The sequence below is a fragment of the Callorhinus ursinus genome, unplaced genomic scaffold (genome assembly GCF_003265705.2).
Source record: "Callorhinus ursinus isolate GAN/ISIS: 27379988/994484 unplaced genomic scaffold, GSC_fseal_2.0 scaffold1, whole genome shotgun sequence".
In the NCBI taxonomy this organism is placed as follows: domain Eukaryota; kingdom Metazoa; phylum Chordata; class Mammalia; order Carnivora; family Otariidae; genus Callorhinus; species Callorhinus ursinus.
Genome location: NW_027397063.1, coordinates 135644411 through 135716499, shown reverse-complemented (window position 1 = coordinate 135716499; position 72089 = coordinate 135644411). Strand labels below are relative to the sequence as shown.

The 72089-nt window shown below is 43.9% G+C and overlaps 1 long non-coding RNA gene across 1 annotated transcript; it reads right to left on the bottom strand.

The window, feature by feature from the left end:
* Window positions 1-25929: 25929 nt before the first annotated feature.
* LOC141371305 (uncharacterized) lies at window positions 25930-66258 on the bottom strand. Its single transcript, XR_012376153.1, has 4 exons — window positions 66034-66258; window positions 64429-64525; window positions 26459-26547; window positions 25930-26378 (listed from the first exon to the last, which is right to left on the bottom strand). It is a non-coding gene; the product is annotated as an uncharacterized lncRNA (long non-coding RNA).
* Between the last annotated feature and the right edge of the window lie 5831 nt (window positions 66259-72089).

The following is a 72089-nucleotide window of genomic DNA, read 5'->3' as shown; positions in this document are numbered from 1 at the left end:
TAACACCATCTCTTTGGTATAAGGACTCCAACATACGAATTTGGTGGCGGGGTGGGGAGGGGGGGAAGAGGGGTTGGCGAGGAAGAGGAAGGGTGGAGCAAACATTCAGACCATAGCATGAAAATACAGGAATTAATGCAAGACCTTTTCCTTACATAAAAATGGAAGGCAGTGAGGAAATGAAGGTCTGGAAGTGAGGAGTCAGAGCGTCAGACAGAGAGTAACTCACCACGTTTGCCAGAAGCACGGACGTGAGTAAACACTTGGAGCTTGCAGGGGAATCTGAGACGCTATGTATGTCTGGCCGCTGACATGTGACTCCAAAGGAGCTACCCATGGAGAGCGGTGTAGAAATTGCTACCTCTGTGAAAGCTGTTGTTCTTGAGGAATCTGTCATTTTGACAGGATGTGGCCAATTGCCTTGTGGTCAACTTGGGGCCACTGTTGGTCAACAGGACTGGCAGTTGGCAATATGGGGTGGGTGCAGATAGGAGGAGAGGAAGGACACCCTGGGGCCCTCTGGGCATATCTCTGTTTGCTTCTCTTCATATTTGACCATCACAACCTCCTAAAGTCATGGCCTCCGCTTTTCTCTTGCTTTCCAAATCTCATATGAGTTCCTTCTAGTCAACTTTAACCTAGAGTCGTAAGGAAAGGTGATCCGAGGGGATGTGGTTCCCATCCACAGATAAGAGTGAACGGTCGTGTTGAGTTGCCAACATGCACTCCAGGCACATATAACATTAGGACATTTAACGTATTGCTTCATTGTTGGACTTTGCTGCCTTGAGTTTCCGTCTGGATCAAGAGTTATACCAACTACAGACTGTAAGCTAAATCTTTCCTACTGCTTGTTTTTGTAAATAAAGTTTTATTGGAACATGTACACCTCCATTCATTGCTTATCGCTGCTTTCTCTCTACCATGGCAGAGTTGAGTAGTAGTGACAAAGATGGTATGGCCACCAAGTCTAAAGAAAATGCCCTTTACAGACAATGTTTGCCAACCCCTGCTCTGGACTGTGAGATCTGTGAAGGCAGGAGCTGTCCTCTTATTTTTGTCCCCACTGTCGGTGTCTCACACACTGCATGGGAGAGTTGAGTAAATATTTACGGAGTGATTGAATGAATTTTGGAGCTAGAACATAAATCCATACATTATTAACATAGGACTTGATACATTAAGCAATACAAGTAGGTATAGCTGTTGGAGAAACCAAAAATTGTTCTTTGGGGCAGAATATGTGAGTTATTATCAGATTGTGTAGGTGGTCTCAGGAAATTCTGGGTTGATTTGATGAAGGCACTAAGTTCCAGAAGAGTCAGGAAAGAAATTAGAAATTAGAAACCTTGGGTTTTAGACCTGGCTCTGTCATTTTCTAGCCTTGTGATCTAGAACAAGTTACTAAGGGCTTTCTGATCCCCCTTCTCAGCTATGGGGTGAGTATAAGAATACAGGTTTGGCCAGACTCAGAGGGTTTTTGTGGCAAGCTAATGATATGATGGTGTGGAATGCTCTGGAAACTGTAAAGCAATACCCAAATAAAAGGGATTCCTTTGCAGTCAGAGATAATTTTCAAAATTAACATGGAACACCACATTTGTGAAGCCCATGTTCTATTTGTGTTTTCCCAGGGGTCTTAAACCTTGAAGGCTTGGTTGAGTCAACAGGACCTAGGACTGTGCCCCTGTGTGGGCGACAATGCCTCAGATGTCAGAATACAGGGTGGGGATGTTGGTGGAAATGGCCTCTTCCTTCTAAAAATTCTTCAGGTCTTCAATTTCTCCCTAGCAATGGGGTTCATCTTTTTCTAGAACAGCATCTGATTTGTCAGCAACCTCTAGGTAGTTTATTGATTTAACAGTTCTTCAGAGATGCTAAGAAATATGTGGTCTGCTGACAGCAACGGGGAGCTGTGCCTTAAAAGGGGAATCTGATGGCTTGCTCCCAGCTGTCCTGGCTCAGAGCCTCTGTAATCACTGATTTTCAGAAAATTGTTTTAAATAGAGTTTATGTTCCATTTTGAGCAGCCTCTTTTTTGCTTCCTCATTTCCCGACAATCAATGGGGATGGTGGTGACTTTGCGTGGCATCTCACACACTGTTGCTGAATGGAGTCATTTCATGGTGAAATAACCTAAATGGAAGAGAAATCTGCTCTGGTCAAATGCTGGGGTTCACAGTGTCAAAACAATCAGATTCCATAAATGATTTGCAAAAATCCATTTCTTTATTGTTTTGGAGCACAGAGACAATGGGATCTGTGGAACATGGGTCCTTGAACAAGTGTCTGAAAGGCAGGGCAGGCAGAGCTCTTAGAAAGTAAAAGGAAGGAACTCACCTTAGAATGAACTACCCTGGGGGGGGGAGGGCCACCCAACACTCTCCTGCCTCCCTCCTTATTCCTCTCATAGCTCCCCACTTCCGAGGGAGGGCACTTTACAGATCTGATTGGGCTGGATTTAATTTGTGGATGGGTCACTGGGCCTTAAAGGTCAAAGGCTTTGGATTTCTTTCTTTCCTTTGATCTTGTGTCTCCAACAGCATGGGTGTAGTCAAGGTGGTCATTCTCCCAAATCCCCCATTTCCCCCCTCTTGTCTTATCATAAATATTTAGGTTTGGGGGAGAAGCAGGGCGCTAGGATGACCAACTGGTTTGCCCTGCCATCCTGGTTTTAGCACCCCAAGTCTAACACCTCGAGAACCCCCTCAGCCTCTAGCAAACAGACAGTGTTCACCCTCGGTCCCATTTTATCCTCCAAACTAAGCTGCATATTCCAACTCAACTGTTAATGGAGTGCCTTGTGTTGGGGATTTTGGAGGCTGCCTCAAGTATTAATAGCTAATTAAATAAAAAAATTTTTTTGAAATTCTCATTTGGCTTTTTTTCTTTGTACCTGTTCTCTTTTTCTGGAATCTGCTGAAGAGAAGAGGTGAAGGGTAGGATGGGTCCCCTGGTCTAATGGCTCTAAATGTGACTCTCAACATCTACAATGGCAGTGTTTTGTAGACACAGACACGCAAGGAGCCTGTGGTAAGTGGCCTGGGGAGCAGGAAAAACAAAGAGGTTTGTGGAGACCAAAGAAGAGGGAAAAGGAAATAAAGATCTTTATGAAAATATGTCAGTTCTTCAAAGGGGTCTCATCTTGAAGGCCGTATATTTAGGTCAACACTATTGAGCTCCCACATTGGGTGAGGTCCCAAGATACTTGGGTGAGTGACACAGTCATGTCCCCAAGAGCCCTTCATCCTGCTTTCCTGGCCTCTTGGCCACTTTTTGGTGGTGTGAGCTCCACCCCCTCCTTGGGCAACAGGGAGGGAAGCCTTGGGGTAGCTCCAACTGGAAATCCACACTCAGGCCTCTTTCCCCAATTGTGACTGTGTCCGGAGAGACCCACTTGGCTTCTAGAGTTGTAGTGAAGTGAAAATGCCACACAGCTTCTTGGCCTGGGATAAACAATGTTTGTCATCCAGCACAAATGGGCATTGATCTCTTTAGAAGCCAGATTTCAGGGAGGTTCAATGTCTTTGGCAGGCTACTAAATTTGAGATGATCTGCTTGTCTTCTGGGCAGAGGGGCTGATGTTCCGATCCTTTCGGAAATATAAGTCATGGTTACACAGGAGAATTCTGGAAAATTGCTTAATCCTGGTCTCTTCCAGGGTCACCTCAGGTAGGGAATGGAGTGCTTTCTTTTTCATTGTGAGTTTGGTTATCATTACCTCATAGACACACCTTATGAAAATCTAAACATTTTGTTTTTTTAAAGAGGCTCCTCCTGGGTCTCCTAAATCAAAAACTCTGGCGATGAGACCCAGTTGTCTGTGTCTTCTAGGCAATTCTGTCACCCATAAGTCTCAGAATCACTGGTCTACACTTGGAGGCACCCATTTGCTGAAAATAAAATCTGAGCCTGTGGAAGGCAATTTACTTCTCTGGCTCTCATTTGAGCATAATGTAAAAACCCCTCGTTGTTTTCTCTCCATATGCAGTCTGTGGAAGTGAAAGAAATGTCTGTTAGCAGTTCCGAAATCGCCATTTTGTGAGGTGTCTGAAGGCCTCTTAGCTGCAGTGTTGTTCACTTCCAGTTTTATGAGGAGTTTATTGTTGTCCAGGACACTCCTTTCCCTGTCCCTGGCAAAAGGAAAGAAAGAGGTAGCAACCCTCCCCTCATGGTCTATTAGCCTGGATCAGGTACTGTTTATTCTGCTTCTTCCTTGTTCCTTAGGCATAAACCTTGTCTTACCAAACAGACGGTAAGTTCCTCGTAGGCCCGGCTGACTGATTTGAAGGAAACAACTTCATTTGTTCCCTTTTCCAGAGCTGGTGTCAGGAGCTGGGAACCTTGCTTCTCAATTCAGCTAAATATGGCTCTGTGAGCAAAAGCTGCAAGGTAGCTCCTAATCCTGTTGTTTTGGGTGCAGGGACCTCTATCAAGTGGCCCGAGAGCCCTCCAGACTGAGGGTCCTCCTCATGGAGGGCTCTGTAGATGTTCCTCTGAGAACAAAGCAGAGGAATCAATTTCTCCCCAGCGGGCTGCCCATGCACCAGGAAGAAGTAGGAATCTGATTCTGGGATAGCTGGGAAGAGGCAGTGGGTCATGGGTGATGGCAAGACCTTGACTGGACTTGATTGATATGATTGGACTGTGCCATCGATTAAATACCTGGGTGGAGTTAGCTGAACTGCATCAATTCGTTCATACTCCCTTCTTATATGCTGGAAATTGAGGCCCAGAGAAGGTAAGGGTTGTGTCATACAGCCACTAGGGGGACCGTTCATTCATTCATTCATTCACTGACTGCATCATTTCATATACCCTATTAAGCAACATCTGTGTGCCCGGCAATGAATGGGGTGTGTGTGTGTGTGTGTGTGTGTGTGTGTGTGTGTGTGTAGATGGGTGTGTGTTATGAGTTTCTTTTCTGTCATGCTCCAAATAATAGCTTTGATACTTCTGCAATTGATTTCATTAATTAAGTTAATTTTATTCATAATGTTGGAGACATAAGAAATGGATGCAAATGAATGCTAATTTCTGAATTAATATTTTGAGCTAAGGTCCTTGCCATTTTTTAAGGGAGGATTGCTGCAGTGGTTTTGGAATTCAGAAATAGAAGCTTCTGTTTTTCTCTTTTCTCCTTTAAGTTGGGTAGGCTCCCATCCTGAGAATGAAGTTTCTGAAGTCCTGATAATCTCTGTCCTAGTTTTATTCTAGCTCTAGAGAAGTAGTCATTAGATGCTGGGAATTTTGCCTTTTGCTTTCTTCCCTCATGACTCTCTCTGGTTCTGGAGCCAAGAATTGATGATAATGGATTCTCCTCCCTCTCTTCCAATTCAGCTTTTCATTTTTTGCTCTTTTGCTCTGTGCATATACCTGGTAACAGGCTGGCACTCAGAGAGGAAAAAGTGCCTGGGGGGAAGGAGTGTGTTTCAGACCTCTCCTGCTGACTTCATCCATCACACATGTTTCTCTGTTAGCTTCAGGCCCAAGGGGAGGAATTCTTATGGAGAATGGCGAAGTGGAAAATGTTACCGACCTACAGACAGCAATGACCTCACAGAATGTGCTCTTTGGGGATTTGGCAATGAGGTGTTTGTTTCAATGGAAGAATTTCACTCCGGACCAAATTCCACCTGCTCCTTCTGAATGTCTCTACATGACAATAGCCCTCTGCCTTCAGTTGGGTGAGTGGGGGTGGGGTGGGGAGGTGTTCTGATTTCTGCTGGGGAGTAGAAGCTTCTGATTCCGTGTCTTTGATGATTTCAGAACTTCCTTGTGAATGGGAGGGATGGTGAAACAGGCTGCTTGTGGCTATATCCAAGAACTTATATTCTGGACCAGACTCCTTGGCTCAACACATAAGGACATTTGAGGATCTAGCCCTTGCAGCCCTGTCAGCCCTGTCTCTGACAGTGCCTGTCTCTCCTTCATACGTCCCCATGACCCAGCCATATGGAAGCTCCTTTCCATTCCCCAGACACTCCACACTGGTTAGTACCTTTGGGCCTTTGCACACTTGCTCTCTGGGTCAGTTCGCATGGGGGAACACATGATCGTCTTTCAATGCCCCGGTCAAGTATCACCCCCTCTATTGAGCCCAACAGAGCCTCGTCTGTCCCACCTCACCTCACCCCTAGGTAGAGTTGCTATTGTTTCCTTAAGTTCTATTTGTACCTATGCTCGGTCGTTTATGATACCATTTTGCAACTGTTTTCCTATAATAAGATACTATCAGTGTTTAAGCACAGAGATTCCGAAGCAAGACTGCCTGGGCTCAGTCCCAGTTCTGCCACTGACTAGCTCTGTAGTCTTGGGCAAGTTACTTGGTCTCTATACGTTAGTTTCCCCATCTGTGAAATGAAGGTAATAATAATCATACTTATTTCAGAAGTTTGCTTTAAGGATTAAATAGATTGTTGTTATTCCTCTTTCTCCTCCTCCCTTCATGCACCTCATTTCTTATGCCTAGTACTTTTCCCTGAATACAAATTGCCCTCAGGAATGGTGGATGCAGTCTAAGATAACTGAATTTTTAGTTTTAAATTTGTTAAATAAGCTTCTGCAAATTTGTAGCAGAAGTAATAGCGTTGAATGTTGACGTCTCGGAATAGCACCCAAGTTAACCTGTTGATAAAGCAAGTCTGAGTTTATTGCTTACTACAATAAGGGAGATTATTTTTGTTGACAGATTCTTAATACCATCTCAGAAAGGGAAGGGCAAAGTTGGAATATTTATGATTCTATTAGAAGTGGGCAGGGGCGCCTGGGTGTCTCAGTCCATTGAGCGTCCGACTCTTGGTTTTGGCTCAGGATCGTGAGATCAAGTCCCTTGTCGGGCTCCATGTTCAGTGCAGAGTCTGCATGGGATTCTTTCTCCCTCTCCCTCTGCTCCTCCCCCTGCTGCTGCATGTGCTCTCTCGCTCTCTCTCTCTAAAATAAGTAAATAAATAAAATCTTTAAAAAAAAAAGAAGTGGGCAAAGTTCATGACGAAATAGCTTGTTGACATAGCAAAGGGAGAATTTCAAGACAAGGTGTTCAAAGCAGGTCTTGATTGCTGATAAGCAACTTATCTATTGCTGTTTGTTGAGAACTTTCAGGAAATCTCTGAAACGAACCATAAAATGTATTCAGAATTTCATCTTCCTGGGCAAGAGTGTCGTGGAACAGTCATGTTTATGTGGACAGTAAGTTGGGTGGGCATAGATTGTTCTGGTTCTCAATACTTTGAAAGATAAGATAGTTTTTATTTTCAACAGACAGGCTTTGTTGGGGTAGGGTTTGTCATGAAATCCCACATGGCTGAGATGCGACCATAAACCATAATGTTTGGAGGATTTTGAGAATAGAGTACATACATAACAGAGAGAGGAAAATGCAGGATGACATAGGAGTCTTGGAATGCCATGCAAGGGGAGAAACCATCTAGCAGGAGGAAGAAATTAAGAAGGAATGATACTGGAGCTTAAACGCTGTTGCCTCTCAGAGAAGTGCTTGATGCATCTTCTTTAGGAAGTGGGAATGAAGGAGACCCTCAGATATCTGGGAATCTGAGGGTCGAAGGGACTGGAATTCCATTTCTCATCTGGAATTAGTCAGTCAGCCTTGTGTGTCATGCCAACAAGAGGCAACCCAAGTAGGCTAGGCAGAGGCTGCAGGCCTTGGGTCTGGAGAAGGGTTAGAGGTAACACCCCTGCCTCCCATGTTGGATTGGGACCAGAAAGTTGGAGAAGAGCTGAGAGCTGGCAGGATTGCCAGGGCATCATGGTGGCACTAGGTGAGGGGACTTCCTAGGGGAAGTTGTAGATTGCTAATCCCAGGCCAGACGCATAGCCGAGTGTCAGAGCATCATCCATGGAGAGAAGACATGGGGATCCCAGATCAATTACTGAGCATTGCTTCTTCTGGGAGAGTAGGTGGTGAGGTGCAACAGTAAATGATGTATTTCAGTTATCTGTTACCACAAAATAATCTGCCTCAAAATGCTGGCTCAACTGCAAACCCATAACAACCATTAGTTTTGCTCACAGATCTGTGCGAGGGGGTGACTGGGCTCAGCTCACCGATTCTTGCTCAGCATCTCTGACTTGGCTGCAGATGTCAACTGGAGCTGGGGTTGCCATAAATATTTATTGGCTTGTTTTCTTCCTGGGCTGTGAAGACAGATCTGCCCAAGTTTCTCTCTCTCTCTCCCTCTCCAGGCCGTCTTTCCATGGAGCAGCCCCCAGTCCCAGACTTGTTACGTGGTGGCAGCGCCTCAGAGAAAAGAAGGTGCTAGAAAACACCTTCACAGATTCAAGTGAAAAGGTAGTAGGAACACAAGAGGAGATTTGACCACAGCACAAAGAAAATTCTCTGGAATAAAAACGATAATCTTTGAATCTCAAAGTGTTATAGATGAATGGAAGAGGCTGGTGACTACTGAGACACGCACTGAAAGCTCAAGAGCGAGAATTTGGCACAAAATTGCAAAGAGAAGGAAATCCTGGAGCGAGAAGTCAAGCAAGTTTGTACACAGATCTATGAGGCCTACTATGTGAACAACAACAGTTCTGGAAGACACGAGGAACAGATGAAGGAGAGCTTATTTATAAACAAATATAAAAAGAAATTTATCTGAGCTGATGAGAGAATTGAAGTGAAAGAAACCATTAGTCTGCGGAGTAAAACATCCTGAGGACAAGCGATATTAAGGAGAAAAGCCATATAATTCAGTATATCCTGGCACAATTTCATTTTTTTAAGATTTTATTTATTTATTTGAGAGAGAGTGCAAGTGGGGAGGAGGAGTAGAAAGAGAGGCAGATGCCCCGTTGAGCAGGGAGCCCGATGCGGGGCTCGATCCCAGGACCCTGAGATCATGACCTGAGCCGAAGGCAGACGCTTAACTGACTGAGCCACCCAGGCGCCCCTATCCTGGTATAATTTCTGAACTTAAAGGTAAAGAGAAAAATCCTATATGCTGCAAGATAGATAAAAAAGTTGTGCGGAAAAAAGAATCACTGTCATTTGACCGTATTTTGGCAACACCGCATCTTAGAAGAAGTGGCAACATGTCTATATACATTTCTAAGAGGAAAGCTCTGTGCTTGTGGAATCTCATATGCAGCCGGGATATTTTTCACCTGCCAAGGTGAAAGATGGAAATCTCCAGATTCGCAATGTCAGAGAAAGTACCTGTGAGTAAAATAACTGAGAAAGAACTCTAAACAGACCCGAGAGTGATAAGCAATGGACAGTGATAGAACGAACGGGAATATGTGATGTGAGTGCCACATGAAGACTCTGAGGTAGGGGCGGCTTCCTCGCTGGGTGATAATCCGTAAGTAAAATTATCAAAATGTCCTCATAAACCCGGGAAGAGGGAAAGTAGATACATTTGAAAGGTCTTATCTTAGGGGGCATAAGGAGGAAGAGAGAAGGGTCAGGGCTTGTGATCTGTACGGGGTCCCCTGCTTGGAGGGGCTTCGTGCTTGACTTAACACTCTGCCATTGCTGTCTTGAAATTATTAAATAACTTGGAACAAGGGACCCCACATTATCATTTTGCAGTGGGGCCTTAAAATGACAAAGCTGGTCCTGAAGAGAGATCGTTAGCAGACTAAGTTTAAATCCTGAATTGACCAAGTTGAAATCCAAGAGATGTTGAGTTACTTTGAGGGGAAAGAAGATGTTTTTCCTGGTCAGCAGTGGTGGCTTGGAAACTTGGTTAAATTGAGAAATAGAGAAAAAAAAAATGTTAGATGTTCATCCACCAGCCCCTGTGGCGTTTACAGCAGATCGCATGCAAGCCCTTTGAGGGCAGAGATTCTAATGTCCACATCTGTGTGTCCTCACGGGCCTTCTCACCGAGAAGCCGAATGAGGGTGGTCTGAAGGAGCCTCGAGCAAGAGATCAAGTTTGAGAAACGGAAGACTTCTTAAATTAAAGCATTCTCTGTATGGAGGGCCAATAGTTTCTGATGTTTTATTTGCAATGAAAAGATTTCGGAAACTGTCAGGCACCCTGCTGAAGGTTGCCAGGAGACACAGGAGAGATAAACCGGGGCTACTATTCACAATTGAGTAAGAACTAGTCACCTCTCTCAAGGCATCTCTTCCCATCTCTTGGGCAGACTTGCTCCTGTGTGTCCTCCCTCTCTAGATTTTTATGTTTTGCCTCGCTATAAATGCTCCTTACCCAACTTAAGGAATCCACTCATCACACCCGCCAAAGTGGGCCCTTCTGGGTTTTACTAGCCAGCTTCCACGTTCTTCTCTGGTACCGAACTTGATTTTGTTCTGGGAATTCTTCTCTACCCAGGACCAGGGCAGACATAGCGCAGGTGAATCTGCTCTCTGCTTCCCTAGCTTGGTGACTGGGTGGCCCCATGCTCTGTCATCCAAGTTGGAATGCTTTTGAGAGTGAAAGGGGGGTACCGTTGATGACTACGTTGGGACACCAGGGATACAGGGACTCTTCCAGACAGACCTGGATGTGCAGTCACCCTAGTTCAGAGGGGCCACCTGACCCAAGGCCCACCTGATTCCGAGCGGAATGCACATCTGGGAATGCCAGGAAAAGGAGCAGCTCTCTCCCTGGAGACCATTAGGAAAGATGAACTCTTTCTCTGCCTGATTCCATGGGAGGGTGTCAGGCTGGGAATTGCTAGTCTGCGTTGTCCTGCTGCTCCCTGAGGGGGACAAAGCCAACACACAGAGCGAGGCGGCAGGGGTGGGGTGGGATGGGGTGGAATCCCAGGGCACCGGAGCTGGAGCCGCCATGGGTCCCTGATTTCCTCCACACCCTGTCCTCAGGAGAGTGCATTTCTGTCCTATCTTCACCTCCGCACAGAAGCCTTCCCGTCAGCCCTGCTGACTCCTGAGCCGAGCTCTTAGGTGACATAGCCATTTTCCTACGGAATATTTCCTTTGGGAAGTCCCAGCATGATCTTAAAATAGACCACAAAGCTGTCCAGACACCAGCTCTGTGTCCTAAAATTCCGCTTTTATCATTTGACCATTTGTTGAGTGCTCATTTGTCCCATTCATTCCAGTGTCAAATCTTGGCATCCTCATTCTCTTAGATGTTTTATTGCGTGAGTTGCATGGATACATTATCTTCTCTAGATCCAGCTAAAATTTTCCCCAAACTTCTCTGAGATATGTCTTCCCTCCCATGCTTCCTCTTGACTGACTCCAAGCTTCAGATTATGTTGGCTCGTGTCAGACCCTCCTCACTAGCCTTCTGGCTTCCAGACTCTCTTCCTCCTCTAATGCAAGGAATGCCTACTAATTTTTGTGGTATTTCCTTTTTGGTGCCCCACCGGCACAACTTAAAGGCTTTGCCAAATAATGATTTTTCAGATGCACAAAGTAAAATACGTAAGATTACAAAGTAAACCAATTGTATTAAATTGCGGTTATTGAAAGAGAGCCCCTATTACATATAATCTCTATATAGTAGATATATAGAACCCCTATATGTATATCTATACATAGTAGATATAGTATATCTACTATAGTAATATATGTGCTTCTCTATTAATGCCCCAGACAATAGGATCCAGTGGCAGGTTCAGTAACAACTAGAATTTTAAAGCTGTAAGGAGTGTAAATGATATTTTTATATACCTGCAACAACTGTACTGGGATAGGAAGATATCCATAACTTTTATGCTGACACATATACAGGTACTATTGGTACAACTGCAACCTAGTGCCTACCTTCAAGGTAGAAGAACATGTCGCATTGCCATCACAGATTAGTGTAAGTGAAAGGTTTAATTTTTTTTTCTACCTAGGTACGTGGATCCCAGGTTAAGAGCCCCCACCTTAATCAGTCCTGCATGTAACTGCCAGGTCAATTTCCTCCACCCAGTCTTTTCACTTTGTCACTTCTTTCTTCAACCCACTCTGGCTGTCAATTGCTCATGAGCCCAAAATCCAATTACGGGGCTTGGCATTCCGGGGCCATCGTTGATACTTGCTCCCCTACCTGTCCAGACTTTTCTGACACCATCATTCACCTCGGATTCTGCTCCCTAGCCAGGTGATTTCTTTGTTATCTTGAGAACACAAGAAGTACGCACCTCTGTGTTTTACCCAGGCTTCTATCTTTTTATCATTTGCTTAAGCAAAAAAGGATCCGAGCATGAATGGATCCAGGTGTACAAATAACGCTTCCTGGTATCTTTCTCTCTAAATCTCTTGATTCTTTTTTCATCACTGGCTTTCATTTCAAGTAAAATCCCTCGTATTATGGAAAGACAGGACTGGAAATCCAGGTGTCCGTACATTTTTTTTTTTTCAGCTTACCAATCCTAACCAAAAGAGAATCTCATTCTAAATGGTACCAAGAAAAGCCCTTGGAGTTCTAGTTGGGATGAAGCTGGGGTCCCTTCACTTTCCTTGAGTTGATTACTATGATCACAGAGCTAGAATACTCTGAACAGACCTAGGGAATGTGCCAGTCCCGGGACTGACGATGTCAGCATACTCAAACCGCATGGACAGAACAAGGAAGGGGTGCACCCCAAAGAAAAATCAGGCTGCTGTTACCAACAGAATGGTTCCTAAGATGGGCAGGCAAAAGCAGTAGATAATCTGCTACTTTCTTGGGGCCTGGGTTCCAATTTTTTCCATAAAAAATGTTCTTCCCCTTCATTTTTTTTTTTTCCCTAGGCGAAGCCCTTCCTTCATTCACAGAAGGGTAGGTGGGACGGATAATTAATATCACTGAACATCTGCTGTGTGCCAGGCGCTTTCTACCCATGTCCCAGGCTTAAAATTCAGAGTCCCAGCTCATAAGAACAGCGGTGGAATTCAATTAATTTCTCCATAATCAAACACAACTTGTTCTTGGTGGTGGGGGGGAGGGGGTTTGTCACATCAAGAGAACTCAGAGTCTCCTGGCTTCAAATTTAATTTCTTTTTGAGGCGGTCCTCAATCAATTCAGGCTTTCAACTTAGTTAATTCAGAGTCGAAATTCCCTTTCAAGGTTGATCTCCCTTCTTAGGGGTTCTCCCTTGCCCCTTTGTCTCCAGGATGCTGCCTGAGTGCAAGGGAAAGCAGGCTCGGCGATATCACAGCTGCAAGGCAAGGGTGTAACCCAATGGCTGCCCCCACGGGCCTCAGCTGAGCTCACTCATGCTCGCTCACAGGAAGTGGGCCTTCATTCCCGCTCCAGGCTTGCTGGTTGACTGCTGTCCGTGGGCCAAGCCATGGGCTGGCAGTCATGATGTCTGTGTATGTCTTGACACCCTCTTTCTCCTGACCCCGGGCCCCTCTCAGTGTGTGGATCCTTCAGCCTTCTGCTGGGTCCCTCTGCTGGGACACGAGGAATTATGGATCTCTGTGGGAACCCCAAATAGTATCTCAGGTGCTCTTGCTGCCTCCATTTTCCTTCCTACTCTACCGTGGGGTGCATTCTGAGGGGCTCCCAGTTCCCTCAGAACTACTGAAGTGACATTCAGCATGTCCTGAATTCATCTTACCTGGTTTTTCTAGCATCTCACAAACCTCTCTAAACCACCTTCTCTATCAGACAGGAGGACCACACCTTCCCTGTAATCTTGTCTTCTTCCACACACCCCTAAGCTTTCTTTATCTCTTCCCTGAGTGGAGCTGAGCTTCTCTCAGGACCCATCTTCTTCCTCCATCCTCAGATCCTCTGAGTTTACAAGCTCTTAACCTCCAGAAGCAGCAATCTTTTTTTCTTTTTTCTTTCACTCTCAAAAAGTCACAGATTCTACAAAAGGAAAGTCCTAGCTTTCACAGCTAGTATTTCCAAATATGCTTTGGGAGTCTGATTTGAATGTCCCAAGCTGACCATCTAGTGTTCTGCTCCTATCTGAGTTCTGTTGTCCTGCTGAAGGGATGGATGCTCACCCGCCCAGCTGGAGAGCAACAGCTCAGATAGAAACGACCCGTATTAGTCTCTTGTCACTGCTGTCACAGACTGCCACGAGCTTAGTGACTTAAAATAATGCATCTTCAGACCTGTAAGACAAGGAAGCCAAAATGGCTTTTATCAGACTGGAACCTACGTGTCTGCAGGGCTGCGTTCCTTCTAGAGGCTGTCGGGGAGACTCTGTTTCCCTGCCTTCATCGGCTTCTAGAGGCTGTCTGTACTCCTTGGCTTGCGGTCCTGCATCCCTCGCATTTCCGTTTCTGTCTTCACATCTCCTTCTTGGACTCTGTCCTCTTGCTTCCCCCTTGTAGGGACCTCTGTGATTACACTGGGCTCACCTGGGACGCCCGGGGTAATTTCCCCATTTTAAGACCCTTGATTACATCTTCAAAGCCCTTTTTACCATATAAGGTAACACTGTTACAAATTCCAGGGATTATGATGTGGGCACCTGTAGGGACCATTATTCAGCCTTCCACACTACTGAAAACGAGAAAAAGTTTATATTAAAAAAAAAAACTGCAAGGTATTACCTTGCTCTGTGCTTTAGTTCCTTGTATCCTCCTAACAACCCTATTCATCGAATGCTACTATTCTCATTTGGCAGAAGAGGAAATTAAAGTGAAGTTTGGGCCAGTAATTGTCTGACTCCAAAGCCAGTATTCTCTCCACAACCTCACTCAGGGTCCTTCTTCCTTCACAAGGGCCCCAGCCCACATCAAATTTTCTTTTAACCCCAATCGCCGGACCATATCTTCATGTGGCAACTTTCCATTTGATTGTATACTGTTTGGAGTATATTCAGAGTATAATGTGTGCATGCAGCGTGTGTGTGTGTGTGTGTGTAAGCCTTTCTTATCAGACAGAATCATAAATGCCTAAGCTGGGATGAGATCTATTGCCTCTTTTGAACTGCTACTCCAATAGAGTCACCGTGAGTTGGCCACACAGTAAAAATGTCATAAAAACTTGCTGATTTGATAGTTGGCACTAGAATCTGCATCATCCAGTCAGCCAGCTAAAATGTATTGAGCTTCTGTGGTATGGTAGGCCCTGGGCCTACTTGAGAGACAGAAGTAAAAGACACACTCGCTGTGCGGACGATATCCACAGTCTGATGTACCTATTGTTCCTCTCCCATGGAACGCCAGGCCATGAACCATGCCCTGTTGGATGCTATATGTCAGTTACTAAATCTTCACCGATTTCTGAAATTTAGAGGTGAGCTTTTTGACCCTTTGGTCCCTTTGCTTCTTTTCCTGTGACTCTCTCCTTATTTCTCAGACCATTCCCCTGGACAGCTGCATCCTAATTTTGGATTAACCAAATAAAAGAGCCATTTGGTGGTTCCATTCACAATAAGATAGACACATGAAGCCTGCCACCATACCAGGAGAGGAAACTGTCCAACCTGGTCATTAGGGACCTTAAGGACCTTGGAGTTTTAGGTAATTCAGTATTTAGGTTTCCCAGGTCCCCAAAAAAATCTTATCAAGGGACTATTGGTCATGACACCAGGGTTTTGTAATCAGTATGGTTAAAGGTAGTGGAGGAACTAGAGATGACTTTGGGGCCAATGGGATGGCTACTTACGAAGCCCAAGTGCATGGCTGCCTGACGAGTCCTGCCAGTGAATCCCAGAAGCCTCCACACTGTGTTCATCCTTGGTCACATTAATATTTTCTCTACTTCCTGGCCACCATCCTGTCTTTGTTGAAATGAGGTGGATGTGTGTAGGAAAAGAGAAGTTGAAAAGAAAATAGAAACACTATTAACTATTGTTGGAGCCCACTGAGGGTGAGGCATTCAGTGGGGGGCTTTATGTACAATATTTCATTCATTCTTTCTAAGTATCTCTAAAAATGTAAGTATAATTGTCCCCATGTCCCACAGATTGGGAAATGGATCTCATAGAGGTTAAGTAACTTGACTGAGGTAAAACAGCCAGGCTATGGTGAAGGACATTTTCATATCCTAGTCTCTTCATTTCTCCAAAGCCTACATTGCTCTGATTCAGGAATATACCACGGGGTCTGGCTGGGGGCACTGAAGGATGGCCCTACTGGCGTTTCCTTTGTTTCCCTAAACTACATTCCTTGGACCGATAGTCTGTGACATATAAGTAACATCCATACCCCTTTCACTCTCCCCAAATAGCAGCATCTGTAGTCAAATAACTTTTGGATATGCCACTTTCCCTGGTCTTAGAGAATTATCATAAATTAGCATACCGAAGACCTAAAAAGCCCATCAGTGGAGACAACTTAGGTCAAGCCTACTTTTCCCACATGTATTTCACAATTGTAATGCTGTATTTACAAGAAACATTGCTTCAACTTCTGCGGGAACATATGTGTTCGGGGAACATCCACTTAGCACGTAGGCAGTGCCCAGCTTTGAAGGGAATTCAAGAAAAGTAGAAAGAGACAAAGCCAAAGGAAAGAACCATTTGCTGTTTCCTCCTTTGAAAACAGGCAGATGTCACCAAGGATGGCCAAAGGTGGTGAAAACTTCCCACTCTCTCCTGCGCAATCCTTAGGGAGGGAGCATGTGGGTCACAGACTGCTTCCGGAATCATTATTACAATTATAAGCATTAAGGAGTGCCCTCTCAGTCGATTAGCTGATGCTGCAGAGAATACACTGCAATAATATCACTAGCCTGATTTTCTGGGTCGGGGAGAGCCAAGGAATGGGAAAGAGCCTCTCTCTCCACTTCCCGGAACCTTGTGTGTTTGCCTTCAGCGAATACACCTCAAGATACAATTTTAAATTAAAAAACAAGAAAGTGTATTGGATTAATTCATCATGGCTGGTTTTCTACCTGGAGCAAAACCGACTTTCTAAGCTACCCATCTAAGCTTGCACGGGAAAATGGTACAAAACCCGGGCTGGAGTTTTCACAACACAGTAGCTCCCGGGCAAGTCCAAAATCAAGGGCTGAGGAGTCTGAGGAAGAGCAAGGCAAGAGCCTGGGCTTCTCAGAGGCACCTGTCCCCCATCTCCTAGGTTAACAGGGCTGCCCTGTTCTTGTTGCGCTGTTTTAGCTGCTGATTTTATTGTGCGTTGCTGGCAGATTTTAAGTGGAAAATGCTATGTGGTTAATTATACAGCTAATGAGCTCTGGGGAGTGTGCTTTCAGATTCCCTCGTTCTAGGTGACAAGTGAAGAAAGTGCCACGTAACATCTTCTGCCCTTAGGGAGTGAGTTAAACAGAGTGAAAGTCAGATTTTGAAATGCAGCATATTCATAAGAGGAGCATCTGGATTTCTTAGATTTCTTGCATCAGGTATATCAGTAATGCCTTTCTCTCTTTCTGCAAAGGCCTTTTGTGGAGAGTGGGTTTCCCTGCCTTGGTTATATTCTTTTACACATTTCTTCACGGTGGCACAGCTGTACCTGAAGGGGAGAAAAGAGGTTTACCTTTTACTAGCATCATTTCTTCCCGGTCTTCTGATGGGTCCTACAAGCCTGCAGAAATTCCAGAGCTATCCATGGTGGGTCTGTGTCCCACCAGACAGATGTTAAATGTAATCGACTTTTAAGCACCCTTTCTTAGGAAGCTACCAGAAGCAATTTTCCACGATAAATGAGAAACCAAAAAAGTGGAAGGTGGGGCAGTAAGGCAAACTGACAATCCCACATAGGAGTGCAGTGCAGGAAAACCCCAGAATGAAAATGAGGGGAGGCTCTGGGGATGACAGCTGTGTGGTGGGCCTAGAGGACAAGACAAAAAGCTCTAGCAGGGAGAGTTTAAAAAGGACCGATAGATCACTGGATATGTTTCCTTGTGGAAAAATGAACTAGGAGACTATAGGATGGTCTAGAACAGCTAGCAATAGCTATAGAGAAAATGAAGTAAGTGAAAAAAGTAAGGCAACTATGAAATCCGGATAAAATGAAAAGTTATGCAAGAAAGGAAACATTGATGGTATACTTCTTTAACTACTTATAAGAGAAGTATAATGAGATGAAGAACCTGTAAGTGGAGGGGTAGAGGTTATAAGAAAACTAAATACCTGCTATTATAAGTCATCAGTAGATAATTTCTAAAACTGGCAAATGAAGAAATAGCAATAAAATATATGCTTTGGTTAGCTGTGAAAAAGAGAAAGATGAACTAACAATGAATTAAACCAGACAAAAGTTTTTATTTCTCTCTCACTCGATATAGCTAGACAGTCCAGGGTGGTGGTGATAGTTTTACTCCATAAAATCCTCAGTATAGCCCAGTCTCTTATACTGTTGTTCTGATGGGATAGGCTTCCATTCTCAAGTTAACCTCATGGTTCAGTGTGGCTGCTTAGGTTCCAGCCATTATGTCTGAATCCCAGCCATCCAGAAGGAAGAAAGAATGAAGAAGAGAGCAGTCAAAGGATATGTTTCAGCTGTCTTTTAAGGAAGTCTCCTGAAAGTTACATATATTACTTTTACATACCTTTGACCTGGATTTAGTTGCATAACTATATATAATTAAAAGGAGGACTTGAAAAAATATTTTTTATTCTGGAAATCATGAACTCTGCTAAAAATTGGGGTATGTATCACTATGGGAGAATGGGAAAACAAATATAGAAGAAATGGCCATTTTTTTCTACACATGTTATTTAGAAATATGGGAGTAAATTCCAGAAATATCTAAATTTATTGGAATTAGTTACAGATTGGAAAATGAGGCTTTTGGATGGGGAAGCGTGGTGCATATTATTGCTGTATTTTGTTACAAAATTTTGGTACCTTTATCTCTTAACTTTTTAAGAAATTATATGCACTGTATTATATTGATAAATAAGTTAAAAGAAACAATAGGGGTCCCTGGCATGTGGGTGTGATAGCAGGCCCTGCAGGTTGGGAGGATGTTTCTCTCCATTTTTTCCTCGCCTTTATCCCCTGTTCATTTCTAAACATAAGGTGAATCTGGTATTCTTAAGTTTCATTGCAAATTGAAAAATTATGATTACAAATTACAGAGATAATAATTGGGCTTAGATGGTCTTTCCTCTACTCTACTTTTCTTGTTTTCCTATGAATACAAAGAAAATCTTCCCGGGGAGCCTGGGTGGCTCAGTCAGTGAAGCATCTGCCTTCGGCTCAGGTCATGATCCCAGGGTCCTGGGATCAAGTCTGGCATTGGACTCCTTGCTTGGCGGGGAGCCCGCTTCTCCCTCTGCCTGCCACTCCCCCTGCTTATGCTCTCTCTCTCTCTCTCTCTCTGTTAAATAAATAAAACAAAATCTTAAAAAAAAGAAGATCTTCCCAATAGACATCAGAAGCAATTATGATGGCAATAAACAAGTGACACATCTCAGAGGCTTAAAGAAGATCTGTTTGCTTCCAAGGTGTTAGACACCTCCTTTTGGAAAGCTAAGCATCTTCCTACTGTGGCTTTCCTCTTAATTCATAGCCTTTTAAACTGTAAAAAACAATGAAGTTTTAATCTGGAGATTCTGATTTCACCAGTCCAGATAATAGCTCATGCCAGACTTATCTTCCCAGCTTCTTTGCTGGTAAATGTTTCCCTGTTTCCAAATTCATATCTACCCCTGACTTAGAGAATGTCCCATTGATTCTAGCTTTCTTATCTCAGTGAATGGAAGTGCATGTCATGAATCCTCAGTTCATCTGCTATGTGAAAATGATCCACAGCCACAGAGAAGAAAACAGAATGTTAGATGAGAGAAACACAGTGCAAGTCCCAAGTAAGTGCCTGGGGGAGAGTGATCGAAATAATATCAATAAAATTATTATTGACTGTGTAATCATTATTTAATTGAAGTTCAATTTACTGTAGTTGTATTTACTAAATAGTAGGCTGGATTTTTTACAGGTCATCTCTGATGTTGGACAACTCTGCAAGGCAGGTATTACCATCATCCTGGCTTTAGAGATAATGAAGTAACTCGGACATGTGTCATATCCACACCAAGGTGTAACAGTGAATCAGTGGGGTTTAACTCGGGACTGTCTGACTTCAAAATCCTTGCTCTTTGTTTTTTTTTTGTTTGTTTGTTTTTAAGCTTTATTTATTTATTCGGGGAGGGGAAGAGGGGCAGAGGGAGAGGGAGAGAAAAACTCTAAGCAGACTCCCCGCTGAGCTCCATCTCACAACCCTGAGATCACACCCGAGCAGAAACCCGAGTCCCAGAGCAGAAACCGAGTCCCATGCTAAATGGACTGGGCCACCTAGGCACCCCAAAGTCCTTGCTGTTTGGATGGCATGACTTTGAATTTCTGGTGGCTACCCCATCCTAGGTCCAGGTGTCCAGTATGTTCTGAACATGTCTTAGGTGCTATGCTAGCTTCAATGAAGAACATATAACTGGACCACACAGAATTCATAGTGCTCACTTTCCCTGTTAGAAGTGCTCTGGTTCTGTTGGCCAACTATTCCATTATTATAGGGGATGCTGGCAGTGCCCCATGCATATCCTCTCACCTTTACCATCTCAGTGTGCACCATCTGATTTCAAACGTCCAGCACCTGCATTTCTTTCATCTGGAGCTGTCTGTTGTCACTGGCTTTGCTAACAGGCCAGAAAAACTGGAGAGTTAATCCCACCTGGGAGCTGCTCGCTAGCAATGACTGCTGACACCTGGTGTATCAATAAGCCAACTCCCTCGCCCGTTTTGTGGGATAACTGAGGTGTGCGTCCTATCCCGGCTCCTCCACTCCCCACAGGATTAAGCTATAGTTGTCCACAGCGGTAACTGACTGGATAATGAACCTTTTATTGGCTGCTTCTCTTCCCCTGTCCCTGTTTTCACACCCCTATGGTGTTTCCCATAGCTTCCAAATAATGTATTTGCATTCAGATTCTTGTCTCAGCACTTCCTTGTGACATTAATTCAAACTGAAACAGCCTTCTTGTCTATAGAAGAGTTGAGGACTGGGTGGTTTGGCTTAAAGTACAAACTTCATGGGCGAAGTGAGACTTGAACTTGACCTTGACACGTGGCTGGGATTTGGGTAACAGGTGGGGAGGAGAGAACAGCACAGGTGAAGGTGGCCAGACGTGCAGGGGGGCAGGTGAGGAAATGGGGTGCAGATTGAGGGTGGACTTCGGTTCTGGATGATGAGGTCAGACTGTAATGCAGGAAAAGGGGCACAGTCAGTGGGGGACGGCACTACCACAGGTGTTTGAGCACCAATAGTTGGACCCACTGTTTTTGGAGGCTGTGTCTGGCCGGGAGCAGGCAGATAGGAAGAGGGAGGAGAGTGCTGAGTCAGAGAAGCCAGTGGGAAAATGTCCACGTGATGGAAATAGGAAGAAGCCTGCACCTGAAGTGGAGGCAAAAATACAGTGAGGCAGGGTGGTTGGGAGTCATTTCAAAGGGGAATCCATTGTATTTAGTGGCTGACTAGCTACAAAGGATGCGCGAGATGAGTCAGTGGTGACTGCTCTCCTCAGCCCACAAACCCTATGCCTCAAGCTGTGAGCAACACTAATGACAGGCGGGTGCCGCTGACAGAAACCAATTCCCTCCCATGTTAAAGTGCACTCGGTGTCTAGCTCTCTCTACTTCTCCTTCCAAAGGCCACGCTGAGCTCCTGTTGAATGGTGGCTACTATCTAGAGTACACCTTTCTTTAATTAACTGAAACGACGCTGAAGAGCTTAGGCTGGGGTCAGACTGAGCAGAGCTCATATCTCACTACTGTTTCCCAGGTGTGTGGCCCTGAGCAAGCTTAGTAATGTCCTGAGCCTCGGTTTCCTTAGCTTTTCAATGTGGATAATAGTTAGGAGTTCTTCCTTTATGGTGGTGCTTTGAGGATTTAATGAGATAATATATAGAAATGGTCATCACAGTGTGTGGTACCCCAGTAAGTGCTCAGGAAATGCTGTCGATTATTCCTATCAAGGTAGGCTGAACTGTCTTGCCCTTGCAATGGCCATAAGAAAGAGGACTATTAAAGTAAAAAAAAAAAAATCTTCCTTTTATCTACACCAATATCTGTATCTAAATAGCTATCTCTGTTGTGAAAAATAATTTTCCCTCTACTCTTCTAGGTTCTTGACTGAGAAACCCATGCAATAAAAGGCAGATTAACAGGAGAAAAACAGAATTTTAATAACATGTATACTTCCTGTATACATGGGAGAGACCCAGGAAAACTCAGTAGCTCCCAGACATGGCCCAAGCCACCACCTTAAATACCATCTCCAGCTAAAGGCAGAAGAACATGCTGAAGGGTTGAGGAGGCCAGCTATGGGAGGTGACCGGGAAAAACACAGAAAACAAGGTTAAGTTTGCTATGCAGATTTAAGTCCTTGCTTCTCTGTTGATAAGAGTTTCTAGAGATTTAGAGCCATACTCCTCTTCCTGGTACAGAGAGGGAAACACTCTTACACATGAAGATTTCCCCTATAAGTGTGAATATCCCTCACAAAAGAATAATTTCTATTCAGTTTTCAGAGCTTCACCTGTGTCTGCTGATTCTTAAAAATAATCAGCCTAAAATAATTCTTATACCAAAGGGGCATATTTAGGGATGGTATATTCTGCTCTCCTTAACTATCTATCCATCTGAGACCTAGAAACAGATAATACTGTTCAGGATTCTGCAGGAAGCTTGGCATTAGGATTGTGGATGAAGAAACAATCTTCTCAGCTCTGGACAATTTTTTCATCTCTAGATAACTACAATATTGGGGGAGTTTCTATTCTATTCTTTGTGCCAGAGATCATATCCCATTTCATGGATGGCTTTAAGTCAATAAGTAGGTCTATTTTTTGCTCTGCAAAAGACTTCCAAACACAGTTCATTTCAAACAAAAGTCACCACCCACCTCGCCTCCCTTTCATGCTCCTGACCATGGAAATGGTCCGGCACACATAGAATTCCAGCCCTGCTCAGGTGCTCTGGCGGGGCGGGGGGGGGGGTGGCGGTTGGTGATGTGAATTCTTAAACACAGACCTGTGCTAAATAGGCACAGTTGTCTTGTAGGGCAAGGATGACAAAGGGAATGCACCCTCTTTCATTCTGTTCTCAAGTCCCTGCTGGCTGATTCTTCAGCTGGCCAATTCATAATGCAGCATTTCGAGAGTGGTTATTTAGTCTGAAAAAAGCCTCTGAATTGACCAGGATGTCTTCTTGTGGCATTTTTCTTGGGCTTTCTTGGTGTGCCTGAGGCTTTCTGTTAATCCGGGACTGATTCTTAGGTAAGCCGTTACCTGGGCCTTCTCTCTCCCCCGGCCTCACACCTGCCTGGCTCCGGTTCCCATTGTTGCCCCGTGCACACGCTGCAGGGCACTAGTGAGGCTGGACATGAGCTTGCGCACAGATCAGAGGGGGCCACATGCTGCAGCTTGCAAGCTGACCTCCTGTGACTAACGTCTCCCATTGGATCAAACTGCGTGATTTCAGGTACTTAACAGAAATCCCCGAGTGCTGGAAAGGCCTCTCCTAAACTTCCTCAGTATCAAAATGGCAAAACCCTGAACGGACTGCTCATCTCTGTTTTCAGGGGCTTAGGCCTTCGGCTGAACCGGGGAAGAGAAGATTTCATTAATCCATCCCATCTGGCTTCTTCAGGGCAGGACTCTGTGCACTGAGAGCAACAGCCTGCACGTGTGTAGCTGCCTGGGCGAGGCTTCAGGGGGGAGATGGGGAGTTTGGAGAGAAGGAGATACACATCTTTTAATAAAGGCTGAAATGTTAAATTGCAAAAGAGGAGAAAAAAATCATTTTGTTTCAGTCGGGTGCCAGTATTGGGTCATTATAGAATGGAATGATTTGAGGATTTGGTTTCCTTCTCTAGAAAAGAGCTGGAAAGCTCCTGAATGTGGGGGCACACTTTAGTCTGGTGATGGGTATTAAGGAGGGCACGTTCTGCATGGAGCACTGGGTGTTATATGCAAACAATGAATCATGGAACACTACATCAAAAACTAATGATGTAATGTATGGTGATTAACATAACATAATTTAAAAAAAAAAATTCCAGCCCCTTGCTTCTAGGCAGGACAAGCGTGGTGCGATTTACTTCCCAGAGCTCACTGTGGGATTGGTTGAGACTACTCTTCATCTAAAAGCACACTTTTGCTTAGACTTTTCATCTGCCTTATCCTGCATCCCGAGTTTCACCTGAGAGTGCTCCCTCACTAAATCACGGGCCTAAGAATCCCTGTCTCAGGCTCTGCATCTGCAGAACCCAACCCAAGACACCTGGCTTATACTGATGGCAGGTCGAGAGCTGATTGGCTTCTTCGTCAGAGGTAGTGTGAAGTAGTGCTCTCCCTTCTCTCTCCCACGGTGCCCTCTGAGTAGATTCCAACTTAATTGCGGCACGCAAAGGTTTCTCGTAGGATATAGCTTCCCTGACTATGATCCTCTTTAAATTAAAAACATATTTTTTAAAAGACTTAGTTATTTCAGAGAGAGAGAGAGAGAGAGAGCATGCATGAGTGGGAGAGGCAGAGGGAGAGGAGAATCCCAAGCAGTCTCCAAGTTGAGCATGGAGCCGGACACCGGGATCGACCTCATAGCCCTGAGATCATGACCTGAGCCAAAACCAAGAGTAGGAGGCTTAACTGACTGAGCCACCCAGGCACCCCTTAACTAAAAAATGAAAAGGAAAAAAATCTTCACTGCCTATGAGCTAGATTTCAGCTGGACTTTGTCAGTATGGCATGGGATTCTTAGAAGTTTTCTACTAATAAGAAAGTGACTCTCCTCCCCCAACATACTTCCACAATTACCCAAGTACTCCAGAAAATTACACTTTTGATGTTCATTCCATGTATATCACTTCCTTCTGCCAAAATCATGACTTTGAAACTCTTGTGTTTCCTCTTAGAACTAATTATCATAGTTCCTCTAAGTGTATTGGAGCGCCCTTTCCTTTCCAAAAATTCTATCCATATAAATGTTCCAAAAAAATGAATACTTTTTATTTCATTTTTGTAGGGCTTTTATTCTGAATGGTTTAATTTAACACTAGTGAGAGGGAACTTGAGCACATGAATGGAAGATCCTGGTAGAAAGTGTAAGAATTCCAGGGCAATGGCTTTCTCTAGCATTATCCCCTCTGTATTATTCTGTCTCTTGGTCCAAAGGAAATGTCTTAGATTGGGCTCCTTTTGTAGAAGCACACCCTGAGAAAAGAATTTATGTGCAAATGACTTATTAAGGAAGTCCTATGATGAGGAGTAGGAAGGCAGTGGGAGCATAAACAGGGGTGGGGTGGAAACCGACATTTCTGCTTTTTTTCTATGTGGGCAAGACAGCTCCAGCAGCCTGAGGAGGTGTCCGAAATCAGTCACAGGTGCAGCATGTTCAAAGTCAACTGAATCAGAACCTGGGAGAGGAATACACAGAAACAGTAAAAGGACCCCCCCACAAGGGGATCTGGGTGGAGCACTGAGAGACTCCACTTCAGGGAAGAAACTACACAGAGGAGTAGAACATTTGGTCCAAACAGATCTGAATTTGAGGCATTGAGGCCAAAGAATATGCTCTGTGCTACATTCCAGCCACCATGTTGCTGTACACCAACTGTCAGATGTCCCAGCCCACCCTGCTTGCTCTATGGTGACAATGGTCAAACTCCTTTGGGGCCTATTGTCAGACAGTTCTGAGTTAATCACGTTTTTATACAGTCAGCTGGGGTTGGGTAAATCAAACCTATTGTGGGCGTATATTCTGATAACTGTGGATGTCAATGTCGGTGTGAGCGGCTGAAGGTTCATGAAGCTGTGAACTAAAGGGAATCAGGTCATGCCATCCCCAAATCTGCTTTGGCATGGTGATTATTTTGAGCTGAAGGCACTTGAGAAATAGCAGATACAGAGAAAGGGCTCTCTGCCCTCACCCTTTCTACCTAAAAGCAGACATAGAATTTCCTGTGAGAAAGGTGCCCCACCTGTACCAGGGAGATAAGAACACTCTTATCTCCAGAGACTGGGAATTAATGCCCAAATGGACATGTACAAACAAACCTACCAAACTAATCCTTCCCTTCCGTTAGTTTCCCCCGTGTACTTCCTAGTGACCGCTCCACAATTTCCTCCATCCAGCCCAAGCCCCTCTGTCTTGTGACATCCCTTCAATTTATTGTTCTTTACGTAAAAAGGGCTATAAGCTTTTGAGCCTAATAGCTTCTTCAGGTCTTCGTTTTCCTTCTGAAAGCTCTCATGTACACCTAAACATTTTAAATCAATGTGTATGCTGTATGCTTTCCTCCTGCCACTCTGTCTTATGTCATTTTAATTCTTAGGCCAACCACAGAACCCAAGAGGGTAGAAGGAAGTTGTTCTTCCCCTACAGAACTCAAGGAGCAAAACCAGCAGATCATCGTTTCCTAGAAGTGCTTTGAGGGGTTGGTTTACAAATCTCCATGGATATAGCAAGCAGAGCAGGTGCATGATTCCTGAAGAGTATGGCAGTCTTGTGGCTGCCCCCTGGAGTGCATGGAAGATTCTCAAGCAGTCTTTCTGGGACTTGAAGCAGGTGAGCACAGATAAGAGAGGACAGAGTGGCCCTGTTGCTGTGAAGACGGAAAACCGGAAATAAGTCCACGTGTGATAGGTTGCTGATAGGGAAATTTCCTTTGTCCCAGAATGTTACCTGTGCAGCAAATCTGAAAACAATGGTACCCCACATTCTGAAGAGCTGCAAGAGAATAACATAGGGGACCCAGGTAGGTTTGCCAGAATCTGCAAATAAAAATATAGAAGAGCCATTTAAGTTTGAATTCCAGATAAACAATAAATTACTTTTAGTATTACTAAATGTTGTAGCACAATAAAAAATTATTAAGTATGTCCCATGCCATACTTAGGACATAATCTTACAGAAACAATTTGTTTTCTTATCTGAAATGTAAATTTAACTGGCAGTCCTGTAGTTTATCTGGCAACCTCAGGTCCAACACTTGCAAGCCAGGGCTTATCAAAATGTGGCAGGAGCATCTCCTCTCTCACCTGTTGGCAGCCCAGCCCCACGGCCCCGCCTGTTTACATACTGAGAAGACTGGAGGAAGAGAGGCTCAGTGTGTAGAGAGAGCCTTCTGGGGAGTGAGGTTGTCCTCTTCTTGCCCCACAGAGGAGGGAGCGAGAGTTGTGTTTTTCTGTCTTAAAGCAAGAAAGATGCAAAATCCTTGAGGGCACTTATAAAGATTAGAGGTACATGCCCCGCAAGGAGAGGAGATCTTCTGATTGGATAGATTCTCTGGTTGGTTAGATTCTCTGATTGGATAGAATCTCACTGATTAGCCCCTGTGCCCATGGAGCAGGGGAGACAGAGAGGAGGCAGAGGGTGGGGAGGCAGGGGAGGGTGCTCCCACCATTTGGCTTGGCAAAGATGAGCCCAAGCATCCAGAGGATGTTGCACAAGGTAGCTGGGCTTGAGCTGTTCTGATAAACCCCCTGGAGGGATGCTTGCTGGGCAGGGGAGAGCCTACCAGCAGAGGCCAATGGGAATGCCACTGGGCAGAGGCTGGGGGGTGATAGAGCTGGACTCCCCACTTCAATGAACGGTGGGATAGGGAGAAATCTCAAGGCTCTGTGATAACTCACCCCCTGTGCTTACCAGCACTTGGAGGCCTAACCCAGGGTCTCGAGGTCCTGAGGCTAGAAGGTGAAGGCCAGAGAAGCAGCCACATCCAGGGAGAAGAGGCAGGTCTCCATGGCCAAGGAAGTAATGATGGTTCTGCTCTCCCTGCCTCCTCTGGCTCCATCTGTTCCTCAATCTCGGAAGAGGTGGAGCCTAGGACGGAGGGAGAGTGGTGTGTGTAAGCCCCCCCACCCAACACACACACTGTGTCTTCAGCCTCAAGTCTAATTGGGGGGAGGGGGCGGAGAGCTTTGAGGCGCCCATAAGATCAACATTTAAAACTGGGCCAAACCTATTTTAATAATGAAAGTTGACGAAATACTTTGGAATCTACCCAAGATGTTGTAAAGAGAAAATGTGGATTTGATAAAGTGGGGATAAAAGCAGAGATCGGAAGGAAAAGGACTCTTTTTATGTCTAACTCCTAGGGGCATAAAAACGCTCGTAAACCAATACCATCTAGCAAAGCGGAATCCAAGAAGGGCAGATTCCCCTGGTTGATGTGATAGCTGGGGCTCTGGGACGGGCTACCCACGGAGGGGATGTGGTCTGGTCGCCCTTGCCTGCGGCACTGCCCGATGAGCGGGGAAGGGAGAGGCACCCCTGCCAGGCTGGAGACACTGGGAGAAGTCTCCTTCCAAAATACAGCCCCACGCAGGGAGGGGAGGAGCCGCCTGAGACCACGCCCCCAGATGACCTTGGGCGGGGGAGGGGGGTCTCGATTTGAATGTGTGTGTAAATAACTGAACTATCGCGGGTGCCTTTTAAATGAGGATTATAGCCAACAAAAGTTTAAGTTGGTAAACTGTGCCAGTTATTTAAATCATCTCTCGTTGATATTGGGATAATTTCTGCTTATATGCAACATCACTCAGTATATGCATATGAAAATACATTCATGTAAAAACGCCTTTGGTATGATGGATTCTTCGATTCTCCTCCCATTCTGATTGCATTCTTATGAATAAAAGTTCCTCGGTGAAAACCCAGCCGACAGCTGTGCTGATGATGTACGAGGCAAGGATGGACCCCGTTCTCATTTCCACGCTTGCGACTGCCCCGCAGGGCTTAGCGAGGTAAGAACTTGCATATGTCGGTGAAATGGGAAGCCCTGACGCAGGGGTTGCTGCTTGGAAGCGGATCTGATTAAGAAGGCAGGCCCCATTTTTCCATAGTCAATTCCAGCTGACAATCTTTGCTCTAAGCTCTACTTTCTTTGGTCCCTTTCACCAAGTCAGACACAATGCCTTGCGGGTTTTTTTGTTTTTGTTTTTGTTTTTGTTTTGCTGCAGAAGCATTTTTCCAGCTTGCTAATCCACGACTTTTAAAATGATGGGTAAATAATATTCATATTGGGGCGCCTGGGTGGCTCAGATGGTTAAGCGTCTGCCTTCGGCTCAGGTCATGATCCCAGGGTTCTGAAATCGAGTCCCGCATTGGGCTCCCTGCTCCTTGGGAGCCTGCTTCTCCCTCTGCTTCTCTCTTTCTCTCTCTCCTCCTCTGTCTCTCATGAATAAATAAATAAATAAAAAATCTTTAAAAAATAATATTCATATTGATCTTGCAAATCGGACTTTGCAAATAACTAGCCTTTTCCCATATACCATAATCGCTCAAGTCAAAATGGGCCATCACAAGTTCGCAAAGCTGGACGGAAAAGAGGCAGTATTTAAAAATCATAGTTGTATTGAATAATGAGGTTGAGAGGTTAGCAAAATTCTCTTATTTTTTGTTTCCTGGCTGGCTCATTAGGTCGGGTGATTTTTTGGAGAGGATTATCATGAAATAACGTCTATTGTCTATAGCGTGGTGCCCTTGAGAAAATTATTTAACCTCTTTGCACCTCAGTTGTGTCCTGCTTAAAGAGGATAATAATATTTACCTCTTAGAGTTGTTAAGGTTAAATAGCCTTTTATAAATTTCTGTCTGTATAAATCTGTCTGAGTATAGGTCTAGAAATAGATACACAGCTATAGACAGAATCTTTGATCTGTTCCCAGCACATAGAAAACCCGTAATAGATATTATTTTGGGTAGTACTGCTACTACTGTCATTATTATCAGTTTTCAAGGTAGTAAGAGAGCAGTGCCACACAGTAGAAAGAGCACATATACGTTTTAGGGAAAGCGAATCCTCAAGATATGGTTTTGCCACTTACTGTGAGATCTTGGGTGAAGTTAATGCACCAAGGAGCTGCATCACCATATTCCATAAGGAATTTAGCTTTTCTCCTGTTAATCTGTCTTATGTCAATTTAATTCTCATGTCCAGCTGAAAAACCCTAAGATGGTAACGGTAACAATTTACCTCCTTTACAATGCCGATGTAACCACGACCACCATCAAGACATAGGACATTTCCAGAAAGTTCCCTTGTGCCCCTTTGGAGTCAACCCCCCCTGCTCCTCCAACCCCCTGTCTCAGGAAACCAGTGATTTGTTTCCTGTCATCATAGATGAGTTTGGGGATTATACTCTGTGCACTCCTCTGTGTCTGGCTTCTTTTGCACAGAATAATGTTGTATGTATCAATAGTTCATTCTTTTTATTGCTAAGCAGTAATCCTGTCTCTGAATTTTTACTACTTTTTTGTCCATTCACCTCTAGTTGGACACTTAACACCTAATTCTGGTACCATTTTTTTTTTTTGGTACTTCCCTCTATATTTTTTCTCTTACAGCTAGTTTATAATGAAAACAGGGAAGATGATATATCACCAGAGCCCCAATTTTTCTATGAATTCCAGGGTTGGTTTCAAGTAACATACTCAGTAGTAATTGGGCACCTGGTCAAATTGTTCTCTGTGATATAAAATGGAATCGCCCTGCCATACCATCTGTTTTCTTAAGCCATTGGTTTATGTGAACTCATAGCCACTGCTCAGCCAAGGCAATTTCATTGATTCCTGGTTGCTACTTACTCCATTAGAGTCAAGCTCAGTTATTCACTAAAAGCTTAAGTGACTCATTTAATAATATTTCTTTGGCTACCTACACTTAACTTTTGTGTTTTATGATATCATAACAGAATGGATACTTTCAGCTATGTAGCTGATTCATAAAGCCCTTAAAATATCTCTAAGCTGCTAATTATTACCCGGAGCTAGTTTGCAAAGCAAACTTGTGACACACACACACACACACACACACACACACACACACACACACTACAGATATACATAGAGGAAATATATCTTATATGTATCCATGTATATATGAATCCTTTTCACTTTATATTAGAAAATAAAGATTATGCTATGCCAATAAAGCCTCTTGTAAACACTTTTTACTGGCTGCATATTAATCTTTTGTGTGGATGTGCCATAATTAACTTAATTATTTCCCTATAATGAAAATTTTAGGTGGTTTCACTTTCCTCTCTAATATAGAAATACTCCAAAGACCATATGTGGGCACATACAATTCTCTGTATCACTTTGTCTTCTTAACTACTGGTTTTTGATTAAAAAAAAAAAAAAGCACTTCATGCTGTGACCTTGAATTTTCTTCTTTTCCCTCTACAGTGAATAGATATCTGTGCTAAGTCACTGATACAAATATTAATTTCTAGGAAGGTTTCTGGTGTCTAGGAACTCTGAAGAAAGTCCAGTGGCCTTTTAGTGCTCTTGGATTTAATGTTACAAAGACCATTATTTTTCAAATTTCTTAGAAAGCCTTCTGCTGTTAACCTGAAGCTCATCAGTATTAAGGGTAACATCCCATATCACAAATATCAATGTTGTCTAAGGGAGTTCTAGCTCAGGTCACAGTACAATAAGACGTGGAATTGGGTGCTGGGAAAAAAAAAACATTCTAGAAAGATCCACAATGATATTCAATAAAAAGTTATCTTCATTCTATAAATTTTCAAATATCTGGCCATTTGGTTTATAGTGGGTGAATTTATTTTAGCCATATTATTTACAAATTTAGAAGTGCAATATTTGTTTTATCATATTAAACAAAGAGGAGATTGAAAACAACGTATAGGATATTTATGCATCTGGTTTTAGCTGGTCATGAGCAGACTTCTCCAATGATAATTCAAATTTAATCACAAATCTTGTGCAATTACCTCTAGCAGAATGTTTCTGAGGGCCTCAGGCAGGTGGAGACAATCACTGTGTCACAAATGAATTTGCTTACAACATTTATGGTTTGGAAACAATCTCTGGCATTGGTCAAGGTAAAATAGCATTTTTTTCTAGTCTGAAAATTATTATCATTTATCCTTATATCCTCCCCTTTTTGTCACATTCTGTCAGGATGGTCAGTATTGTGGAGATGAGGAGAAATGTGGGGTTAGGGGCCAGGAAACCACTAGAAATATTTACTCTTTTGGTATGTAATTATTTATACATTACAAAATGTAGGCAGATTAAACATGTTTCCCAGGCCCAAAGGATGACCCTTGGAGATAAAGAGTATGGGAAATTCCTGGCAGGAGGCTGCTAGAGAAGGCAATACCTTAATTCTCTGTGTAAACTGACGTTAAGTCCTAGGTTCTGCCTCAAGAAGTAAGTATGTGGGCCGAACGGACCCAAAGAAACAAAGCAAAGGCTCTGAGACCTGAACAGGTCAATCCCTGAGTGATAACATGAGCGAGTCCAAACCAAACAATACAATGAAGGCTTTGAAAACTCAACTGACATTGAAACCATCATGCACAGAAGGTGAGGAAGAACCCGTAGTCTGAATGTGAGTTGACTGCTTGCTATAACATCAGCAATATAACCCTTTCACTGTCTCCTGAAAAATGTGCATATTACCCATAGTCTTAAACATAACACTCAAAATGTCCAGATACAATCCAATCCAAAATTACTCAACAAAAATGAGCCAGAAAGATTTGCCAAATTTTAAAGAAAAAAGACAATCAGGTGTCAAACATATAATTACCTAGAAATTAGAATTATCAGTTAGACTTTAAACTTGTTATTATAACCATACTTAATGAGGTAAGGCCAAACATTCTTGAAATGAATGGAAAGAAAAAGATCTCAGCACAAAATAAGAAACTATCAAAAGGAGCAAACATAAAGTTGAGAAAGTGAAAAATACAGTATATGAAATGAAAAAACTCACTGGATGAAATCCATAGTAGAGTGGAGATGAGAGATGAAAGAGTCAGTGAGCTTAAAGGTATATCAATAGAAATTATCACATTTGGATAAGAGAGAAAAGATTTTAAGAGATCAACAGAGCCTCAGGCTCCTATGGGGCAACATCAAATGGTCTACCATTCATATTACTGAAGTACCAGAAAAATATAAGAATGAAACATGCAGAAAAAAAATATTTGAAGAAATATTGTCTGAGAATTCCCAAATTAGATGAAAGACATGAACTTACTGTATCAAGAAGGTCTGTTAACCCCAAGCAGGAAAAAACCCAAAGAAAACTATCCATAGTATTTGAATAGCTATGGATCAATAGCATATCAAGAACCATAGCATTACATTAACCATAAATGGTCTAGCACATTAATAGACAATAATTGTCAGATTGGACAAGCAAAATGCCAACAAAAAAATGAAGATCCAGCTTTTAGCTATCCATTACTATCCTACTTTAAATATAATAATAAACCATGAGAGACTCTGGACTCTGGGAAACAAACTGAAGGTTTCAGAGGGGAGGGGGGAAAGGGGATGGGGTAGCCTGGTGATGGGTATTGAAGAGGGCAGGTGTTCTGATGAGCACAGGGTGTTTTACGCAACTAATGAATCATTGAACATTACATCAAAAACTAATGATGTACTATACAGTGGCTAACTCAACAAAGTAAAAAAATAAAAATAAATATAATCACATAAGTAGGTTAGGAGTAAATCATGGAAAAAATATACTATGCAAACATTAATGAAAAGAAAGCTGGAGTGACTATATTAATATCAAACATCGTAGACTTCACAACCAGAAAAATTACTAGGGATAAAGAAGGACATTACATGATGATAAAATGGTAAGTTCACTAAAAAGAAGCAATCCTAAATATCTACTTACTTAAAATGAGAGCTTTAAAATACAAATCCATTAAAAAACTGACGGAACTGAGATGAAAAGTAGACAAATCCACACAAACCACTGAGAGGTTACATGGAAGGACTTCAACTTGACTGTTCCCTCAATTATATGTGAGACCACAGCACCCTTGAAAAAACCTTAACATCACTAGTAATTAAAAAAATGAAAATTAAAATCACGAGATACCAACTATACACTTAACCAAATTTCTAAAGTTAAAAAAAAAACAGAAGACTGACAATATGATCAAGTGTCAAGTGCTGGTAAGGATGTGGAACAGCTGAAATTCTTACGCATTGCTGGTAGGAATGAAAAGTACTGCAGCCCCTTTAGAGAGTAGTTTGGTTGGCAGTTTTTTTTTTTTAAGATTTTATTTATTTATTCATGAGAGACAGAGGGAGAGAGAGGGAAAGAGAGAAGCAGAGGGAGAAGCAGGCTCCCAAGGAGCAGGGAGCCCGATGCGGGACTCAATCCCAGGACCCTGGGATCATGACCTGAGCCGAAGGCAGACGCTCAACCATCTGAGCCACCTAGGCGCCCTGGTTGGCAGTTTCTTGTCAGCCAAGCTTATACTTTGCATTTGACCTAGTATCCCCTCCCCCCCAAAATCTGTAAATGAATGATCACAGCAGTTGTATTTCATAATTTACAGAAACTGGAAAAGATGAGCTTCAGCTGATGCCTGGGTAGAATCGTGCAACAGAGTACTACCCAGCAGTAAAAAGGAGTAAAATACTGAAACAAGCACCCATGTGGATGAATCTCGGATGTATTACGCTAAGCATAAGAAGCCTGACAAAAGGCTACATACCATCTCGTTTATATGATATTCTAGGATAAAACCATAGGACCAGAGAGCGAATCAGTAGTTGCCAGGACTTAAGGGAGGGGAGGCTGTGCATATAGAGGGGAAGCATGGAGGAATTATTTGGAGGTGATGAAGCTGTCTTGTACTTTAGTGTCATGATGGTTATGCAACTCTAGGTATTTGTCAAAACTCATAGAATTTCATGCTCCCCCCCAAAATTGAATTTAACTGTATGCGAATTATTAAAAGGCACCTGAAATTGTTCTGCTGCCCCCAACCATATCCCCAGACATTCTCTCCACCCCTGTTTTCTTGCGAATTCTATACAAGCAGGAAACTGGGACTGGGAGAGGGAGAGAGAGCTGTTGAAGTCATGAGTCACTGGCCTCATCACACAACTGCTGTTGTGTGTTCTCATGCCCGCAGGGCACTTTAGGAGGATGATGTGCATTTGGAAGTCTGTCTGTAGCACATTTGCTGATTTTGCTGTCCCGAGCCTTTTTGAGGAGGTGGCAAAGAGAATTAGAGGTTGCAGGGTGAAAAGAGAGCCACAGAATGCAGCAGCTCCACTTTTGATGTGACAAGGAGAAATGAATTGGCCATGAGCATGGCTGAATTGTTCTTCAGCAACTCATGCACAAGGCATATCGGCCGGGCAAGAGTACCCCAGTAGTAAAAAGCTATGTGTACTGGCTGTAGGAAAGGGATTTTGAACAAGTCGGAAGAAGAAAATAACAATCCAGTGCCTTCTAGCTCCTATGACCTGGCGATGCAATGGCAGGGTGACAAAAATGGATTGATCAGAATGAGGTGTGTAGATAAAAGAAAGCCAAGGGGTTTATTCTGCTATCTGTCTAGGTACTTAGAAAACACCCAAGTAGAGAGGCTCTGGAGGAGATTACAACTGAGATTTTGGATTTTGAGGAGAGGCTTGGGCAAGAGCAGAGTTGAAGGATGGCTTAGCTTCCAGCACCATGCCATTATGGCAGCCTTCAGGCAGAAGTGAGCCTCCCTTATCTCAGCCAGACTGATCCTAATCTCTTCCTTGTCCCCCTCCTCCACCTGGGTCCCCCTTAGTGCCAGACAAGAGAACTCAGAAGGCTTGTAAGAGGCCTGGGATGCCAGACAGTTCTATCGCAACTGGCCTTCCCCTACGGTTCAATCGACTCCCACTTTTTTTTCCCCCTAGAGTGAACACATGCTTGGAGTTCTAAAGTAGATTGGCATTTTTAAGTTGCCAAACAATGGAAAAGTATAGAATCTGCCCAGGATAGGCAACAGGAAGATTCAACAGAGAACGGCCAAAGAGAATGGCTGAAAAAAAAAAAAATCAAACAGTTTCACACTTGTATCCAGCCAAGTTCAGACTGTTCAACAGATTTGCTTTATACAGATAGTTTCACATCAAGTGCCTTTAGAATATGCTAGTTGTGGTGGATGAGAAAGCAGCCCCCTTTTCAACTGCTCCCTGGCTTCAGGAAACCTTGTACTCCAGGATCCAGTCCCAGATTTAGGAAGTGTTTCTTAGGGCAAAGGTAGTTTCAGGATTGATTCCACCTTGGGAGCATTTTGGAGGCAATACATCAGGTATCTAAACCAGTTTTGCTTTGACTTTTAGGAAACAAGACAACACATTGATGGTGTTAGTTTATCCAGCAAATCCCAATTTTGAAAGCAAAAATTGAAATGTATCATGTGCCCACAATGTGCCAGAACTATGTTAGCTTTGGATACACTCTGGCTCATAGAATTCACACAAGGGTAAAAGGAAAGGATTATGAAGGTGAAAACTTAAAGAAGTTTTAATAAACTTAAAATAAGAAGGTAGAGTAACAGTCAAATGTTATATAGCTAGTAATATTAATTCTAGGATTCTTTCTTTAAAAACTATGCTCATTCTGCTGCTTTACAGATTAACACAGTTGAAGGCTTACATCTCCTTTATCAGTCTGTTTAAAACGATTTCCTTTCATCTACTAACCACCTCCTACCTGGCTCTCTTCTTCCTTTCACCAGATTTCTTGGCAGAAGAAAGTTGAGGCTGCCAAGACTTTCTTTTTCTTTTCTTTTTCTTTTTTTTTTAAGATTTATTTATTTATTTGAGAGAGAGAGCACGCACACACGTGCGGAGGGAGAGAATCTCAAGCAGACTCCCTGTCGAGCACAGAGCCTATCACAGGGCTAGATCCCATGACCCATAAGATCATAACCTGATCCAGAATCATGAGTTGGATGCTCAACTGACTGAGCCACTCAGGTGATCATGCTGCTGAGGCTTTCTTAAAGGTTTGGGTCTGAAAGTTCTCACCAAATGCCAAGACAGTTTGTGTTTGTTCAGTTGAGTAGTAGATAAAGTAGATGTCTTGCATTTATGGAGAATATGTACCTTAAACATATGTAAATGACTTTCCCCAAGAAGGGAGGCTGAGAAAATAGTTAATTCTCATCTCCCATCTCTCACTAACTTTGGGGCAGCCACTGTCTGTGTACTCACAAGTCACAAGTCCAGCATTCGCAATTTCTGTGCCCGAGGATCACTTTTTCTGCTGACACCTGGGACTCCCCGCCCAAGGGCTTTCTCTGGTGGCAGGAGCAAGCTCAGTCTGTGCTGGAGGAGGCTGGAAATTCTGATGATTTCATGCTCTCCTAGCAAACCCCTATCAGTTATGGACCAAAGTTGGAGGATAAATATCCCAACTGCTTCTTCCCTTGGATGAGACACTCTGAAATGTCTGTACCCAGTCTCCCAGAGGAACCCCAGGGGATTGAGTCCCATTAGCTCACAGAAATGTTCTGCTGAGTAATGTATCTTATATTAGTTTCCTTTTCTTGCCTTTCTTACTTCCCCACTCCACAAACAAAACTTCCTGGGATCACCTCCTAAATAAATTACATGTATCCAATCCTTGTCTCAGGGTCTGCTTATGGGAATCCATCCAAAGACCCATTTCAAAGGAAGGTGGCATTTCTCACACTTTTATGTTCCCTGTTTACATTTGAAATCATGTATGTTAAATATGCATCCAATCAGACTACTATCTCAACAGAATCTTGTTCTATTAGTTGCAAGTCATGTTTCTCTCCTGAAAATGTCATCTTCCTTACTTTCTATACACACCAAGTCATGTACATGGCCCACCACATATTGCACAATTTCCCCTCTGCTTTTGCTCTTTAATGCTTTTCAGGTTAATAACCTCTTTTGGTTCACCTGATTCCAGGGAACTATTTCAAATTGTTTGAAATGGTTCAAATGGGGGAACTGTGTGCTCTCTTCTTCCTCTCATTATGCTATCGCTAAATGGAGATAACAGAGCGACAGACTCCAGCTGATTGTCCCTGACCATTCATAATTGGAACAGATGGGCAGTGGCGGCTATCAGCTAGAAGTGAGGTGACATATCTCTCTAGGGAAACAAAATGACCTGATGTAGTTGAGTCTACCTTTTTTTGTGGGAGTGGCAGGAGAGAACTGTGTCTCCTAGAATAAAAAGGGAAGCAGGGTGCCTCCTCAGAAGCACTGTGTACATATGTTGTCCAGGTGTGTGATCACGTGTATACACACATTTACAACAGCTACTCTACCAGAGAGAAAAATAAACTCTGTTTTCTTTTGAGCAAAATATCTCAACACCAGCTATGGTTACTCATAGTTCAGAACTTGTGTGTTTGTTTATTGAGAGCTCTGTGGTTTTTCTTCTCCCGCATTTCCTACTTCCTCTTTCTCCTCCTCAATAACTGAGAGGTGTGTGAAATCCTGTGAAGTTTGGGAAGAGGAAGTCTACAGTTACTCACCATTCTTATACATTTATGGAGTGGGTTTATTATTACTCCAGCTTGTGTGTGAAGTGAGCTTTAACAATGCCCTCCCTCCCCCAACCAAGATGTCCACACCCTAATCCCCAGAACCTTTGAATGAACCCTTCTATGAGAAAGGGCGCTTTGCTGATGTGATTAAGTGAAAGATCTTGAAATGAGAGATTATCCTGGATTATCCACGTGAGCCCAAAAGGTAATCAGAATGTCCCTATAAGAGTGCCTGGCTGGCTCAGTTGGAAGAGTGAGCAACTCTTGACCTCCGGGTCGTGGGTTCCAGCCCAATGTTGGGGGAAGACATGACTAAATTAAAGAAAATAATTAATTTAAAAACATGTACCTATAAGAAGGAGGCAGAGGGAAATGTCAGCACAAAAGAGGAAAAGGCAATATGGCAGCAGAAGTAGAGATTCGAGTGATGGGGCCACATGCCGGAGAATGTCCCCAGCCACGAGAAACTGCAAGAGGCAAGGATTGGATTCTCCTCCAGACCCTCTGGAAGGAAACCAGTCTTCTTAACACCTTGATTTTAGCCTTGTAAGACTCATTTTGCACCTCTGAACTCAAGAATGGTAAGAGAATAAATTTGTGTCATCTAAAGCCATTAAACGTGTGGTAATTTGTTATAGCGCAACAAGAAATGAATACAAGGCACCAAAACTGCTGAAACTGCTTGAAAATTTGTACCAGATGGTTGATGAACTGTCATGTGAATTGTTCAGGGAAGTTTTTTGCTCTTGCTCCTAGTTTCAATCTATACATTCCTGTCACTGGTGAAGGCTTATGGTGGATATTCCCAGATTCAGCGAACACAACAAAGTCTGGAGTGATGGTTTGACTAAGGAAGAGGAGGTGGTGAGGCTCATGCCTGAAAGTGAAAGAGGTCCCACTTCTGGTCCATGCAAAATAGTGATGGACCACGGAGTGGCTCACCTGGTCATGGCCAAGGGATCCCAGTGATGATGTGGGAGATCAGACGATCCAACTCCGAGGCATTAGTTTTAGGAACCTGGCCGAAGGTGTTTGGTATGATGCAAAGTTCCTCTGCAGCCAGCCTTTTCTGGCAACTTTTAGAATACCGTATGTGAATGAGTTCTATTTGAAAGCTAGATTTTACCGGGCGGGCATGGGGGATAGGAGGGTGGGTACAGTTTGGCTGACTCTCTCCCACCTATTTTAGACTCCATTATTTCTCTGAACTCCTCTTTGAAGCAAGAGTGGTGGCCACTGCATTGCCAGAGAGTTTACTGTGTGCCAGGAACCTTATATATTATCTAAATTAATGCAATAACTCAGTGAGGGGACTATTATAGAGCCCTGTTTATAGATAAATAAGGCTCAAATAGGTTAAGCACAGTGTCTGGGTTACACAGCTAGAACGTAGTTGAGCTGAGATTCAAACCTGGGTCTAGGGGACACACAAGTCTGACCTTGACTGATAGGCCACACTGCCTCTCCTCGCTCAAGTACCCTGAAATGGCCCATGTGCTCTTCCTCCTCCTCTAGTTCTTTTTCTTCTGCCCCAAATCCTACTCGTCTACCAGCACTAGAGGCCACCTAAGGTGGAGGGATCAGAGGGCACAGTGCGCTTACCCAAATCATCTCATTTCTTCGTCCTTCTTCATGCACAAACCATCTATGTGCTATCGAGAGAGTTCCATGCAAGGAGAACGATGAGATATCTTATTTCAAATTATCCTCAGTCACAACTGTGAACAATAACAACAGCTAACACTACTACAGTCACTACCAAACAACCAATAATGAGCGTGAATCGTGGTGTATACATTTTTACAAAACTCATTCGTACTTTGTCTTTTTGTTGTCACAGCGGCTCTTAAGGCAGGTAATGTTATCCCACTTTATAAAGAAGTACCCCAGGGCTCAAAGAGGTCAAACAAATAGAAAGTCTCCTGTTCATTTCATTCCAAATCCACTTCCCAGCTCATCAGTGAGAATCTATTGAGCATCGCAAAGAATCCCAGGCATCTTTGAAGCCTTGGTCACCACCGCCTTTGATGGTGTTAGGGCTGTTTTGTACACATTCAGTTGGCTCCTTTTAGCAAGAAATTGTCACTTTTATGTAGCGACTGTTCACAGTCACCTCTGTCTTCACAGGAAATCAATGTCCTTTCAAAATTCTTCTTCCATCTGAAGAATAGAACGGCCTCTCCTATAGCTTTATCACCCCTGTTTGCATTAGGGCACGAGGCTGCATTGAATACAGGCTGTCTATTTTATCCATTCATTCATTAAATATTTATCAAGGATTTACAGTGTGCTGGGCACTTTATTAGGTTATGGGAATGTGAAGGTGAGCAAAACAAACATGGAACTAACAGCGTAGTGGAAGAGAAAGACAAGTAAATCATCAAAATTATGAAGCTGATTGGGCCTGTTTTCTAGCAACCCAGCTGAACATGGCTGTTTTAAAATTACCTGGGATTTAATTTGTAGGTATGACTGAGCGGCAACATGGAGCGGTCCATGCCATTAAAAGAAGACTTTATTGGGGTGCCAGGCTGGCTTAGTTGATCGAGCATAGAACTCTTGATCTCAGGGTTGTGAGTTTGAGCCCCATGTTGGGAGTAGAGTTTATTTAGGAGAAGGAAGGGAAGAATGAAGGGGGGGGGAATTGGGGGGGGGGAGAAACCATGGGAGACTATGGACTCTGAGAAACAAACTAAGGGTTCTAGAGGGGAGGGGAGTGGGGGATGGGTTAGCCTGGTGATGGGTATTAAAGAGGGCACGTTCTGCATGGAGCACTGGGTGTTATACGCAAACAATGAATCATGGAACACTACACCAAAAACTAATGATGTATTGTATGGTGACTAACATAACATAATAAAATAAAATTAAAAAAAAAGAAAAATAAATAAATAAATAAAAACTAAAAAAAGAAAAGAAGAAGAAGAAGAGCATATCACTTACAGTTTCTAAGAGAAGGGGTTATGCCATGTCATGCGGGGCCACACAAGAAAGCACCAGGCTCAGTCAGCAGGCAGAGGGAGGGAGCAGAGGTGAGAGCTTTTATTACTATGGTTGTAAGAAGTTGTTACTTCTTACCAACAGGTGAGGTGAGGTGAGGTCAGGACACCGCGTAATTGGGCAGGAGCAAAGCACCAGATATTGGGGTTTGTGGCCAGCGTGTTTGCGACAACATATCTATGCAAGCTGCGATAACATAAGGGTCATGCAGATGTAAACAACTTTAACCATTTGTTTGGCCCTTGCTTTGAAGATGTCAAAACATCAAGTTACAGAAAATCAAGAATTATTCCTCCAGCAGCCTTGATCAGCAGGCCCCCTGAGCATAGTTGAGAAATGGGTGCCATTGTTGTACGCCATTGAGAGTTTTGGTGAGAGGGTGAGAGGCAGCAGGCTGTCTTGGGGGAAGGCGCTGGTGTGACAGGAACGCAGAGAACAACAGGGAAACTAGTCAGTAAGGAAGACGAGGTTTTCTTGTGCCTCCTTATGGGCCATATGATTTATCTTAAAAGGGTTTTCAGCAAGGATAATGGGTGACATCATTGTATCTATGTTTTTTTAAAAAAGACACCCTGGTTGCTGGACGGATGACAGGAAGTAAGGGAGCAAATACGAGGAGAGGAGGCCAGCTAGGAGGCCATTCGAGTGTACATCTTTCAGTACTGAGCTGTAGCTGCCGAATCAGTCAAGCAACCGCATCAGCTACCTGTGGCATGAACGGATTGCGAGTGCCAGTGAGGGGCTGTGGACAAAGCCAGGACATGGCTGAACAGAACATTCTCCGATGGCAGGGCGGAAATCCATTGGCCCCTGCGGCCGAGAGGAGGAAACATTCTTCTCCAGCTGGAGAGACCTGAGTCAAGGTCTTTCCACGTCAAATAGTGTCACGGAAACTCACCAAGTAACCAGGAGGAATGTTCCGCTTCTGAGGAATGCACCTGTCCCCAGGGATGAGTCGGCTTTCTTCCTGGGCTTGCTGGAAGGATGCTTTACATTTGCTCTTTCTCTTTGGCTCCCCAGGAGGAACCAGAGCACAGGGAAGTTTCCTGGAGCCTCAAGTTACATCGGGCAGGACACATTACTTCACTTCACCCCCGTCCCCGGTTGCAGTTGCTGTCTCATTGCTCCCTGGTGGGATGTCAGTGGGGAAAACCCTGCCGTTGCCCATGGGACCTCCATGTCGTCAGCTTAGCAGTCGCTCCCTGGGCCCTCTGGGAATTGACCTCAGGGAGGGAGAGCAGCCGTGGAGAAACCTGCTTGCACCAGCCTCTTTGCGTCCTCACACCCCTCTCCTGGCTCCTTTTCTGCACTTGGCTGACTCTCTCTCCTCTTTTTTCCCTGCTCTGTTTGCCTCCAAAGTAATAACCCCTTTCTCCCCAATTTCCTGACTGCGATAATCATTTCTGTCAGGCCCAAGAGACAACCAAACTAATGAAATTCCTTGTCAATAAAGAAAGGACATTTATTAAATGGAAATTGTGCTTAAAGACGACAGAGAGCTTCGCTCAAGGCTAAGGGTTCAGAAGAATAAAGGAATTATTTTGAGCACTGTTTAGTTTGGGGGGATTTGTATTAAGCATCAATATGTTCTGACTATAGAGACTCCCTGCTTCATGAAGCAGATGGAAGAGGTAGCAGAATTTGGAGGCGAAGCACCTGGAATCTGGAGCCAAATGGACCTCCTGCGCCGGGGACTAACTCTGTGACCTTGGGAAGGTTCCTTAATCTCTCTGCCTCCATTTCCTCATCCACAAAATGGGCAAATTTATAAAATCCTGCTTATGTCACTTTGTCATAGCAAGTGAATGAATGTATATCGTATGTTCAAAGTAATGCTAGGCATGTAGCAAGCATTTATGAGGGTTTGGTGCTATGTTAGCTTCAAATGAGGTCAGTAACATATATTTGTGCGCAGCCAAGTATTAATCTCATTTTATGAATTATAAAACTAAGGAGGTTCGTTTCAGAAATAAAATGGTCCTAAGACATAGGGAAATACATCTTGTGAATTCCATTGTTTTTTTAGATCATACGCTCAAAAGAAAAATTTACACTTGGGGTAAGACAGAAACCACAGATAAGAATGGAAATCCTGTCACTGTTCCATGTGAGAGTCGAAAGGCTTAAAATGAAATAGAAATAATGATGACAAAAATGTTAATTTAGCCGAACAGAACAAACAGCTCCCCCCCCCCATCATTGAGCATTTTATCTTTCTGGTCACCTCCTGAAATGGTCTATGGAATCATGAACTGTTTCTTCTTGGCTGCTATAGTTTCAGCTGCTGTCGTTGAGTAGAAATACTGCCTTTCTGCAGTGATTTAGTTACTTGGAGGGTAGCTGAAGTACAGTACAGGTGATAGGAATCTTTCAGGGCCCAGGGTCTGTCTTCAAACATGCAGACACGGGGGCTTGCTGGAGAAGCTGCTGCCCCAGCTGGTGTGTCTGGCCAGGTGGGCACGCACCTGGCTCGAGAGCTGCAGAAGACGAAGGAGGATTGCCAGCAGGAGCCGGAGTGGCTGGGGGGTGGTCGCTGCTCCATGTCAGCACGGGCAGCCCACAGGCCAGTGAGAACGTCCAGGAGCGGCGACAGGGCCAACCTACACCCACCTTCAGAACATACAAAATAGCTGGTGCTTTCCTTCCCTTTTCCAAAACTCAAAAGAATTTTTTCTTCTGGCAAACTTAATCCGGGACCAGACAGAGAAGACCATTTTGGGGAAATGTAGTTCCAGCTTAGCCAGGGTGACAAAACAAAGCTGCCACACATGGAAAAGGGCATGGGTTCAGAAAGAGCTAAGATATTTGGGGTCAATAATGCAAATGACCACATGTAATAACATAGAGGAACTGACTTAGTGCATGTGAAAAGTAGTGACTGCCACGACCCGTTCTTGCTTATTGAGACTGAAGATTGCAATGCCCTTCATCAACTTTCTAAATCGTGTTTCTTTCCTCTCTGGAGAAAGCAATACATGTGGATTTTATTGGGCCTGCCAGACAGAAGAAGGCAAGTTGGGGGTAAAAATATAAGAAACCAGCCCACAGGTAGAAAATGATAGTGCTGTCGACAATCCATATGATGCCTGCGGCCCATATCAGGTCCTTGATGTGAGTCAAGAGGAAATGCGGGCCACCTTGTTTAGGTCTGTCCTAGGTGAGAGTCACACAAAAGTAGCTGGAGAAAGTGAGGCAGAAAAACCTTAAATGACGAAGGAGCAATGAGGCATTCCAGAAAGAGCCCTGGATTTGGGGTCTGGGGAGCTGGGTCGTGTTTCTGATGGACCACAACTGATTGTACAACTCTGAGGACATTTCAGAGTTTCCTCTGGTTCCTCATCTGTGAGTGGAAGTGTTGGACTAAATTAAGTGTCTGGCTGCCTCATGTATTAGGAGCCAAAGAAGCCCTTAGATGATCCCCGTGACTTCTGCTGTGCTTCCTGCTGCCATGTTTCTCTGTCTTCTGCTTGCAGCTGTGCACTTAGACTTTGAGGGAGGGGCAAATGCGCCCAAATTAGATGCTCAAGTACTGGATTCTCTGCTATATAACTTCGGTTAGTACAATTTACCTTGATTGTGTCTCAGTTTCTCCTCCCTCTTTTCCTGACTCAAAGAGGTATAGATATGTGTATATGGGAACTCCACTCCTCTCCTTGGAATAAATCAACTTTTCAAAACAAGGAATTGTGCTAATTTTGTCTTCCTGGCATCAGAAGGAGCAAAATGAGGGTGAGGGAAGAGGAAGATGGTGATATGGTGCTAGGGGTGGAAAGGGGTTGAGCTGCATGTTGGAAGGGGAATGAAGGAAAATAAATCCTTGCAAAACCCAACGGTGCTGTGATTCACAAGCAAAACTTGTTTTTGAACTGGAGCAGAGAGGGTGGTGTACATGGGGCAGTGTGTCTCCCCAGCTGGGATTTTTTTTTTTTTTGAGAGTTTTTAAATCAGGAAATGCATATATACCCTGCTGTCAATTAGGAATTGTTAATTAGGATCACCTAATTAACTCCGCTCTGAAGGACCCCCATGGCATATGAATAAAATGAACAATGTTGATTGCACATTATTCAATGAGCAGAACTATCTCCAAATAGCCCTGGGAATTACCCTGCCTTACCTAGTCAATGAGCCACCTTGGAGCAGGACCTCCTTTCTCCTCGTGGAAAAAGCTACATCTAAGATCAGCTTTCTATAGGATCAGGGTCTTCTGTGATCTCAGGGGCCAAATTTGCCACAGAGTCAGAGCATCTAGCTTTCTCAGACAATTCCTATAAACAGGTGGCATCTCAAATCCAGACTGCTTGGCAATAGCATTGTTTATTTTTTTTTCCCCCTGCTCCCCCACCCCCCAGCTCTAGCGGTGCGAAAATGGAGAGCCAACAAGACGGAAGGGCTATTTCCTCTCGAACAAAGCCGACATTGTGTCTAGCAGATGCCACAGCTGTATGTGTTTAGGTCAGCCTGAAAGTACACACTGAGACCCAGTGACGAGGGCAAGACATTTATTGGGGATAATGTCTGCAAAAGATAAGTGGGGGAGGAAATCAGCAGGGAAAGCTCAGACCCCATTATGGGCCTGCCACCCATGTCAAGAGAGGTAGGAGATGGGCAGGGGTGGGAGGAAGAACCTCAGACAGGTGCATTGTACTCACAAGTAGAATAAAGAGCTTAACAGTATGCAAAAAGGAAGCCCCTGTTTGGTTTCCACCAGGATTAAATGGGATTAGCTTTGTAGTTCTTGCAATCTTCTTCACAAAAGAAAGCAATTTCAGTTTCATTGGTGATTCTAGCTGCTTTCGGAGTCCTGTCTTTTATTTTTTAAAGATTTTATTTATTTATCTGATAGAGAGATAGCGAGGGAGGGAACACAAGCAGGGGGAGTGGGAGAGGGAGAAGCAGGCTTGCCGCCGAGCAGGGAGCCCGATGTGGGTCTTGATTCCAGGACCCTGGGATCATGACCTGAGCCAAAGGCAGACGCTTAACGACTGAGCCACTCAGGCGCTCTGTCCTGTCTTCTTTTAGACAGGAATCTGTCATCATCTCCCAAACTCAATACAAATTCACTTGTCTTTGGTTTATAAGCCTCGTGAATAATCTTCTGTTTATCATATTTGTAATTTCCGAATGGCGGTGAGAGGCTTGTCCTTGAGGGCTCATCTTGCTTTAGAAATACTATAAATTCCTATATACAGTTTGGTCCAAATTAGCTCTGAGATATACTACAGGTTTGACATTGTAATGCTCAAATGAACGAATGAGGTGACCTATAATGGGAGCTGTCTTTAGCAGCCATGTAAAGAAAGTCCTTTTCATTCAGCAATTTCATTCATAGGTAGGTCCCCTAGGAATCGCACATCCCCTGATGCAGCTCTGAGATAGCTTTTGGCCAACTCTTCTATGGCCAGCACAGCTTGCCCATAGAAGAGTTCCACACTGGGCACAAATGGCAGGACCTACTATCTGTATGGTGCTCAGCCTATTGGCTGGAGGCTGCTTGAGGACAGCATGGCCTTACTGTAGGTCCCAGAGGCCCTCAAAAAGGAGGCTGGCAGCTAGCCGCACTCCTTATGGCAAACCTCTCTTGAATGAGAGGTGAGGAGGGGACACTCTCTGGCTGCTTCACTGCCTCTGGCATGCCTTTCAATGGCATCATGAAAGATGAAGGGCATTGTGAATTTCTGTCTTGCTGACCCCGCCCTTAGGCGTTTTTCCTTTCTTCAATCCAATCTACTCCTTACTCTTCACGATGTGGTCTTGTAGAATTAGTCCTGAAGTTTGGTGCATAAATGGAAGAGCTGTCCGCATATCATGATGTGATTAACCCAAGTCACCAGGCCGCTGGTCCTCATTTCCTTGCTCTCCAGACGACACCAGGGGGGGATTCTGTGGCTGGGTAGGAGAAGCCTTGCAGTGCATGGTGGTGCCTACAACCCCAGGGGTGAGCCAGGCCTCTTGGGCTTGCACATTACTCTAACAGCTCACAGAAGGTGCTCTTCAATACACGCTAATTGAATTAAATAACAAGTTCATTTTTCAGCACTCACAAAGATGGTCACCTTCAGTGACATGACATCTTTTTAAAGTACAATTTGCATAAAATCTACAAGAGCAATAGAGTGGGTGTGTTTCCATCACATTTAGAAAGGCAGTGTTGCTCATGCTCCTCAGAGACAGAGTAGAGGAGACTTTTAAAAATAATTTCAGAAAAAGAAAAGGCTATACAGACTACTGTGGAATCCCACTTCTCTAGATTTTAAGCAGGCCACATAGCGTCAAGTACAACCATTCATCTGTCCCCAAACTGGTGCTGGAACCCTCCACTAGATGTTGTTTGACAGTGTATTCCCTGTCCCAATCCTTCCAACTCTCCTCTGTACTTCAGGGGCTAGAAGTCTATGAGCTATCTTGCTCAGAACCTCTTGTTTCCAGCCCCATGGATGTCCTTTACATTCTGTCAATGAAAGGCACTTAGACAAAGGGCGAGGAAGGATAGACGCCATTTCTTCTTCCTTTAGTATGGACAGCAGGGGCACAGGGGCTTTGCAGATATGCAACTTAATTTTCCCAATGGCTTCTGAGTTTTCCTGATCTTCACCTGCTCCAGGGGCTACAGAGGAGCTGGGAAGCTAGCAGTGACATTTGATATGTTATTGACCCTTGCGTGATAGCAGCGTTGCTCCGTCTTAGGAGGCTATAATTGCAGCAGCAAAGCTGATAGCTTAACACCTGCTTCCTGACTTGAACTTCTCCAGCCCTCCAGCGGTTTTGTGATCACCAAATTGTCTGTATTAAGGCCTCATTTTCTTTGAAATACCTCAACTGGTTTCAGTTTTTCTGAACGGTAGCGACTTGTGCATGATATTTTCCTCCAGTTTTCCATCTTTATGGTGACCATCTTCAGAAATTTCATGGAACACTAAATCCTAAGACACCATTTAGTTCTGGGGCAGCCGTGACCGTGAGGACACTTCCTCGTTACAATTCTTCCTACTTGTCATTCTCCTTTGAAGTAGCTCTATCATTTGCGACCATTCAGAATTAATGGGATCCTTTTTCCAGGTGGCAATCATTCAAATATTTGAAATAATTTTTTATTTCCTTCTACCTGCCAACCACCTGCCCAATATTTTCTTCTCCAGCCAATGTGAACTTGGTTTCTCTGTGATTTTCTTATCTGTAGCCTTCTAAGAGTGAGTTGTCTAGTAATTCATTCGACTCTGATTTCTTCAGTTAAAATATTCCTTATACATTTTAGCCAATGCTTGATGTTTTCAGGTGGAAACAAAGTCAATAATAAGTGGCCCATAGAAAAAATAAATTAAAATGATAGGTTGGGGGGGAATAAACTGTAATGAAGACAACAAAGGGTTGTATCTATGATATATAAAGAGTTCTTAAAATTGACAATAAAAAACAATTGGAACAAAATCCCAAATATGTGCATCAATAATTAATAAATGGCGGACAAATGTACAATGTATTCTCAAATTCAACTAAAGGGAAATAAAAATACAAATAATGCAGAGATCTTCATTCATACTCCTCAGACTGAGAAAATGATTAAAAGAGTAATAGTAATTTCTAGTGGGAATATGGCTAAAATTTTCCACCCATGTTTTTATGATGCCAAAATAAAGTATTAATGCATTTTCTGAACATGCATTCTGGCAATACCTATGAAAGTGAAAATTACATTGCACTCCGACCCTGAGGTTTTAGTCCTGGGAACTTATCCCTAGAAATACAATACATACTGGTATTACAGAACTTACACTTTTCACAAAAGTTAACTCAAAACGTGTCATTTATCTAAATGTAAAACTATATCACTTTTAGAAGGTAATATAGGAGAAAATCTAGAAGATCTTGGGTTTGGTTATACAAAAAGTACAATCTATTAAAGAAAAAAATGATAAGGTGGACATCAGTAAAATTAAAAATTTCTGCTCTCTGACACAATAGTGTCTTAATAAAGAGAGTGAAGAGACAAGCTATAGATTGGGAAAAACTATTAGCAAAGTAAATACCCAATGAAGGGCCTGTATCCATATACATACCTAATGAAGGAAATACAAAGATCCCTTAAAACAGTAAGAAACAAACTACCCTATCAAGAAACAGGCAAAAAGAGCTGAACAGACACCTCACCAAAGATCTACAAGTAGCAAATAAGCATATGCAAAGATGCTCAGAATCACGTGTCATTATGGAATTGCAAATTCAAGCTAGGAGATATCACTACACACCTATTCAAACGGCAAAAATCCAAAACACTGACAACGCCAAATGCTGGCAAAGATGAGGAGCAACAGAGACTCTAGTTCATTGCTAATGGGAATGCAAGTAGGAGAGCCACATTGGAAGACAGTTTGGCAGTTTCTTACAAACTTAAACATAGTCTCACCTTACATTTCAGCAGTTGTGCTCCGTGGTATTCACCCAAATTAGCTGAAAACATTAAAAAATTAAGTGTGTGCACACAAATGTGTATAGCAGCTTTATTAATAATTGCCCCAAGTTGGAAGAAATTAAGACATCCCTCAGTATGTGGATAAAGTGCTGCATCCATACAATGGAATATTATTCAATGATAAAAACAAATGAGTTACTAAGCCATGAGAAGACATGGAGGAATGATGAATATAGTCTGAAAAAGCTAGATTGCATGATTCCAACTCTGTGATATTCTGGACAAAGGAGAACTACAGAGACCGTAAAAAAGGCAGTGGTCCTCAAGGGTTTGAGGGAAAGGCGGGGAAGCGATGAACAGGTGGAGCACAGGGGTTTTCGGACAGTGAAACTATTCTGTATGATACTATAACGGTGGATAAATGTCATTATACATTTGTCAGAACCTATAGAACTGAAAACACAGAGTGAATCTATCTATGCTTTGGACTTTAGTTAACAATAATGTATTATTACATTATTGTGGTTCATGAATTATTACATCCAGTGGTTCATGGATTGTAATGAACGTCCTATGCACTAGTTCTACGCACTAATGCAAGATGTTAATACTGGGGAAACTGCAGGCAGGAGGTGTGTAGGAACTCTGTATTATCTGCTCGATTTTTCTATAAGTCTTTTTTTTTAAAGCATGTGTGCAATTTTATTCATTTATTTCACATTCAATTATGTGTCTATGTGATTGTATATATGATATGTATGTATATCACATATGACATGTGATATTTATATATTACATACATTAAAAATTAAATGAAAAAGGAAACATAATAATCAGCTGGGTAGTATTCTTGACTCCGATTTCCAGATGGGCGAATTGAATTTTTCTCAGTTCGAGGTGAAGTCTCTTTCCATCCCAATCTGACTCTACAGCTCGTCTTCCCTCGGGTGTGCTGGGGGTATCTTAACCTTTGCTGTGTTTAATGATCATTCTTCTGTTACACTTTTAGCACTTAACATAATCTTCTGCCTTACTTTATTCTTTGACGTCTCAGGAGGTTAATCTTCTCTTACTGAATGGATTGGTGGTGATGAGCTCCTACTGTGTGCCTGGCACTCTCCTATGCATGTTAGCTCTGCTGGTTCATTTTGACCTCACAGTGATCCTACGGGGTAGATAATATTTCAGCTCCATTTTCCAGAGGAGGACACGGAAACCCAGAGAGGTTGCTCAAGGCTATTCAACCAGTAAACTGCCACACTGGGACCAGCACCAGGAAGCTTGGTTTCCCAGGATACCGCCTCTGATCAGTGGTGCTCCATCTTTACAATGACCTGGGGTACTTGTTAAGAATATCGTAACTGGTCCTACTTTAGATAAGATTCAGTGGGGTTGTGGTAGGTCTAGAAATCTGAGGTTTTGACAGTGACTCCTGGCGATACAAATGTATGATTTGGGGAACATTCTTTGAGAAACTCTGAACCTTAATAAAAGAGAAGAAATAGGCACTAAAGGAAAAAAACAAAAACAAAAACAAAGGTGAGGAGAATTGTGGCTGTATTATCAGCCCCAGAAGCATCAATATCAGAAAACAGAAACTGGATTTACAGAAGTCAGTGGAACATGGCATTTAAATTGTACAGCAATTAAATCTTCCCCATGGCTGAATGGTATGATCCTGGTAATGAGGCTGCTTAAGCCAAGGAAGCAACATGCATGCCAAAGACCCTGGATTTATGGCTGGGAGATGCCTCTTCCTTCTCAACCAGGAGAGGTTGGGGAGGGGGACAATGCAGCCCAGCCATTAATCAGGAGGCAGTTTTCCCTGTAGTGGTAACAGTTGCGGAGGGTGGTGACAGCCTGCCGCAATGCTCAGGAATCCGCCCCCCCCCACCCCGCCGGGCCTCCAATAGAAGATAATATAGGAGAAGATCTAGAATCTAGAATCCCAGACAGCAGCAACCATTTGTTTTCCAGCAACCCCTTCAACTTTGATGTAATGAGGTTTCCATTTTGTTCCTGGGCACCAGAGAGCAGGGGAATACATGTGAGGTCCCTGTAAGGAGCAGCTCTCAGCAGGAAGCAGGGGCCAGCTGGGCACTGACATGCCGTGGGCCAGAGGGTGTCCCAAGGATGTCCTTTCGAGGAAGGAAAGCGGTGGCTGAGCAAATACGGGGACAATGTCAGTGGGCCAGAGCCTTGGGAGTTCGTCCGATGTGCCATCTGTTCTTGTTTTCTCTCCACGACAACCTCTGGTTAGCCAGAATTCCTCAACCTCTCCCTAGGCGCTTGGACCTCCTAGAAATCTCAAGAGCTTATAAAAATCCAGATGCCCAGGCTGTAACCTATTCCAAGTAAATCAGAATAGCTCATGATCTAGGCATCAGAATTATTTAAAACTCTCCTGGGGATACCAACGGGCATCCAAATTTGGGAGCAAGTCAGCTGTACAGCAATCTTGCCGGAGACAGTTCCAGCTACTGATTTTTAAAAACGGTTGGGAAACTGTTACATACTAGTCAACAGAGGAAACAGTGTTGGTATTGAAATCCTGTCTGTCCTACAAGGAGGAAGCACCCTCTTTAAACAATAGGTTGCAAGCTACTTGGCTGTTCACTATAATTATTTTGCTAAATTAAAAAAGAAAACGCTCAGACACAACCCAGAACGATGAAATCAGAATCTCAAGGTGTGGAGCTTGGATGTGCTTGATTTTGTAAAGTAGCCCAGGTGGTTCCCCAGGTGATACGGAGGCCGGGAACCACTACGCTAATCAGGAGTTGCTCCTTCTGGAAGTCCTACTTGAGCTTAGTGCTGCTGAAGGAGTGGACGGTCCTGTGGGCCAGGTGACTGTCCTAGTGCGCTTTGCAAATGTAAAAGAAAGCTCAGCCAAGACCTCACATCCCCGGGCTGGAGGACACAATGAAGGTACCACCTGCTATTGGCTAAGAGTGATGTCCTGGAGCAAAACTGGATACAGAATTGTAAGATAGTTTCTTTTTCCTTTTGCTCTTTTAAAGTTGCCAATTGTTTGTCCTCTTGGCTTTGTTTTTTCTGATTAGAAGTCTCCAGGAAGGGCACCTGGGTGGCTCAGTCTTTAAGCGTCTGCCTTCGGCTCAGGTCATGATCTCAGGGTCCCGGGATCGAGCCCCGCATGGGGCTCTCTGCTCGGCAGGAGGCCTGCTTCTCCCTCTCCAACTCACTCTGCTTGTGTTCCCTCTCTCTCTGTGTCTCTTTCTGTCCAATAAATAAAATCTTAAAAAAAAAAAAAAGGAAGTCTCCCCTTTTCCCCTTGATGTCATTTGTCTTTTTTTTCCCAACTGCTTGTGAGATTGTCTCTGTCTGGGTTGTCAGCAGTTGCCTCTGAAGCCCTAGGTGGCGTTTTCTTTGCCTTTCTTTTCTGAGGGTTCTCTGAGCTTTTTGTAGGTGGTTGGGTGTCGTCCAGCAGTTTTGGAAAATTGTCTCAACCTTTATCTCTTCAAATATGTCTGGCTCCATTCACTCCCCACTTTCGGAGACTCCAGCGACATGTGTGGTAGAACATTCGATAATGGTTTATAGATCTTCTATACACTTTCCACTTTTTCAAAAATCTTTTTCTCCATGGGGTTCATTTTCGGTCATTTCTCTTGATCTATCACAGTGGTAGCAATGATCTCTTTTGACTTTCCACATTCTAACTAGGGGTAGAAATATTTTCCCAGAGTGATATTCCTAGCCCCATTAAAACAAACAAACAAGCAAACAAACACACCAAAACCTGGAGTCACAAGAAGGCTGAGTAACCTTCCTGAAGTCACATAATGTGTGGCTGTCAGATGAGGAATACAATGGTTACAGACAGCTTTAAAAACCTATTATAGGGGCGCCTGGGTGGCTCAGTTGTTAAGCGTCTGCCTTCGGCTCAGGTCATGATCCCAGGTTCCTGGGATCGAGTCCCGCATCGGGCTCCCTGCTCCGCGGGAAGCCTGCTTCTCCCTCTCCCACTCCCCCTGCTTGTGTTCCCTCTCTAGCTGTCTCTCTCTCTGTCAAATAAATTAAATCTTAAAAAGAAAAACCCAAACCTGTTATAAGTAATATTATAAATGATCTTAGGAATCTCACCAACTTTCAGATATTCCATAGTGGTTGTTATTTGGGGAGGATTAGAAGATACCTTGCCTCCAAACCCAGAAGTGTCTCTCTTATTCATGATTCCGGTGCTAACATTTCTCCACTGGGGAGATCTTCCTCTGACGTAAGCATTCAGGTCTGTAAACTATTTGCCCACAGAACCAAGGCTAGAACCAAAGTCAGTGCTCTCTCTCTCAAACTATACCCTGTGTCCCCATCTCTGTGGTTCTTTTTAAAAGATGATTTTATGTTAAGTTTATATTGCATTTGGTGACACTAGAAACTTACAAGCATGAGGGGTGCCACCAAAAGGGGTTAATTAGAAACAAGTACCAGGAGCCTGGGTGGCTCAGTGGTTCAGCGTCTGCCTTCGGCTCAGGTCATGATCCTGGAGTCCCAGGATCGAGCCCCGCATCGGGCTCCCTGCTCAGCGCGGAGTGTGCTTCTCTCTCTGCCCTTCACCCAACTCGTGTTCTCTCTCTGTCTCACTCAAATAATTAAACAAAATCTTAATTAAAAAAAGAAACAAGTGCCAACTTTCTTATATGTGAATAGAGCAGGGCACCACTTCTGATATCCCATCCATGGGAGCCTGGCCAGTAGCCCTAGTCTCAGCAAGAATCTGTGAGCAGCCATCTAAGGAGCACCTGCTGGCCAGGGTCTGCCTGAGGACAAAGCCTTTCTTAGGAAAGCATCACCTATGTTTTCTCCTCTAAACCCTGAAGCCAAACTCTCACAAATACACACTGAGCAGAAGAACTGGAAGATGACTGTCATTCTGTCAAACCAATTTGTCTTCTGACATTCGCTCTTTCCCCTATCTCCTTATATCCCTTTTTAATTTGAGTTTTCAGTCATTAGAGATTCATTCATTCATTTCCTCAATAAAGTTCTGAGTTTCTGCTCTGTACCTTAGCGTTCTGCGGACCCCGGAGCATCCAGGACATGCCCTGCTCCTGGGAAGCTCTCAAGGAGGTGGCAGGACACCAGCAGGGAAGGTTGAAGATGCCTCCAAGGGGCCTGGACCCCAGACACTGGAGCTCCCTGCTTCTCCAAGGATTCCTGAACTGCAGAGGTGTCAGGGAAGTGATGGAACAATTGGATCGCACAGGGATGGGCCCCAGGACAATGGCCATAATCAATACAGATGCATGAACAGTAATAAAAACGAACTCTTCGAGCTTGTTATATGCCAAGCACTGCGTTTTGCATTTTACATATTGTAAGTCATTTCATCTTTTCAACATCCCCACAATCTCATACTATTATGCCCACTCCACAAGTGAGGAAAGAGACAGAAAGAAAGTGGGTAGCCTCCATGAGTTCTGACAGCTGCTTAGCAGCCCAGGCAGGATTTGGTCTCAAGGGGTCTTACTCCAGGCTTTTAACTTCATGCCTTGGCATCAAGTAGGACTTTTGCATAACCTCTGGGGAGTGGGGACCTTCCAGCTTGGCTGAGGTTGATATTTCTGCCAGCTCAGCAGGGTGAGGGCTTAGAGGCAGTGTAAGGATGGTCAGTTCTATGAGAGGAACACAAAAAATCATCACAACCACCAGGGGAGATGAGAAGGTCTCTGGTCTCCTGGCGGGGACTTGGCATGTTTTGATAGCTCACTTCTCTGGTCTAGGCAAGCTCCAACTGAGGGAGGCTCTGCCAAGGCAAGGTCTTGGGGTCAGAATGGAAGCTCTCATCCCAGCCAGTGAGGGGGACAATTAAGAGGACCATAAGCATCAGCCTAGATGTAAGGCTGGGTGCAATTTGCTGGCTGTGAATCCAAAGATAGATGTGGTTCCAGCAAGACAGAGTGACAGATGTAGGGAGAGGCAGGGGTAAATGGAGCCTGGAGAAAGTTCCTGGAGACCTTGGAGTGGAGGGAAGGGAGACTTGTATGGCATGCTTATAAGGCCAGAGGAAGGAAGAGGGCTGTTAAGGGTGCAGAGATACTTCAGCTAGACAAGCGTGAGACAGCCTCCTCTTCTAGGAGAGGTCTGGGGGAGGAAGGGGGTTTTGAGAACAGGAGCCAAAGAAGAGACACAGAACAGAAGCTCAGTCAGAAGGAGGTCGCTGGAAGGAAGTGGGGATGAGCGGCCGGGGTGTCTTAGGCCAGGATCCCCGCTCCCAACCTCCAGGGAGCTAAGAGGATGCTGACCTTGTCCGCAAGGAAAGAGGCTTGTGAGCTAATGAATCAGTTCAGCCTGACTCACTTGATTTGTACTTAATGTAAATCTGCTTTTTCAAATTGTAAAATAAGGTTTTTATCTTAAAAGGAAAAAAATAAGAAACCCTTCTGATCTGAAGTCAAGTTTAACTGCTTTGCAGCACGTGAACCTGAAGCCTAAGTCCATGGAGAATCAGCCAAATTAAAAAACATTCCTCAAAAAAAAATAAAAAATAAAAAAAAATAAATAAAGATAAAAATAAAAAATATTCCTCAGCTTGGCCACAAATCTTAAATCTGGGGATAGACCCAGCAGTCCCACTGTGATACTAAAGCTAAATTATACATTGAGTCCTAAGCCTGGAATGCTATGATTTTTCTGTCACAGACAGGTGTTCATTAAAGGTCACTTGGCAACCCCTGAAACACAGTCTTTCACACCATAATAGCTGAGAGCTTGAACCCATTTCTTCTGTCATTGCTCTGGATCTTGGCTTCTGGCTCCAAGTTGAGGAGGTAGAAAAAAATGACTTTTATTCCCCGCCATGGTGCTTGGTAGTTTTTTTTATTATTATTATTATAAAAGTGGTAGATGGTTATTAAAAATGTGAAGAAAAAATGGAAGCATTAAAGCATTCCCAGTCCAGTTCACCCACCAAATTTAGATATTAATGTTTCAATATTTTCCTTCCAGTCTTGTCTTCTATATGGAGGGAGTTTTCTAAATTAAGATGACACCAGATACATGATTATCTAGCTTGAATTTTTTATTTAACATGATGCCTAGCATTTTCTGATGAGAAACCTTTTTTTTTAAATTTCTAATTGAAAAACTTTTAAGCCACAGAAAATCTCAAGAAATTTGAAATTCAAGGAATAGTACAATGAACACCAATTCATCCTTCACTCAGATTTCCCAGTTGTTAATATTTTGCCACATTTGTATTATCTCTCCATTATATACACCATATTAATAATGCTATTTTTTTCCTGAATCATTGGATATTAAGTCAAAGACTTTATGATCCTTTATTCTTCAGTATTTCGGGAGTATCTCCTAAGAACAAGGACACTCTTATATAATTTCAACAAAATGATCAAATGTTGGGTTTATTTAATATTGGTACAATAGATTTATTTAATAAAAGTTCTTATTCCAATTTGGCCAATTGCTTCAAACAATGTGTTATCTAGCAATATTTTTCCAAACTAGATTCTATCACAGGTAATACATTATATTTAGCAGACATATCTCCTGAGTGTCCTTTAATCTTAAAGGGCTCCTGTTGGTTTGCACCCACAGGGGCATCCTAGGTATGATCTGAAACCAGCCGGTACTCAGAGGGCAGGGAGACGAAGAAAGACGATGCAGGCCACTCCAGGTGGGTAGGTGCAGATTTGATGAACAAAGGAACTTATATCCAAGACTTGCCTTGGGTAGCTGAAAGACAGTGGATCCTCACACCTACCTGCCAAAACTTAGAAGTTTATAAAGAGGCCTTAACTGAGTTCGGTCACGTATACTCTGCAGGTGGTCTTAACACCACATCACCATCTCAAGGCTGTGACCTTGGAGCAACCTCTGGGAGCAGGAAAGGCAAGCGGAACCCACATTCCAAGGACAAGGGAGGAGGTGAGGAGCTCTGAGAGCCTGGGTCCAGCTCATCGGTCAACTGGTGGTCGCGTCTTCTCGATGACCTTCTGCAACAGCTCCTCAGTTGAGTTTTGATTGGTACACATTAACATTTTGCCGAGCACAGGTGTGTGGTTTAATAGCATGACCCTCAGCTGGTACTTGTATCTATGCCCGAGAGCCCACTAGGTGTACATAGTCTAGTTTGCCTAAAGATTTCAGCACAAACTCCAGTAGCTTCCAATGGTTTTTCCATTATAAATGAAGTCATGATGAACTGTTATGCCGTAAAGCATTCTAGGGAAGGTGTCTTTGATCTAGGGTCTCCAGGGTGAAATGACAGGATCAAGGTGTGCCGACATCTGGAAAGTCCTCGATACTTTGCAGAATTGCTTTCCAGAAGAGTCGTGCCGGCCTGTAATGGTGCCTCAAGATATAGCTGCTTGGGGTTCTTGTTTGAAACGAGTTCTGTGTATTTCTATGTAATTTATGTAGTATGATTGCTCACAGAGCTGAGAACTGGCATCAGCTCCCTGAGACCAGAAGTTGCAAACCCAAACCCCTCTTGTGTGGTCAGGTACTGTGAATGAATGAAGAGGGCTCGGTGGGGGTTGGTGAATGGCGGAACATCTACAGGGAGCAGCGGCCCCTCACCTCCAGCTAATTATTGCCAGGCATTGCGGAAAGACTATTGCTGACTCAGTGTTACCCAATCTTCCAAATTTTCAATAGAAGCAGGAAATCTAGATTTTTATGTACAGCTTTCCATTTTTAAACTTTGGCAGTTAATTAGAAACATCTTTTAGACCTTTTGTAAGTGATACAAAACACATCTGTGGGAAGGCTGTTTCTTGGAAGCTACCAGTTCGTAGCTGAGCACTAGATTTTTCTTAAAGCTTCCAGATTGTTTAATATTTCTTTTCTTCTTGGCATCCTATTGACTTGAGTTCCAGGCACCAGATTCGCAGGGTTCCTCCCTTAACCTCAGCCCATTGCACCATACTTTATCTTTTGTGTGTATTCTTTTCTTTTCTAAGAAAATTTTATTCAGAAACTGGATTTATCACTTAAGTACATAGTTATATTGGTCAAATATAAATATGTGCCAGGCAGTCCTCTGAGTACATTGAATGGTATACTCAGTCCCATTTCTACCCCACAATAACACTTTCAACTAGATGATATCATTATTATTTTGTGTGTATTCTTAATAATAAAAGTTTCCCCTGAACTCTAGTATCAGTCTCATTGTTGAGCTCATAAAATGATGACCACATTGAATAGACCGGAGGGCATGAGGCTTTGTGTCTGTCTGCTCAGCTTACCCAGAGCCGCAAGTGGTCAGGGGGAGTTAAGACTGGGATTTGGTTCTCTTGAAACCTTGTGTGGCAGAGATATTTACTGCCAAGTTAATAGGCATCAGGTCCTTCGCATTCCCCTTCCGTTGCAGGGAGTCTGGGTCACGTGACTAGTTCTGACCAATGGGCTATGTATGTCACTTCCACAGCAAAGCCTTTACAAGTCAATGTGGGGTTCCCTCCCACCCCCACCCCTAGCTGTCCTCCCCTTCGTCTGTGAGTGTAGAGGGCATTGTTGAGTCTCCACAAGGAGAATGGCTGCCTGGGGACTGGCTAAGGATTGTAACACAAAGGATTTATAGATTAGCCATAATCCTGTCATTAGACACAAGGAGGAAATGGGTGAAGTGTGTACTCTCTCTAACTCAGGGTCCACCCGGCAGAACAGGCCTAAGGAAGAGAACAAAATTTTGTGATAACTCAAGATTAAAATTTTCCTAATGTGAGCATTCATTTTTGGAATTTATCTGTTAATATTTAAAATCACTTCTTGGATAGAACCAGGCAGAAGCATCTCAATTCTACAGAAAAGGAAACTGAGGCTAAGGGTTTGTCTGATTCCAAAGCGTGTTGTTTTTTTTCCATTGTACCTTCCTGAGCAGAAATTCAATGGGCACAGTCACTAGTAGAACTAATTAGTAGAGAATTAGAGCCATCTTTCTTCATTCTAACAAAATCCCAGGGCAAACCCTACCGTTACTGTTATTTGTTTTTAATTATGAAGGCAAAAGAAAGCACATGAAGAGAAAAAATGAGAGCAATATAAAACTGCAAAAGCCGTGTTTTTCACTTGCTAAAAAAATTCCAATTTTTTCCTCAGATGATGTCCCTGGGAGTCAGGAGCATGAAGCCTTTAATATCTTACCGCAAACTGGAAAATCCAACACTTTGTATCTGATAACATATTTTCTAAGCATAGACAATATGTTCATGCTCTCCAAAACTATCATTTGCTTTTTTTTTCCTCTCAGAGAAAAGATCAGGCTTTCTACCTTTGTAAACTTTTAAAAGTCACCTTTTTAATTTATGAGAACTATACAGTTCACAGCTTCAGCTTTTCTCTGTTGTTTTGTTTATTCTTGGGTTGAGAGAGAGGATTATTGAAAACAAATTTCTCTTCTTTCTCTTTGAGCTCAGCACACCTCAAAAGTTCTTTGGAAAGTAATGAGTTTGCCATGAGCCATTCATTAGGCACATAGCAGAACTCTCGAACAGGCTGCACAGGACAGCCTGGCTAGCTGGCGGACGCTCTGCAGGACAAGCTCATAAATATGTTATAGGAGCACCATCCTTATCTCTGTGAGTGAACTCCATGCCAGCGCGGAGCTGAGGTCCCATTTAGGGACATTATGCTACTGGGGTACAGATGACAAGAGGCTCACCCACACATCCTGGAAGTTGAAGTATAGGGTGCCATGTTGCATTTCTCTGACAGCGTAGATCTCCAGTTTGTATAGAATACCAACAAGAGCCTATGTGTTTGGAAGGCCAAGGGCATTTGCAGACTTTATTTTAAAGGTATCTGTTTCTCTTCTCTGGCTTTGATTTGCAACAATTGTGACCGATTCGATTATTGGTCAACCAACATTCCCTACCTCTCCTGCTACTTCCATGGGAAGAATATACTTCCCTGACCCAGGGGTGCTGGGTTTGGCCACACGACTTGCTACGGCCAAAGAGGGTGGCAGGTGCAACACGCAACTTCCAAGCCTCCTCCTTCAGAGGCATCCCATGTTCCCCTTGTCCTCAATTTCTACTATTATGGAAAACACAAGTCCCAGGTAGCCCGCTGGTCCCAGAATAATGAGAGATATGCGGCACAGACTTGGACCTGACCCATGGCCATGGCCAGGCCCAGCTTGGTCCAGCCTGGAGCAGCCCAACCCTGGGCATGTGAGTGAGAAATAAGGCTTTGTTGTTGTGAGCAGCACAGCAACAGCTCACTGATTAAAGTGTGTTTGCCTTTTCCTGAAATCACCAACTCTGGATCCAGATGGAGTCACGGGGCAGATCTTTCTCATTCTTGTTGATTCTTACACCCAATTTTCCCCCAAAGGCTCAGCGCTCTGCCCTAGATATTTCTGAAAACCTCATGTGTAATCACAAAGCAGGTCAGAGCAGCCACACTTCTATGTCTTCCAGGTACTCCTGGCCTCCTGGCAACAGGAGCGGGCATTACCACCAGCACGCAACCTCAGGACGGAGCTGTGTCCATGTAGAAGAGCTGAAAATGCCCCCTTCCCTGAACCCGTGATATTTTGTCAGCAGGGCCCTGAGGCAGAACCTCATGTGTCTGTGTGTCTTGGAAACCTCGTAAAAGTAGATTCTTCAAGTTTAGCCATACAGGTACAGCTATGGGTCATCTTTGAGCAGGCAGCTTGCAACTCCTACCATCACTTAGTAATATCCTGACATTGGGCAAGTTGCTTCCCCTCTGCAGAACTCAATTTTCTCATCTGCTAAATGGGAATAATGATGGTGTCTGCTACATGGTGGTTGTTAGGATCAGACGAGAGAATGCTTGCCAAATGCCCTGAGTTGCTGACACTTACAGAATGTTTGTTATTGTCTTCTCTCCTCATGGAGATTTGTAAAGGTACGAATTGATTGCAACCCGCTCCCCATCCATGTTTAATCCAGCTGAAGAAAACACTGGAGAGGCAACTAACATGGTGATCAAGAAGGCAGATCCTCGGAGCGGGTGGCCTGCATGTGACTTTGGACAGGTCACCTAATCTTTCCCTGTCTCAGTTTCATCAGGGTGTTTTAGTGGGGATAATAGCAGAACCCGCCTGTATCCGTTTTCTATTGCTGCTGTAACAAATTACCACAACCTTGGGGGTTAAAAACAACACACATTGATGATCCTACAGTTCTGGAAGTCAGAGGTCTGAAATGGGCCTCGTGGAGCTAAAATCAAGGTGTTGGTGGGGCTGTGTTCCTTTCTGGAGGCTTTAGGGGAGAATCTATTTCCTCGCCTTTTCCAGCTTCTGGAGATTCACCTGTACTCCTTGGCTCCTGGCCCCTTCCTCCAATTTTCAAAGCCAGCAAGCCTTCCTCATGTTGCTTCACTCTGCGACTAACACTTCTGCCTCCCCTCTGCCTTTTTTAAGGACCCTTATGAGTACGCTGGGTAATCTGGGATAATCTTATTTTAAGGTCAGCTGATTCAGAACCTTAATTCCTTAATTTTCCTTTCTGTCATGTAACCATAACCACGGTCACTGGTTTCGGGGATGAGGTTGTGGACATCTTTGTGAGGCCTCCCACGCACCTCAGAGGGTTTTATGATGATTTAATGGATTAGTATACCTAAACCGTTTGGAACAGAGTCTGGCACATTGTGAGCATTATATAAGGCATGCCTATTGATGTTTTCACACAAAAGGCAAGAGTATCAGAATTATTGTCGTAAGGATAGACTTCAGAGTGTAAGATGCAGACAAGGGACCAGATGGGTTTCTTGTGCTCTCTCCTCTGAGTCGCACGTACACATCCATTCAGGGGCAGAACCCCTGAACATCTTCAGACCTTTCCCGGCAGGAGTGGGGGGATCCTCCCTACAGGGCAGATGAAGAGACAGAGACCCAGAAAAGCTCATGCAGCTCCAATCAGACTTTCCTTGTCTCACTAACCAGACACATTACCTCTCCTTTTGTGGGGAGGAGCCAAGAGAGAAATAAATACTTCTGGGAGAGGAGAAGATCTTACATTAGGGGTCCCCAGGAATTCAGGGAGAGGAAGAAAATATTTTTCCCCATGAATCCATGGTCCCTGAGGCCAGGTGGGCAAGAATCACTCTCTGCCTCCCTATCTCTGTACCCAGGTAGTTCAGAACCAAACATGCTCTTGCTTGTTTCAGATGAGATCAAAGCTTTAATGTGAATCATTTCACCTAGGCTGGCTTCTCCTAAGGTAGACCTGCTAGTTTGCAAAGGTGCCCAAACATTGCTCCTGCTGAACGCCATCTGTAGCATAGCTTGGGTTCAAGTTGAGATGCTCAAGACACAAAAATGTATAACCTCAAAGTCTGGACTGCTGTGGACACAGACTCTCTGCCCCCACCCCCTTACCTGCACAAAGAAGAGGTCATGTAAGGACATAGTGAGAAGCTGGCTGCCTACAAGTCAGGAAGAGAGGCCTCATCAGAAGCCAGCCATGCTGGCGCCTTGATCTTGGACTTCTAGCCTCCAGAAGGGTGAGAAAATAAGATCCTGTTGTTGAAGCCACCTAGTCTGTGGTATTCTGTTATGGCAGCCTAAGCAGATGAAGACAATAGTTAAGGCTCTTTTCCCCTGATCTTTTCCTGTAGCCTCTCTAGCAGCTTTGCTCTTCAGCCCCAGTTGTAACTTGTATTTTTTTCTGAGCAGAAGCTTTCAAAGCTAGTGCACAGTCCCACACCTTCTCTTCCCCCTGACAGGGTAATGGCAGAAACACACGTTGAGAGGGAGCTTGTGTCTGCCTTGCGTCCTGAGTGACCAGATGAGCAGAGCACCCTCTGGGTCAGATGTGTAGCATGAGACAGAGAGATGTTGGCTGTGTCTGCCACTGAGTGTTGGGATACTTGTTCCTACAGCATGACATAGCCTGTTCTGATGGATACACTGTCTCAAAGACGTCCCTGCAGAGCACAGATAATAAAGGAGTTAATTAGGGCTTTCGATTCCAAAGCCTAAAGCCCCGGAACGCAAACAATGCATTTGAAAGGTCAGCTGGAGATGCGAGCTATCCTCTGTCAGACCAAATAAGGATGTTCTGGACTTGGAGGAAAAAAAGATATGGAAAACTGTGAAGAAGGCAAAGAGCTTAGACGCCATTGTATCCCTGAGTCCTCTTTCCCTGCCCGTGTCTCTGCGAGGTGGGCAGATTCTCTAGAAAACCCATAGACGCTTGGAGATACAAGTGCTGAAGAGATTTGTGTCTCCCTCTAGAAAAACCGCACATAGCTCAATGAGGAGCAGATAAGGTCTTCGAAATGTGTCTACAGCTGGGTCACTTCACGGAGTTCTCACCCACTCAGCGACACACGGTGAAGAGAAGAGACCCGCATGCCCAATCCAGGCCTGGACACAGTGGAAGACATGGATGAGAGGCCTCGCTGGCCTGAGAAGACCTTCTGTTTGGGAATGGGGGAGGGTGGGGCGGGGCTCGCCTGTGGCTCTGGGACCTGCTGAGCATATGAGGCTTCTCCTAATCTGTTCCTGCCTACCTCCCCTGCCACATTCCCCAACACTTACCTTCATTTCAGCCCCACTTCAGCCCTATTAGGTTACTTATGCTTCCCTAGATCTACCCAGCCATTCTATGCCGCGGCACCTTAGCATTTGCTCTCCCTTCTACCTGGCATTCCCTTTCTGTCCCTTGTTTAATTGAATATTGATTCACCACTTGAGATTCACCAGACTTGTCACCTCCTCTGGGAAACATGTCCTATTTCATCAACGCCATTACTCATTCTTCCTTCATGCTGCTGTTGTACTTAACACGACTCCTTAATGAAATTCAACAAATATTTTTAAAATACTATGTGCCAGGTGTTGTGATCCCCAGAGTCAACACTGGGGAACAGAGCAAGTAGGGTTCTGCCTCAAGGGTCCCCATTCCAGGGACTATTTCTGCATAACAAATCACCACAAAACTCAATGCGTGGAGCGAGGGCAACCATCTTACCTCATGTGGCTTCTGTGGGTCAGGAATTCAGCAGGACTCCAGCTGGGTACCTCTAGCTTTGGGTCCTCGTGGAGTTGCAGTGAAATGGTGGCTACAGCTGGAACAACAGAGGGGGGCAGAGTGTCGGACCAAGTCAGCTTGCCCAGCATCCCCCTTTCATGTGGTCTCAGAGCCCCTCTCCATCTGGTCTCTCTGCGTGGGCTAGTTTGGGCTTCCTCTCTGCATGACATCCTCAGGGCAGTCAGACTGCTTATGTGACAACTGAAGGCCTCGAGAATGAGTATTCCAGAAGGTAAGACAGAGGTTACATTGCTTTTTGGGACTTAGCTTTGGAAGTCATGCTGTCACTTTCACTGCATTCTCTTAGCTAGAAGTGAGTCACCAGCCTGCTCTGATTTAAGGGCAGGGGAATTAGGCGCTACCTCTTCATGGGGGAATAAAAAGTTTTGGAAGAGCATGTGACATAGGAGATGTTGTCACAACCTTTGGAAAATAGAATCTGCCACGGTTTCATCTAGCCCTTGTCAAACTTTAATGCATGCCCAGCTCCCTCACTAGAACATAAGCTTGTTGAGGGTATGAATGAGATCTTATTCTTTATCTATTCTTAAAACTTAGACTAGCATCTGGAAGAGAGAAGTCACTCAGTGCATATAGAATTAATTTTCCATTTTTTTCTCCTCCAAGTTCAGACGATCCTTATTTCTATAAATAGAAATTATATCTATTATTTTAATTAAGATAATGAACACCCCTGCAAGGATAATTTTGTTTCTGGAAATAACAAATTTTCTAATTTTCCAGTAGGGTTGGCTTTTTTTTTTCCTTAGCTATCAAAGTCAAATTTCTGAAATTTGCATAGCACACTTGACATGGACACAACATTTATTTTTTTCACCTCGTCCTCCTAAGTCCTTTGGTTCTTCATGCTGACACATCTCCACCTCCAGAACCCTGACTGCTGGATGAAAACTGTCAGCATCCTTTGAAGGGTTAATATTTTAATAGAATCTAGGCTTCCCCAGAGCAATGCAGGGCTCACTGCTCTGCTACTCTGAAACCCCAGACTTGTTTTTCCCCAGGATCACATAGCTCCCTACCTTTGAAACCACGCTAGCGAGACCCTTATTCTCTCTGAATGGTGCCCAAGCAACCACCAGACCCTGAAGATTTGCTGGAGATACCTCCTTAGAGAACAAATCCAAGATGTCCCTAAACAGAGTTTTGCAGTCTTAGTTAGACTGAAGGGCACAGGCCAGTGCATTCGGCACATGTCTGTTCTCAGCAACTTCCACACACAAGAATGATACTGGGTGAAGGCTCCTCTCATCTCATTATTTACAAGAAAATTTCAGGCAGGATGAAGCCAGACCAATATTCAATGCTTGTGGAGTGATATATAGAAAATAGAAAACATTTGCAAAGCTTTTCTGAGTAGCTTTTTTGTTTCCTTGTCCCATTCATGTCTTATTTATGGCACTCAGTTGACTTATATTTATTATTGTATAATTTATGTATGTTATTATGGCCATATACAGTTAAATCAGTTATAAATATTGACGATAGCTTCTATTATTAAGATCTTATCCTAAACACTTTACCCACCTCAGCTGATGCTGAAAGATGCTCTGTTAATACTCTCTTCCCCATTTTGGGAGTTCAGAGAGGTTAAACTTTACCCAAGGGGACAGAAGCAACAGAGCTGGGTTCAAACGCTCTCGCGCCTGACTGCAACATGTTTCAGGGCCTGGCGCTTTTCTCTGACTCTGGAAGTAATTATGAGCAGCTGAGGAAGGTCCGACAGTGCTTGTATATGCAGCCTCTGTCCCCGCAGGCTCTACCCTGGCCACCAGCTCCCCCTCATTGCTTCACTGTCTCTATGACAGTCTTGTTGCCTAGAAGAAGGGTGTTCAGGTGACTCCCCATTATGATCCCAGCCGTTACTGCTGTAGATGTTGGGAGTTGAAGGTGGCAGAGCTGGTGTGTGGTCACTTGGCACATTGTCTCAGGAGTCAGGGGAAAGGGAGATGCAGCAGCATCTGCCGTAAGGAGCAGGAGGTTTTGAGAGAGAAAACCGTGGTGTGAGTCTTTCTTCATCCAGCTGCTAGTTGCATGATCCTGAGCGAATCTGAGCCTCAGTCCTTCTCATCTGAAACAGGAGCTCATGATACCTGTCTTGCCTTCCTCTCTGGTCACTGTGGAAATTGAATGACTTAACCTTGGGAGATTGCTCTGTGAATTGTAAAATTTGACAGAGTGTTGGTCATTTTTATCAGGGAGGATCAGCAGGGTGGTGTCCCTCAGGGAGAAAGCTACCATACAGGAAAGGGACTGCAGCATGGATGGGGGTGGTGGATAGGTTCCTGAGCAGGCGGCTGCTGGGAAAGATTGTTGTGAGACGCTGCCTGTTGCAGGCATTACTGTTGGGGAAGGGGGAAGAGCAGGGAGGACTCATACGCCAGGAATGAAAAAGCAAAAATATTAAGATAGTTAAATCTCACCAACTGTATGGAAGAATGGAAAAAAAATCTTTGTCAAGGTACATGTAGTATGTTCATTTACGTCTTCAACAAAATGTTTTCAGATACCTACTCCATGCATAATACACAAGTCACTAGAAGGGAATGTTTATTATTATTATTTTTTTAAGATCTTATTTATTTATTTGAGAAAGAGAGAGTGAGAGAGAGCATGAGCCGGGGGGCGGGGTTGGGCAGAGCGGCAGAGGGAGAAACAGACTCCCCGCTGAGCAGGGAGCCAGATGCGGGGCTCAATCCCAGGACCCTGGGATCATGACCTACCAAAGGCAGACACGTAACTGACTGAGCTACCCAGTGTCCCCTAGAAAGGAATGTTTAGATAACTGTTTACATAAAATTAATGTTTAGATGAATATTGAGAAAATTAAGATAAATAAGTGATTTTATTTTAAGTTTGATAACTTCACAAATTCCCAATACATTCTGTTTCTTACATTTGTGTGCAATGCCGAGGAAAGCTCAGAGAAGGAAGCATGGTATGGTGGGATACATGTTGTTTGTGGTGTCTGGTAGCTCGGTCACTTGCTGGCTCTTCACCTTGCACTGGGGACTTCTCCCTAAACTTCAATATTCTCATCTGAAAAATGTGGGTGATGATACTTTTTAGCTGTCTGGAGACCAAATGGGATTACAGTCCCATGTTTGGTAAGTGTTGGGTGGTCAACAAATGTTAATGACCTTTATTGTGAAGGCTGAGGGCTTGTCATGATATTAGGTAACCCTTAACCAGTCAACCCCATCTGATTCTTCTCTTCTTGGAGTTCCCAATACCCTTGTCATCATTGGCCTCGCTGGGGTGGTAACCATGAGGCTGACTTCCCTTTTGAGCAGGAGCCATAGATGAAAGTATGCCCCTTCCTTTGTCACTGTGCTTCCAACTTAGGTACAAATTCAGTGCTGGTTTCTGCCCCTGGGGGAGTTTCATTCCACAGTCGTAGATGGGTCTGTGTGCCTGCAAGATTTAATCAGATCTATTCTTCTCTTGGTGAGAAAGCTTCTTCTGCAGCCAAAGGCCAAAGCTCAGGAACCTCTGTATTTTTGAGCCAGGGCTTCTCTTGCATATAAACTAGAAGTTCTTTCTTCTGTCTGCCTTCCTGTCATGACTTTGTAGCTTCAAGAGCTCTTTACCTGGCATCTCACTGATTTTTACAAACATGGTAGTAATCTAGCTGCATCATCGGTCACCCACGGATCCCAGGATTTAAGCCATGAATACGGCTGGTGGTACAAATATCTGCTTTTCCCCCTGTATTAGTCAGGGTAGGCTAATTGCTGTGGCACACAATCCCCAAATTTTGGTGGCTTGGCCCAGTTGTTTCTTTCTTGCTAATGTAGAGGTCAGTTGGGTGTTTCTGGCCAGCAAGCAGCCTTCCAAGTGGTCTTATCAGGATCCAGTCCTGTGGTTGTGCCTGTAGGGCATATGGCTGGCATCCTCAGCGCCCCCACCTCCATATCCCTTTTGGCCACCCCCATTTCCGTGTATACCGGTCCAACTTCTGGTTGCCAAAATCACCAAATCTCTTTCCTGAGGGTTTCTCTGGCCACCTGAGCCTGCTCTGCCCACATGTGTAGAAGTGTCCCCTGAACTAATTCATATTCTTCAAACAATGGCTTGTGAGGCTTGAGAGAAAAAATAACCCCAGTTCCCTTAATCCTCAGGTGAGATAACTCTGGGGAGAGCCAGGGAAGAGCCCTGTGCTGTTTACTAGAGGATGGAGCTGCCTTGTCCACACTGGTAACTTGCTCGATTGCATAATTTCTGTTGGCTTTCTTCTTTTCCTGCTTCCTCTCTCCACTCCTCTCCTGATGTTTCTTGAGATCACCTCCCAAATTACTTTTTTGAGTGATTAAGTGAACTTTACTGGCTCATGTAACTAAAAGGCACACGGTTAGAAGTGGGGTTTCAGACCAGGGTTCAGTGTCTTATATACGGTTTCTCTCATCTTTTCTCTCTGCCGTCTGATATACAGACTTTATTCTCAATATCCAAGTTGTAGGAAGATGGCTGAGCAGCTTCAAGCCTAATATTTTCTTCCTTTCAAGTTGAAAGAGGAAGAGAATAAAACATTTTTTGAGTAAAAAAAAAAAAAACCTGAGACTTTGCCTTTGCTTCCGATTGCTTGATGTGTCCATCCATGAACCAAGGACGTGGTTGCAACGTGTGATTGGCTGAACCTGGGCACGTGCTGGACCCCTTAGGCTCGTAGCACCCTCACCCCCCCAATCTAATCACCCCCCTCAGTCTAACCTTGTGGCCTGAAATGGAGGAGTCAGGTGCCTTCCAACCAAAATAGGCTGTTGAGGGTAGACGGGTTAGATACCAGAGAGGCAGAGAGCTAATGTCTCTGAAAATCCCTTTTTCCTTTCACAGTCTCTGGTTTCTTTTCTTTTAAAGATTTTATTTATTTATTTGAGAGAGAGAATGAGAGAGAGAGAGCGCGCACACATGAAAGGGGGTAGGGTCAGAGGGAGAAGCAGACTCCCTGCCGAACAGGTGCCGATGCGGGACTCGATCCTCGAACTCCAGGATCATGACCTGAGCCGAAGGCAGTCGCTTAACCAGCTGAGCCACCCAGGCGCCCCTCACAGTCTCTGGTTTCTAACTATGGTGTGTGCTTTTGCTAAAATGTTTCTAAGAGCCTTAAATGGGGGGGGTAGTGTAATGTGGACAGGCTTTGGAATCAGGAGTCCTGGGTTCTAGTCCTCCATCACCGGCTGTAACAGAATGACTTCCTTCCCCTCTCAGAGCCGCAGCGGCATCATCTATAAACTGAGACATTTGGACACAATCTCTTCTAAGACCTTTCCCAGTTTGAATATGTTGGGATTCTCTGATGTCCTGATTGTTCAGTAAAATGCTCATCTAGAAGGGAGAGGCAATCAAACAGAATTTCCCCACTGGAACCAAAGCTTTAGAAATGTAAGATGTTAGTGTAAATTCCTTCCTGTCTACTGTATTCTTGCTCGTATTTAACAGAATACCAAAGTGCTATACTTTAACTAAGGTTTTCACTACCCCTTCGGTTAATCTTGCAGTGAAATTATACTGTTGCATTTGGGACCACATCCTGTATTTCCATAACAATGGGCTGGATAATCCTTAACTACAGAAGAGTGGTGATTGTTAATATAAAATCTACTGGAAACCCATTCTTCTTAGCACTTTGCTCTTCCTTTAAAAAAATTGTTTTATTGAGAACAATTTAATCCATCTGATCATGATTTAGTTTCTATCGACTCATCATTTTCCCTCAGCAGAAGTGATTTAACTTCCAAAAAGTATTTAAGAAGTAACTTTGACAATCTTGTTTGTCAGCAAATAGAAAAATCACATTTTTCTTTTTTTTACCCTAGAACGAATGGATTTTAAACTTAAGTTTCTAGCCCAGAGCTATGAATGCTTGGGCTGTGGTCTTGGGCTTAAACAAAGCAAAATGTCCTCTTAACTTGGCTCAGAAAGGAGGCAAAGGTAATTTCCACTTGGAACACTCTGATACTGTTGTTAACAGTTGTTTATGTGGTGTCTGCTCGGATCGGTGGGTTCCCCCGCCATGTTTAGGACGTCACTGCTAGGGAACATTTGGAGAACCTTGTGGTGTTTCCTTGTCTTCCATATGTGGATGCAGGGTGGCCTTGTTGGCGGAGACTTCTCCTGCCACTCCTACTACATAGGTAAGAGCAAGAACCTTATGTGTCCTTGTCCACTCAGCTCTGCTTGGGAAATGAGCCTGTGCAGGACACTGGGAAACCTGGTGGGGAAGAGTCTAGGAAGAGAACTAAGCTGGGGCTTAGAGATCTGGGATCTGGGCTTGCCCTGACATTATCTGGCTGGCAGATCCTGTGCAAGTCACCGACTCCATTGATGCCACGGTGTCCTCAGCTGTTAAAGAGGACATTGGGCTACACCAGGGGTCCTCATCCTTTGTAGGGAGAATAAGCCTCATAGGGTTACTAGTGTGGTAGATAGACATTTTAGCACGTCAACTCGGATTCGCAAGACATTTCTTTTTCCTCCAAGTGAACTTTTTTGAACGGAATGCTAAAAATCACTGCAACACTGGTTTTGGCTCCATATGCAGTATCAGAACTTACTCTTCCTTTGTCAAGAGGTAGAGTCTCTGTTTCCTCCTTGTGGTCCTAGGCAAGCTTTTGTTACTGCCTCAACTATGAGGGAATGGCAGAAGAGATACTGTGTGACTTCTAAGCCCCCGTCCTAGAAACAGAACAGCCTCCGCCTCTCTCTCCAGCTTCTGTGAAGCTTCTGTGCTGCAGAGACCACGTGGAGACAGAGAGGCCCCAGGAGCCCCAGCTGTTCCAGCTGCCTGTGGAATCCTCCTGTCTGCACACCAGCCTTCTGCTGACTCTAGCTCTAGTCACTCTCTGCCTGCAAGTACGTGACACACACAAATGCAAACCACCTTGCTGAGCCCAGCTGACTCCCATGGAGTTGTGGGGTACAAGTGAAATAGGTGGTGTTGCTTCGAGCCACTAATTTGGGGTGACTTTTTATGCAGAATACAAACTGAGCAACTGCCAAGTTCTCATTCCACTGGGTGATAGGAATAAAGCTCAGCCATTTCAGCTGTGCTCTTCTTTCTGTGGAACTGTCTGAGCTGGGAGGCATTACGTGTTGTGTTGTCAGGGAGAATGTCTGTCCTTTTTTTTTTTTAAATATTTTATTTATTTATTTATTTGAGAGAGAGAATGAGAGATAGAGAGCACGAGAGGGAAGAGGGTCAGAGGGAGAAGCAGACTCCTCGCCGAGCAGGGATCCCAATGCAGGACTCGATCCCGGGACTCCAGGATCATGACCTGAGCCTAAGGCAGTCGCTTAACCACCTGAGCCACCCAGGCGCCCGAGAATGTCTGTCCTTGATGCCACCATCTACCTAAGCTGTGTCCACTTGAGTTCCTTGCTCCTGTCTCATCTGTGGTTATCAGTCCCCAAGGGTCACTTTGGTCTTTCCATCTTCCTGAACTTAAGAGCTTTTCTACTCTATTAACTTTTTCTTTTAAAGATTTTATTTATTTATTTGTCAGAGAGAGAGGCAGGCAAAGAAGCAGGCTCCCAGCTGAGCAAGGAGCCTGATGTGGGACTGGATCCCAGGACCCCGGGACCAT